Consider the following 70,547-nt stretch of genomic DNA (forward strand, 5'->3'; position numbering starts at 1 on the left):
CAGGTAATGATCCTTTAATAAATGTGTAAAAAGAGTGGTTTTGCTTGGGATGTCACATGTACCAGGCTAACAGTAAAGGCATAGGGTTTTTTTCAGTCCTGATTTTGTTTCCTGTCAGTGTTCCCAATTATCTTCCTACTTACTGCCTGCAATTTGGATTGAACTCTCTGTCCTGCAATATGTGCCTTGTCCGTTGATTGCAATCCTGAGTCCTGAGAACTACAAAAACTAACACCATCAATAATAATATATATGTATAATTTTCGAAAAGTAAAAACACAATGCACAACATTTGTCATGTTTTGCATTGAAACAAACTCATATCGCTGTGACCTGTGCTATAGACATCTACATAAAAGATAGCTGATGCAAGTCCCCTTGGCCGGCTCCTGTTGACATGGCATTGTTTTTTTCTCTTTATCCTTGAGGACAAAGATAACGTGTGAAATTCCTGCTGGGTTCCTTTGGGGCTTCCTGGTACGAAGGAGCCCTAGGGGACAGCTGGTGACATGGATGGTCAAACAGGTTTTTATTTTTTCAGTGACCAGCAGCGACAGGTGATAAGCCCATAACAAACCACGGCTGTATTGTATATACTGTACAATGTCTGATACTATATACCAGAATAAGCCAATAACTTGTTATGCTAATAACTGCACTTAACTTTTCTATCATACTGTGAATGACAAAGAATTAGTTACCAAGGAGAATGGCATCCAGTAGCTTTCTGAAACATGTAATAGGATTTTCTTGGTCTGACACAGAATTTAAGCAAACTTGAAAAATTCGGCCACAATTTGCATCCCATAAACTGTGTTGTGCCATTTATATGACCTTGACCCCAACTGTCTTCTACTTTCGATCACATCTCATCCCACAAGGCCTTGTTCCTGCTTGCACCCATACTAGAATTCTCATCTACTTTTCTTATACCTCAGTCTATTCCAGGATTTAGCGGAGCACTTGGTCGTCCATTAAGAGCATCATTCTCAGCTGTCTACAGTCCATGTGTCTTGGACTTTGACAATCACATGAAAGCACAAGGGAAAGTGTGAGGCACCTTGCCTCACTTAAGTTTGAAACTGGAGCCATCAAAGCTATTGTTAGTATCTGTTCCCTTGTTCTTGGAAAAAGCCACTTCTAAGGGGATGTTGAATTTTGGCAGAGGCTTGCAGGAGTTGAGTGGTCTCTTGCCTCGTCTTCTCTCCACTCATTCAGACTATGGACCTCTTTGTGGACTCATATCTCTTATCTTCTGATGAGGCAATGATCAGGACATGGCAAAATGATAGAAAGGTACTGTTGACCATTTAAAGTTACTGTCTATTTTTTTTTAAACTTCTGGAAAACTTCGATTTCTAAAGGTTTGGATATTTATTTTGGCAATTATATATGATAATAGCAATATCTTGTTTTAACTGATGCAATTATGTTGCTTGAATTCATTAGGTCTCTCTCAGAGTCCAGATTATCTGCTGAAGACATCTGTCTTAATTCTGTGTTCCAAATGGCCCTCCCTCATCTGGCTTTGCATGTTACTGCTTGTTATAGAAATGTGACCTCCACAACTGATATGAAGGTTGGTGACTTTAACATTAGCTGTATAATTTTTTTTTAATTGGACATTTATTTAAAAAGGAAGTGAATGCCCAATGAAGCCCATATTTCTGTTGAAATACAACAACTTTTTAAATGGGTAGAAGGCTACGTTTCAGGTGCTGCTACCATACATGACAATAACACGACAGGGGATGCAAGATTTATTATTAGTGAGGTTCTTGTTTTATTATGTTATAAATATGATCATAGGTGAAGTGTTTAGACTTCTGTCAAAAAATGTGTCACAACTATTCTGCATGCATTAATAATTGCAAATGCTGGCTTCCCCAATCAATTATTAAAAATAATTATCTAATTGGATTGTAACGCACTATGCCAAGACATTAGTCCTATAAATGATTTGTGAGGAGGTTTCTAAATTCTATTTCAATGTGATTTCATTTTCAATCACCCCCAAACCGTACTTATCTTATCAAGTTAATTTTGAGAAATTCAACAATTGTGTTTATTTTGGAGTATGTTTAATCAAAAAATCTTTGCACTTAATATCCTCAAAAAAACGTTAAAAACTTGATGTAAGCATGATAGGTGTGGTCGGTGTGTTACCAAACGGAAATAGGATGCGTCAGTGCCCTCTGTTGATCCAACGTGAGGTTGAAACACTAAAAAGACTCACTTGACTTATGATAACTAATTTAATCACGTATGTTCATGTCGTTTGTAGCGACAATACCACTGTAGAAAGCATACTACACTGTCTTCAGTTGGTTAGACATTTTATTTTGTATACATTTCTTTCAACTTTTGATTTAAAAATTTAATTTCAAGAAAAACAGTTGAGAAAATCCGACAATACACACATTAATTTGCATTCTTTTTATTAATTGACATGACTTGGTTTTATTTCATTCAAAATAAACATGGAACGAAATTTTTTTTATTATTTTTATTTTGAGTTTAATTCAATTATTATTTGTTTATTATTATTATATTTAGTGTATTTATCAGTTGAATTCAAATGGGAATATATGTATTTCTTTAGTTTATGTAGTAAGTCAAGTTTTGCAGTGAATGAATATGAACTACTTCGCTCAAGAAATGTTAAAAACATGCTTAGGGAGACACCATTACACAAAACAAGTGCCTCAGAAATGTTCATATTAGAAGGAACTTCAAACCTCCCCATGTCCATTCTGAAACAAAAGAAAGATAATATCAAAAGGTCATCTCCTTCCAGCTTGGAAGAAGACCTGATATTTACAAACAAATAAGTAGCACTCACAAAATGCATGTTGGATGAATCACATTGACTGCTGGACTTTGAATGAAAGTATTAGAACTAAGTATGGCCTACATTTAGATAATTGCAGCAGAGAACCACAAACACAGTCCTTTAGCATTCAGATCTATATTTCAAAATAAATTTCCTCAAATCCTGAACTTGGTGTGCTCCAGTTGGTACTGTTTGTGGTCTATATCCAAGGAGCCAAAAAGACTCTCTAAGCTTTCTTGTTATCGATGAACTGTCCCTCAGGAATAGCACTTTGGATCAAAATAAGGTACCTTTGTAGTGTAGATAAAAGAAAATTTCAGTACTATTTAATGTGATGTGAAATATCAAAAATATCTTTGTCACTATATGGAGCGACGCCTGCGAGCTAGTTCAGGCAGCCAACTGGAGCTGCGCTGCTCCACTCATGTGACATACACCAGGTGACAGACCTCACTCTCCACAACCATCTATAATACACACCCACCTTATTAGGCGGTCTATTTAAGAAGAGAGAAATTATAAAGCAGACCAGTAACACTGTGGGTTTCACTATTCAACACATCATTCTATTACCGCTTCCATCAAATCATCATTTATTTTCACCAGCAAAGAACATGATATCACTCAAACCTTTCACCAAAAACCAATAACAAAAGACATGTGTTTACATTCTATAAAAAGGTTAAAAGTGCCAGAGTTTGATCCCACACATCAATATTAATGTGTGCTTACCTTTGACTCTAAACCTTTAATCAAGAGTAGTGATCAGCTGCTGACAGCTACTCTCCCTCTGTTTTTTTTAAGGGCTGTTTATCCACCAAATATGGGATGAAATCTTGGAGAAAACATTAGACAGCTTCCTCCAAATTGGGCAGGATGCACTGTTGCTATTTGTTGCTCTAACCTTGTGGTAAACACAGAGAGGACAACACATGTTGCAAAGCAAGGGGAGGGCACGAGGGACAGGCTGATATCAAATGTCTCCAATTTTATTTATATAAATAATAACATCATTGTATGTAAATGTTTATGAGCTAGGGGCTTTATATAGGTTTCTTATTCTTGAAATTAAATTTGATTTGGTATTTCACACATTAGAGTCTCTCTTTCTTTGAAAGGCCATTTAAATGTTAAACTTAAATAATGCAACTTTGCAACCATTGCCCTGTGGTATAAAATCAAGTTTTTTGGGGGGTTCTTAATGATGAGGTCAATGAACTGATGATAATAACATGAGCCATTATGCTCACACTTTATATTGTGATTTAGGGAAGATGATCAGAGCTGTGCTTAGTTACCTGGCAGGTTAAAACTTTGATAGCAAAAATGTTGAAATCATAAAAGCTGAGAGCAGGTCGTGAAGATGTTCCATTTAAAGTTTCAGTGTGTAAGATTTAGGGGAAAGGGATCTATTGGCGGACGTTGAATACAAAATAATCCTATTGATGTTTTGACTTGTGTGTTTCATCTAAATTGTTTGAACTGTTTTTTTTTCTTTTATATTTACATCTGGATCAGGTCCTTCTTTACGGAGGCAGCCAGGTTTTTTCAGTAGCCAAGACTGGAGAAACTAAACACCTTTTGAGTTTATATGAATACTTACGGCTACCTCAGGTTGTCTTTCATGTTTGGAAGAGGAGGTTACAGAAGAGGCTGCAACATGTGTCTTCACCACTAGATGTCACTAAATTCTACACACTGTACCTTTAAATGTGATGTCAAAGAGTGATGATGCTTCCTCCCACAGTAACAGACCCAGTTGATTCTCCATGTGAAATCCAAAACAAAATGCAGACGAATAACTCCATGACTCTATTTGACTTTCAAACAATATTTTGAAAACTGCTGAAAAAAAATATAAAGTTCAATGAGGACGACTCATGTTAAGTGGTGGTCAGGGGGGTCATAAAGTGTAACAGCTGTTGTCAAGTGAGAGCTAAGTTCAAGGACTTTGAATTGTCACTCACCACTGTTCTCTCTAGGTCTACCCCCTTTGTCTCATGCTGCCCTTGTGGCATTAGTCACTTTCCTTTGGCCTCGAGGACAAAGATAACCCTGTGAAATTCTTGTCTGGATTTTATCTCTCAGATGTAGAAGGGCAGGCAGTATTTGAGGGCGCTGTTCTGGCTGAACAATGTGATATTGTGATGAAAGAAGGGTAACAGGTGCAGTATACATAGAAACATGCCCTTATTTTTAAGTTTCATCATTATTAAAGTTGTATTCCCTCTTCAAAAAATATGTTCCTTCTGTTGCCTCCTAGTGGTTTGAGTCCATGATGCCGAGACACATTGACTGAACCTCTGGGTCGATTTTAATAATTCTAACAGTTTTTGTTTTGTATGTTTTCTTTTGTAAAATTAAAAAAGAACTCTGGTGCTGAGCAATGTTCCAGTTGACCTCACTCAGAATTTGCTTTGACGTTGTTGAACTCATTCTCATTCTCAGCTGTCTAAACCCCTGTGGAAATCTTCGTCTGTGCTGTGTGGCCTTCCTGGCTTTCATCTCCTCCTCACACACTGACTCACAGCCACACTCCATAAGGTGAGGCCGGTATTTGACAGCTAAGCTCTTGAGTCGAAAGGAAACCCTGATATGATATGTTATATTGTTGGTGGTGTTGGCCATTTCATCTTAAAGCATTTCCAAAAACATCAGGGGCCTGAATGTTAAGACATTAACACAGAGCAGCCTAACACAAAGATAACAATATTGAAGTGATGATCTCTCAAGAAAAACAATTCTATGGCTTTGATAGTTTTGTTAGTATTAGAAAGTGGATGCTGAAGAAATACAGTATGCCCTTTATTAATAATCTTATAATGTCCCTACAGATACCTTAAACCTTTGAAGGACAGCGGTGTGTGAGATCAGGGTCAGTGTTTTGGTGTTAGACAGAGTCAAGCTCACTTTGCTCCTTCTGACGGTGCAAGACGTTGTGAATCCGTCCGTCTTTGTTCTAATGCTGCAAAGCTGTGAGGTAAGTCGGTCACTGATTTCGTTTAAAACCTTTAAATTTCAGATTTTAGATATTGTGAATTCAGTTTATTGTTTCTGCTTTTTATTTGTGGATATTGCATTTTGTCTCAGCTGATTTAATTTATTGTATTTCATTGTATTACACAGTTAATGATACTTGCACGTTAACCCGAGCACACTGTTTAACTGAATGTCAATAATGCATGACAATATGGTTTAAATCACAATAGCAATATTAATATTATTATTTCAGTTTTTACGATATTGATAAATGAAAAATAGCGTCAAATGACACATGTTGTGCATTAATGAAAACCAACTCTTTTTAATAATGTTTATTTTAACTATAATTGCTCTGAATCAATCAATTGGATGCGTGAGAATTAAAAAATTTGATAAACAATAATATTCAAGAATTCTCCAAGAATTCAATCCAGCACAATGTTAGTGAATCAAAACCTCCTCCATGTATTTCGACTGGATGTTTAATGCAATACTATTACACCTTAAATATGATGTAACAGGGGAGGAGGAGAAATGTGTTTCCTATAGTTAGTTGCTTAGTGAAATCTAAAATGCTGAGTGAATGTTTAGTAGCAAAAAAGGTAAATTTACCCACAGTTAGACATCACATTCTCGGTTTCCATAGCTCTTTATAGATTTACATTTCACACAAGAATTTAACTATTCCTCTTTTACAGCTTCAGAGTTGATAAGGTTCAGGCTTCTACATTCTTTTTAGCCAGTTAAAAGTTTTTTTTTTTGTTTAGTTGAGGCTTAAGGGCCAAGGATGAACATATATCTATTTAAACAATGAAGTTTTTTATATATTTTGAAGACTTGAGAGAAAAAATGGGTGCTATGATGTATGCAGCTGAGTTTCGATTGTGTGAACAAATTTTTAGAAACAAGTGACACACTTTTTTCAAGAAAATTAGCAGTTTTGTGCAGTGTTGATTACTGCGCTCGCAGACTTCATGTCACTCACACTATTGACATCCCAGAACATTTGCCAAAAGCCAATTATTAATAGCACATATTGCAACATAAAAGTTTGATATTGATATCCTTTTATATGCAGTGTAGACCATGTGCTGACCACACTACTTAATACTTTCAGCAGTTCAGATTGTCAGCCCAGGGGGGTAGGAGTCTCCCACTCAACCCCAGCAGTGCTTCCATCAATATGTGACTGTGACTCTCATTCAAAGTAAAAAAGTTAGTTAGATATAAGCCCTGTGTGTGTGTCTGTACATATATATATATATATATATATATATATGTATATGTATTTTTTTTCTTACTCTTGTTGATGGTTAAGGGCAGATGATGTCACACTTGTAAAAGCCCTATGAAGAAAATTTGTTTTTTGTGAATATGGGCTATACAAATACATCTGATTGATTGGTTGATATATTTGTTCTTACTTATCTAATTGACAAAACGTAATAATGAAAAAACTATTGCAATTTTGTGCAAAATGCCCAAAACTTAATATTCAGACATTGCAGAAAAAGGCATAAAACTAGATTTTTTGAAAACCATTGTGTCATTACTAGCTTTATACTTGAAGGGAAATAAAGCTCCTTCACTATGCATCATGTGACAGGGCTTTACTTTCTGTCTCTTCTGTACTATATGGAGCATTCATTATTTCTGTTTGATATAAATGAGGACTCTGCAGAAATCGAAATGCACTTTGCTTTATTTTACAGTTACTTTGGAGACAAAGGGGACTACAGCACAGCAGATCTCAATGCTCGTAGGTGGCCATCAGTGGGTTTCACTCCTCATCCAGCCCTTTCTGTGATGAAGAATGAAAAGAGAATAGACAAAGACACGGATTATTCACAGAAGACAAACAAGGTCTCAATAAGTAAAAAAAGTGGTTTAATAGAATAAACCACAACTACATTTTGGAACTTGAATTTGTAGAATTGTAAAAAAAATTAAAACAGTGTGGGACTAAATGCATTTGGAGAAAAGCTAAGATTATATCATGCATAAAAAATTTATATGAAAGCTGAATAGCCAAGCAAATGTTTAGTGTTTCAAGTCAAAGACATTTGTTTTTGTTTGTTTGTTTAATTTGTGAATGAAAGAGATGATTATATGTCTGCATTTTGTTTAAAAAGAGATTCATCTTTTAAATAGAATCTTGACAAAAATGCAGCTGTGTGTCCATGAGAGCTATTGATAGCCAATAATCATTTTAGACTCTTGTGGACAGTTCCAAAGGGGGACATACTGTATATTAACGAAATCAAGATCATCGATCATTCAAAGCTTTGTATGATATCTTTATTTGGAACTATTATTTTGATAACATTGATATGATTAGATAAATATGCTGTTACTGCATTAACAACAAAATCTGTCGGATGAAATTAGTGAAAATTGAAGGGGTCCTTGTGTCATTGGGCTAGGGGTCCCCATGAATAACTCAAGGACACTTTCTTTGCATTCATTTCTCTCTTGGATCTTAGTCAGGTCACTAACAAAACACAAAAGTTATCATGATGCCTCCCCTGTGACAAAAGAATATAGCCCCGCTAGAATATATACTAAAAAAAATTCATCCACACAACACCCATAATAAAATCGATTTGTACAAAGCCTGGTTGGATTTATTTACTCACAATAAAAAAGATGAATAGTTCTATCATTGATACATTATAAAAAAAACTGTACATTGTATTTTAAAGGAGGCAGGATGGTTCTCTATATGTACAGTGTTGGATAGAGGAGAATAGAGGAGCTGCTTACCTTTGAACCCACATCGCGGCTCTTGACGCGCAGCTTGTTGACCTGCGACTCAGCGATGTCAGCTCGCTCTTCGGCCTCATCCAGCTCATGCTGCAGTTTGCGGAACTTGGTCAGATGAGTGTTGGCCTGCTCCTCCTACAAGATTCAACAAAAAAGAAGGGTACAACATGATACAACTTCAAGAAGGGATGGACTTCTGTCATCAACTCAAAGGGTAAAGAGCTACATATAAATAACAATATATATTTTTGCATTGGTTTAACAAGCCACAGTGGAAGCTGAAATGTTTCCTGTCAGAAATTCCTTCTGTATTCATAATCATTATAGCATCTACAAATAGATTTATCAAAATATATATAAACAGACTATGAACTGTAACGGTGATGCTGAGCACACAGGGTTATGAGAGAGAACTTTTCCAGCGCACACTTACAGCCTCCTCAGAACATCTCTTGTAAGCTTTGACTTTCAGCTGCAGTTTGTCGACCAGATCCTGCAGGCGCGCAACATTCTTGCGGTCTTCCTCAGTCTGGATGAATCAAGGGAAGAGGAGAAAGGAGCATCACTACCATCCTAGTTACAGTGCTTTACTATGTTGGTTTACATGTACTACTTTGTGACATGGGTAAACAAAAACTGACCTGGTATGTGAGCTCCTTGATACGTCTTTCATATTTACGCATTCCCTTTACAGCTTCGCTGCTCTTTTTCTGCTCTGACTCCACCTCATTCTCCAGGTCCCTCACCTGAAAACATCAAAACATCGATTGGAAAGTCATTGATTCACAAGTAGCTCAACTCAAAGCTGCAATACAGCTCCTGTATATTCAACCAGAATTTAAATGTATAAAAGGAATCGATAGAGACACATTTGTACCCAGATATAAAACTGTGATAGCATTAATTTGTTGTTCAAAGTTTGCTGAATGTGCATTGCAAAGCTGTTGTTATAGCAATTATTTGAGTGCAGCAAATAGACTGCCTTTCCATGAACATCTGTGCACCTGCTTTCTCATGCAATTATCCAGTCAGCCAATCAAGTGACATCAGCCCAGTGCATACAATTTTGCAGATAAGGGGGATAAAGATCAGGAGCTTCAGTAAATGTTCACATTAAACATCATAACGAATACAAACATTGTATCTAAGTGAATTTTGACTGTGACATGACTGTTAGTTTCAAATAAGGCTGGTTTGTGTCTGAAGAGGCTAAATCCCCTGAGACTCTCATACACAACTGAGTTTTTCTAAGGATGGAGTAAGTAAATAAATAATTGTCCATTAATTGGCCCTTCTGTGGATAAAATCACGCTGATGGGACAGGTCAGAGGAGAATGGACAACTGGACCGGTTTGAGCTTTACATCTTTACAACTGTGGTGGACATAATATAATCTTCAGACAAATAAAATCCAACATTGAAATGGATGGTCTACAACAGCAGATACTATGTCAGATCCCACTCCTGTCAGCCAAGATGTTCAGGGGACACAAGCTCACTGGGCATCAATGGTGTGGGTAATATTTTACTATAGGTAGAGACCATTTATGGTTTGAATGTCACTGACTCTGAGGATTGAAGTTGCCCCTGCTCATCCAATTAAGGCCAAAGTTTACCATCTTCTAATAGTTACTTCCAGCCGGATAATGATCCATGTCACCAAGTGAGAGTCTCAATCTGGTTTCATGAAAATATCAGTGAGTTCGGTGAACTTCAGTGACCTCCTCAGTCACAAGGTGTGGGTCAAGTCTGGTGGATCGACCTAACAAATCACTGCACATCACTAGAATCTCTCTCAACTTCTCTGATGGGGTGTTTAATTGATTGACATTAACAATGGGAAAGGGGGATGGGAAAGACCCACCCAAAGTCCTCAGGAAGTGTGTTAACCCTAACCAAAGAGGTATAATTATGGAAATGTGTGGTAAGTATCTCCTTGAAAATTCCTCTTACCCTGGCCTCGAGCTTCTGCACCTGCTTCTTGCCTCCCTTCATGGCGATCTGTTCAGCTTCATCCAGACGGTGCTGCAGGTCTTTGATGGTTTGCTCCATGTTCTTCTTCATACGCTCCAGGTGAGAGCTGGTGTCCTGCTCTTTCTTCAGCTCCTCTGCCATCATGGCTGCATCAGTAATGGCTTTCTTGGCCTTTTCCTCTGCATTTCTACACTCCTGCACTGCTTCCTCCACTTCAGTTTGAAGCTGGGAAGTATCGGCCTCCAGCTTCTTCTTCTGGTTTATAAGGCCAGTGTTCTATATACATTTGAGATATGAGAAAATACCAAAACAACCAATAAAAAACAATTATACTTTAGTGTGTTTAATACATTTTAAGAAATCAGGGAATCAATTGAAATAAGTGCAATAAATGAAGTCTCACCTGTGAGTGCAGTAGCTGCACCCTCTCACTAACATCCAGCAGCTCTTGCTCAGCAAGTTTACGGCTTCTCTCAGTTTGCTCCAGTGCAGCCCTGAGTTCCTCCAGTTCAGCCTGAAGCAGGTTGTTGCGTCTCTCAACAATGGCAATGTTCTCTTTAAGATCATCATTGGCCCGAACAGACTCGTTAAGCTGAATTTGGCAATCCTAAATTGGATGACATCAATCACATTAAGGTTATGTCCAGTTTGAATTTGAAATATTTTAAGAAATGTAACCTTTTCTTCCCTTGTTTACCTTCAAATGTGCATGAACAGATTTGAGTTGCTTCTGGGCCTCAGCTGCCTGCCTGTTGGCCTGGCTGAGCTGGATTTCCATCTCATTGAGGTCTCCCTCCATCTTCTTCTTCAGACGCATGGCCTCATTCCTGCTGCGACACTCAGCTTCAAGAGAGCTCTGCAGGGTGTCAATGGTCCTCTGCAGGTTCCTCTTGCTCTGTTCCATCTCCTCGTCTTTCTCAGCTAGTTTGCGTTCAATCTCGGCTTTAATTTGATTGAACTCTAACTGGGCTCTGAGAATCTTACCCTCCTCATGCTCAAGGGAGGCCTGGTGGACAGGAGGGTGTAGAGAGGTTTACAAAGCAGCAGACAGTTGAACTGTAAAATGTATTACTCAATGAAGAAGTCCTGTACCTCAGCTTCCTCGAGAGCAGACTGGATCTCATTCTTCTCCTGTTCCAGTTGTTTCCGCAATTTCTCCAATTCGTGGATGGTCTTACCACCCTCACCAAGCTGCTCAGTGAGGTCGGATATCTCCTCTGTGGGATGTCAGACAGCTTGGTTAAGATGGCTTTACATAAATATGCCTACTAATTCTAAAAATGCCTTTCTGTTGGCCTGTTTGTCTGTCTTTATGTGGGACACATCCTGTGAACTGTTCATCTAATCAACTTCACACTTGGCCTTGCTGGAGGAAGTGCTGTGCTTACTTTGGTGCAATTTGGACACGTGCTACCTACAATATTAATACAATTTGAATAAACAAGCGACCAGTGCTCTATAGCAGGCAGTGGACAGTGCAGTCCGTCTGCGGATCTGCATATGGCAGTCACAGGTGCTGATCTCTGCCATGGAAGCAACATTAATAGAATAATGTCCTGTTGGCAATTTGTCATCAAAGTAAAAGCACAGCGTTAGTTTTGTTGCTACAATGCTTTATATTAAGCTGAATCCCAGAGCTTCTTTTTTTTAAAGTTGTGTTTGAAGATTGTGTTGGTTTCTCAATAGACTTCTGAAATAGTCAGCATGTTATGTAATGTAAATGGAATGTATGACAAAATAGTAAAAAAATAAATTATTCCAATTGACATATATGGACCACATGTGAACGGTAATGCAGCTGATTTGCAACGGGAACTGCTCTACTTCTATAAACCTGAACAACAGTCCTAGAAGTAGATATTACCCTGCAGGTTTTTGTTCTCTCTCTTCAGGGTCTCCAGATGATCAATCGACTCCTCATAGGAGTTCTTCAATTTGAAGAGCTCAGTGCTCAGACCCCTGGCTTCTTTCTGAGAGCTCTCCAGTTCACATTGAGACTCCTCATACTTCTGCTTCCATTCAGACAGGACCTAGAGTAAATAGAAAGACCATCAGTAAATAACATGTCCCATATTAGTGGAGTACATGATTGGAAATGCTCTTATGACAGACCTGGGCTTTGTACAGTACAGTTGTTTTGATTGGCTCACAATGTTGAAGAAAAACCATAAAATACTGCTTTACCTAAATTGTTTTTTATTTTTAAAAGCCAATTTTCACACTTGAATGACGCATGTGAATTTTGTGCTGGGCAGCTTCAAAATATGTGTGTGAATGTTAAACAGAGCACAACAAGAAATTGGCAGGTAAAAATATCAAAATCATTAAATTTGCCAGTCCAAGGGTTTGGAGGCTACTCCACCAATTATTAATTTCTGGACTTTCAAATCCCTTTAGCACTTTACCTTGTCAAAGTTTCTTTGCTTCTTGTCCAGAGCAGCAGCAGCAGCATTAGACCTCTCCACATCCACCATGAGATCTTCAATCTCATTCTGCAGTCTGTGCTTGGTCTTCTCCAGAGAGGAACATTTAGCATTCACTGCTTCAACAGCTTCCTCAGCATCCTGCAGACGCTGAGCCAGCTTTTTCCTTAAAAAATCCATCATGCAAATCATTTAATGTACCTGAAGTGGTGACTGTTTGACAGCTAGATTATTATAAATTCTTCCACTTTTACTGGCTGCTCAGTCATCTAACAGACAAACTTTTTGTTCGTCTTATATTTTAGTAGGAAAATAACACAAACAAAAAGCTGACCTGCTAGACGAAGTAAAATGTCTTTTAAGGAATTACAGGTTAATTTATGAGTTTGTATCTTAAACTGTCTTACTTGGCCTCCTCCAGCTCCTCGGTCCTCTGGATGGCATCAGTTTCGTACTTAGTTCTCCATTGAGCCACCTCAGAGTTGGCCTTGGACATGCCGCGCTGCAGTTCAGCCTTGGCCTCCTGCTCCTCCTCATACTGCTCCCTGAGCAGGTCACAGTCGTGACGGGAGGACTGCACTGCATGGGCCAGAGCGCTCTTTGCCTGTTGAAACAAAATCATATTAAGGAGTTACGCTGTGATATACATAAAATATAAATGCCTGTTCACTGCTGTCAGTGCTCTGTGAAATGACATTTTATTCCACCTTGGTCTCCTCTTCCAGTTGTCTCTTTAAATCTTCAACCTGTTGAGTGTAAGACATTTTTCCTCTTGTAAGCTGAGACACCAGGGAATCCTTCTCCTCCAGTTGCCTTAAGAGTTCACCTGGTAGTTTGGAAAATGCATAATGTTATTGTCCCAGAAACCCTTCTTATAAGTTTTGATAAAGAATGTCTCAGTTATTAAAATATTACAAATTTAAATTGTAGTCAATCAAGCATAAGTACCATTTTCGGTTTGGAGCTTAGCTTTATGCAGATTGAAATCATTGATCCAGCGTTGGGCTTCTTCAAACTTGCATTTGTATTCATTCATCTGATCCTCCATTGTCCTGCTGGTCTTCTCTAGGTTTGTCTAAGATTAAATAAATCACATCAAGAAGGGATGATAAAGAAACACCATACACGATATCTCTAAATTACTTTACAACGTATCTAACCTTTGTCTTCACAATATGTTCCATATTGGACACCACGTCATCCAGCTCTAGTCTGAGCTCACACTTCTCCTTCTCCAGTTTCTGCTTGACTCTCTGCAGGTTGTCTATCTGCTCTCCCAGGTCAGCAACACTGTCTGCTTGTTTCTTCCTGAGTGATGCAGCGGTGGCTTCATGATGCAGAGTGGCCTCTTCAAGGTCTCTGCGCAGTTTCAGGAACTCAGCCTCCCTCTTCTTGTTCATCTCAATCTGGACAGATGTTGCTCCACCAGCCTCCTCCAGCCGCTCACTGATCTCCTCCAGCTCTCTGGCCAAGTCTGCTCTCTGCTTCTCCACCTTTGCTCGGGCAGCTCGCTCTGCCTCAAGCTCTTCCTCAAGCTCTTCAATACGGGCCTATTGAGCCAGCATAATATCACTCTTTTAGTCAATGTTATTGTTGAGTCTATCGTGGACAATAACATGTAAGTAATACATTACCTGAAGCTCTTTCAATTTCTTTTGAAGCTGAATAGCAATGGCCTGCTCGTCCTCTATTCTATTACTCAGCTGGCTGAGTTCAAAATCTTTCCTGTGATTGAATTTTAAATAGTAAAAGTTAGAACAGTTGTATATCGATATTATTATGACTTTTTTCTTATTGCACATAAAACCATTGGAAATACAGGTATTAACCGAATAATTACTTTTTCATATGTTCTTCAAGTTGCTGCTTGTCATTCTCCAGGTCCATTAGACTCTCCTGGGTCAACTTCAAGTCTCCCTCCAGCTTACGCTTTGCTCTCTCAAGATCCATTCGTACTTTCTTCTCTTGTTCCAGAGAACCTTCAAGCTGGATTGTAACATTAGATAAGGTCACATTTCTCCTTGACCTGCTTTGGACACAGAATGATCTTTCCTAACACTCTAAAAGGAAAAGGACAACATGTGTTTAAATTCTTACATCATCCACTTGCTGCTCCAACTTGGCCTTGGCCTTGGTCAGAGTGTTGACTTTGTCCTCTTCACTCTGCAGGTCATCCAGTGTTTGCTGATGAGCCTCCTGTAAGGCTTTCTTTTCCTTGGTCAGCTTGGCAATGATCTCATCCAGAGCTGCCATCTCCTCGACCAGGTTCTTCACCTATAGCCAGGAGACATTTTCATCAAGGACTTCATCGAAGATCATATTTGGGAGACAGAATCATTTAATTGTTATCAGTGTTTGTGGTACCTTGTTCTCAGTGGCATGCTTCTCTTTCTCCACTTTTGCCAGAGTTAACTCTAAGTCATCAATGTCTTTCTTTAACTCAGAGCACTCGTCCTCCAGCTTCCTCTTTTTGGCCGTCAGTTCAGCGTTCATCTCTTCCTCATCCTCCAGCCTCTCTGTCAGCTCTTTAGCTTTTGCTTCCATCTGGATTTTGTGTTTTATCAGCCCCTCGCATCTTTCTTCAGCATCTGCAAGATTATCTTGCTCCTGAAATGAAAGTGTTAAGCTGACAAGTTACAAACAAATGATGAGTTGCAAGACAGATGATCGATGCTACTTTGAAGTTAAATTGTGACATTAAATCATCAGAAATCCTGTGATTAGACTTACAGACTGGACATTTAGCTGCAGGTCATTCTTCTCTTGGAGAAGGGAAACCATTTTCTCCTCCAGTTCCTTCCTACGAGTTTCAGACTTTGCATAAGCCTCTTTCAGCTTCAGGAATTCTTCCTTCATATTGGCCATCTCCTTTTCTGCCTCAGCAGATCTCAACAGAGGTTTAATTTTGAAGAACAGCTTCATCCAGGGCCAATTCTTGACCCCCATGAAGGATCGGACATTCCACTGGATCACCAACAGAGCATCTCTGTCAAAGATTGAGCAAAGTTATAACTTCCAATTAATACAGAGCACGATTATTCATCATGAATAAGTATTACAATTAGCTTGGTTTTTAGTTATTTCAAATGCAAGATTCCTCTGACCTCCTTTCATAAATCTTTTGGAATTCCTGTCTTGCCAGCAGACCTCTTGCTCTAGATTGGATACCAGTGATAATGAGTGACAAACGGTCATCCCTCATTTCCTCCAGTGTCCCAAGAAGACCAGCCTTGAAGAATACCTAAAAGAAAAGTATGCATAATCATGTAAATATTCAACAGAGGAAGCTACCGGCTTTGTATGGTGTGACCGGTAACTTATGGTGGTTAATATTAACTCTAACATCTAAGAAGGATAAATATTGCTGTGTAACTGTTGGTTTAGTTGGTCTAGTGACTTGATGAGTGTTTGCTGTTGATTGTTATAGTTGCCTCCCTGTTATGTTGGGCATAGGTTAGATTATGTAACATAGAGTATATGCTTAGGTTTTTCCTTTTTTGATTACCTTGGTGTGTCCAAACTTGTATTGATTATGATCTAGATCCAAAGACCCAAGGAGTTTCTCGGCTCCCTTCCTGCTGTCAATGAACTGCCCCTCAGGGATGGCAGCAGGGTTCAGGATACGGTATCTTGACAATCAGAAAATACTTTAATTTGTATCTTGTTTTCTAATTACACAAGGGGGGAAAGGACAAATGAGGTAATACCTCTGTTTGAAATCTCCATAGAGGATCCTGTTTGGGAAACCCTTTCTGCAGATCCTGATTCCTTCCAGAACACCGTTACAGCGCAGCTGGTGCATCACCAGGGGGTTCTCCATGGCCCCAGGAGTCTTGGTCTCATTGGGGATGATGCAGCGTACAAAGTGGGGGTGAGTAGACCTCAAGTTGGTCATCAGCTTGTTCAGGTTCTCCTGTGGAAGTGATCAAAAGTTCAAAGGTTTGATGTACAATAATCAATGTAAAACTGAGCCTCTGTACCTGATTTCCACACAAAGGACCTATTCTATTTATTTTTCTTTACTAACCCTGTGCAAGCAAGACACAGTTTGGAAGGATGAACCCTTCTTCTTGCTTCCTCCACCTTTGCCCCCCTTTCCACCTTCCCCTAATAAACCATTAGAATACACAATCTCATTAGATTATTTGAACTGACATAGGAACAAATACATCGTAATCAAGCTTGCAAGAAAAAACATTTAAAAGACTGACTTTTCTTGTGCAGTTTAATAAAGTACATTTAATTTCTTCCTACCTGAATCAACTCCTGTATAATTTGCAAAAAGGACAGGAAGCAGCTTGAGATTGGACTTCTGGTACAATCCAACAACAGTCTCGTTCAGAGGATCTTTGTTCTTCACCAGCCAGTTGGTGATATTATAATCAACAGTTCCTGCGTAGTGCATCAGGGCAAAATGAGCCTCTGGTTTCCCTTTGACAACTCTGGGCTTCTGGAAGTTGGCAGATTTCCCCAGATGGTTGTCATAGAGCTTAGCTTTGAAGGTGGCATCAGAAGCTTTAGGGAACATACACTCCTCTTCAAGGATGGACATGATTCCCATTGGCTGAGGAGACAAATATGAGTTGTTTGAATGAACACATCATTTTTTTGTTTTTCTTTTTTATCCATGTCTGTACATTTAATAGCCCCGGTGTCTCACCTTTTCAATGAGGTCAATACAGGCCTGCAAATCCATACCAAAATCAATAAAAGTCCATTCAATGCCCTCTTTCTTGTACTCTTCCTGCTCCAGCACAAACATGTGGTGGTTGAAAAACTGTTGCAGTTTTTCATTGGTGAAGTTGATGCACATCTGCTCAAACGTGTTGTACTGTAATGACGACAATATATAGTTTAGTCACACTCAATTAAATTTTCATTCCATTGCTACTTATATTAAATGAAAAAACATATAATATTTGCCTCTAGAAAATAGGTTGTACCCATATTATAAAATAAGCTTACATCGAAGATTTCAAATCCAGCTATGTCCAATACACCAATGAAGTACTGACGAGGCTGCCTGGTGTCCAGGGATTGGTTGATCCTCACCACCATCCACAGAAACATCTTTTCATACACTGACTTAGACAATGCACCGATAGCATAGTTCACCTACAAGAGAGATTTTACAAAATACAATTTAGATTAGTGTTGACAATAAATGTTGTCTCCTTCATCTATCACAATGCTACGGACATCATACACTAGATTCAGCGATTCATTCCTACCTGCTGGACATTTTGTCCCTTGGTGACCCACTCATTTCCAACTTTGACTCTCGGGTGACAGAGGCCTTTAATGAGGTCAGCAGAGTTCAGGCCCATCAGATATGCAACTTTGTCAGCATCTGAGAAAACAAGTTAACTATTAAATCCTAAAATGTTGCATATCCCATTTATTATCTTTCAGGGATGCAGAGAGCTTCACTGACCCTCAGTGCCATCAGCTTCTGCCTGCTCTTCACGCTGCTTGTTCTTGAACTTCATGTTACCATGGTGCATGATAGCCCCAGTCAGCTTATAAATGCCATTCTTCTCTTCTTGAGTGAAGCCCAGCACATCGAAGGCATCCTTAATCAAAAGCAGGGGGTATTATATTAATATCTCTTGAATGAGCAATGAATATCTTTCATTGTATCCGGGTATGCAGTGGACTGACAAGAGATATTCGGGGGATAAGATAGTATGTGCTCGCTGAGCCACCTTGATCACACCCACATTCAACCATATTGTCATCAGACATCTAATCCTGTCTATTAAAGTCTTCTCTTGCTCTCATGTAGCACTATCAAGGACCTAAGGCTTCATAGTGTCATACCAAACAGAGGCCAACTTTTTTACAACTGTCAATCATAAACGATAGGATACTCGGGAGTGGGTACTCTGGACAGAGACTAGAGCATACTCACATCAGTGGCCATCAACTCATCTGCATCGTTTATCGAGGCTACAGTCGTTTCTCCTTGGGAGATGAAGCCGTAGTCATAGGGGTTGTTGGTGATGAGCAACATCTCTGAAAGGCAAAACAGATAACTGAGTCCAACCTTACAGAAACCTTGCGTGTTAGCTGGTACAGGTCCAAAGATCAGTTGTTTTCATTTACCGAGCAGCTCAGGTTTCTTCTGAGACAGAATCTGATAGAAGATGTGATAGTCTCTCTCAGCCTTAAGCTGAAAGGTGACACGGGACTTTTCCAGCAGATCTGTGAAACATAATTAAATTTTGTAACTCTGTGTCCAGGTGATCGCTATCATTATGCGAGCAAACCAGAGTAAATAAAAAAATATGTAATACTCACATGTCTCAATATCAGCTGAGGCCAGCTTTCCACTGGCAGCAAAGTGAATTCGGATAAATTTGCCCTGGAATTTATGAGGGAAATAAAAGTTAGAATAGAAGAGGCACAATGTTTTGCTATTTCATTACAATAGAGACAGAAACTTACAAATCTGGAAGAGTTGTCATTTCTGATAGTCTTGGCATTACCAAAGGCCTCTAAAGCTGGATTAGCCTGGATGATTTGATCTTCCAGAGTACCCTAATAGGGTAGAGGAGAGGAATATTTGTTAAAATACATGAACAACTTTTGAAAATGATGTAGTATACTATTAAAGATGCTATATGTACATTCTTTCTTATGCCAAAAACAGTTTCTTGCAAGTGGGGGTGATAGTTGCTAAGAGTGGCTGTGATGGTTGCCAAGAGCTTTGACCAATCTCAGCATTTACAATACAAGAGGTTATTGTACAACTTTTGAGCAACGCTACTTCTGCTTGACGGTTAGCGTGCTGACGAAGGCAGATGATAAGAGGGGATAGAACTAGAATCAGAACAGTTCTGCTTGATCAGTGAGTTGTTAACTCCACAGCTCAACAGAGAAAGCAGCTTGATTGTTTGCACCGCCTAAAAAAATTATCAATTGCCACCTCAACCAAATCCCTGACTTACCCTATATGAAACTCTTATTCAGCGCAGAGGTCTAAAAATAATACGGGACTCTACGCACCCTGCCAACCCCCTCTGAATAAACTCTTCCCTCAGTAAAAAGACTCAGGGCCTTCAAAACTAAGACATCCCATTTCTTCAACAGCACCTACTGCAGAACCATCAAATCACTAAATGGCTCCTCAATACTGCAAAACGCAAAGCAATTACTACCCGAATTTGACTGTATTGCATATTTAAGTGTCTTTTTTGCACTGGTTTTTAAATTATTACATTTTTTATTCTGTATTTATTCTGTATTTTTCATCCAAACATGTATGTTGCGTTTTTATGGGGTGGGAGTTATGTGTTTCGTTTCTTTTCTTGTTATGTTTTATTCTGTGAGAGTTGTGTGGCAATAAAGAATTGAATCATGAATCCTGAATCTTGTTAATGCGGACATTGGGTATGTGGTGATAACAAGAACATACATACAGCACCTTTAAATGTTCTATTTTCTGTAAATTCAAAATAAAAACCTTTTTCTCAGAGCCTGCGTCTTTCTTCCCACCTGCAGCTGCAATGCTGGCAAAGTACTGAATGACTCTCTTGGTGTTTACAGTCTTCCCAGCACCAGATTCTCCACTGGAGACACAAATTTAGTTGTTTCATATAAATTACAAATGGGCAGCAAAATTAAAATTGGAACCATCAAGTTGAAGTTTCGTTAATCAACAAAAATGCAGATAAGTTACATGTTACTAAATACTGAACAAACATTTCATGAAGCTTCAGGATGCTATTTATCACAGTAGGATAAAACTCACAACTGCGCTTTCACAAAGTCATGAAAACATAACTCACGTGATGAGAATTGACTGATTTTCTCTGTCTGAAAGGAAGAATATAAAACAATTTAGATTCAATTTTCTTCCGCTTCAAATTTCTTTGTCTGAACACATGATCGCTTAAAGTACATTACCAGTGAGCATGTACTGGTAGGCATTGTCAGAGATGGAGAAGATATGAGGGGGAGCTTCAGCCCTCTTCTTTCCTCTGTAGGCAGCAACCACGTCTTGGTTGTAGACTGGCAGCGCCTTGTAGGGGTTGACAGTCACACAGAACAGCCCAGAGTAGGTCTATGATATTAAAAGAGAAAGAGAGTCAGTTAATGAAACAAAACTGAAGTTGTACACACTAGGCAAGGGATACACTCAATTTATCCCTTAAATATACCCATTCAATGTTGCTTATAAAGCGTCCAACTCACATAGATCATCCATGCTGCGTAACGCTCTTTGAGGTTGAACAGCACAGCGGGCTCATGGAGGAAGGTGAACATCGCCATGTCTTCAATTTTATCGAACTTCGGCGGGTTCTGAGGGTGAACATCACACTCCTTCACAGTGACAGTCTGCAGAGAGAGAGACAATCAGTATTAAGACACATAGGAGATGTAGCTACTTTCAAAGTGCTCGTCATGAAGTGCCTCTGGCTTCTTTTGTTTCTCTGCCACATTGTGTCTTAATAAGAGAACCTGTTACATCCAGGATAGCTGATGAGTTTACTGACCTTCCCTTTCTCAGTCTGAGCAGTGACCTTGTCACCCTCACGACTGGTGACGGAAGCCTTCACATACTCCTCATCAGTATCAGGAACAAAGCACTCTTTCTTCATGTCGAAGGGACGAGTCTGGGCTTCTAGTCGCTCCCTGTCTGACTTCCTCAGGTATGGAGCGGCTGCCCCAAACTCTCTCATCACAGCGTCCCCCATTTTTCACTTTGTCTACAGGAATATAATGACACTTACAGCTGTAGCATAAAAAGGCATTAATTGTATGATTTATATGTCGCCATATAGCCACATATATTATTGTTCATTTATGATATAACTTAGCTGTGTTTTATCTATTTTTCAACTTCATGAAATTAACTGTATTTAAATCAAAACCATTTTAATTTTACAGATTCTCTTACCTTACAAATGCCGACTGAGAGCAGTGATGTGTAATGGTCCTGAGGGCAAAAAAAAGAATCCGATGAGACCAGAAGTTTACCATGAGAGTACGATAGTTGATCTGTGAGCCATTGTTCTCTCGACTTACCTTTAGATAGAATGGTGACCTATGGGGTTTCACCGTGAGTTGTCTTTATAGACAAGACCCACTGCCAAATATGGAGGGGCATTTCAGGGTCCAGGAATGTTATTGTGTCTGAGTTTGGTTAGGGGTTCAAGAAGGGAGGGGGTTAATGAGTGGCAGAGAGTAATATAGAAATCAGCGGGTTAATGTCTTATCAGTGACAGGGCTGGTCTCCTGACGAGGCCATATTAGGAGTTCCATGCAGTGCTGTGATTTATCATAGGTATCCTCAAGCAGCCAGAGGACCACAATGGAACCTTTAAATAGACTAAGGGAGGAACTCCTTTCTCCACATCCCTCAAGTGAGCTCCTGATAAAGAAACCACATGCTGCTCAACAAAAGCAAGAGAAGCATCCTAAATTAAAGAACAGACCGCAAAAACTGTCTGAATGTATTATAATGATGGTGATAGGATGACTTAAATAGATGTTGTAAATATGATGTTCAGCATATAGATACCTTTACTTTTACTTTTACTTAACATTTACCTCTTACCTTTCACTTCAAGGGTTTTTGTGTCATTATTTATTTATTCTCATGTGGCAGGTCAGTCAAACATGATTCACAATTACTAATGTAGTTGGCAATTAAAATGTGTGGGGGGGGGGGGGGGGGGGAATTAATCAACAATATTAACACTGTAAACAAAGAAAACATGTTTAAAATTGTCTTGTATAATTCAATAATTTTGACTTACATATTACTGTGCGGCAGAAAATTACAAAAAACCCATTGTTAATAAACTATACAATATAGATAAGTGCCAAAGATATGGCCACGAAAGCCATAGTGAAAATAGCTCAACTTGGTGTTTATAAATCAGTTTCGTGTTACATCATTGCTAAATAATATATATATTCATGTGTTAACAGATGGTTCACATTCTGTGGATGGTTTACCATCTTACCAAGCATCCCATAACTGTAAATTGCTTGTATTGTTATCTAAACACAAAGGAAGGCAAGGAAATGTCTGGGGAGATATTTTAGAGAGGTATGTGATTCGTGTATAGGTCAGAATTACCCAGAGGGCTCAGACACAGTGAGGTCTTAGCAACAAACTGCTTTTGGTTATCATAGAGTGGACTTTGCAGTAACCTAAACAGCCATCAGATACCAAGTGGGGTGGTCTAAATAAAGAACACTAGTCTGTGAGATTAACCAGGCGACAAGTGCGAGGCAGCACAGACCGAGGTCTGACACAGGTGACATGCTTGAGATTCACTGAAAGGGTGTAATGATGACACACAATAGACGGCTGTGCCACCATGGTATAATCCAATGTGATGCCAAGGTCACTGTGGAAGCCTTCTCCCATTATCAGGCAGCAGCTAGCAAAAGCTGGCCCCTCAGTTACAGTGCTGTTGACATGGCATTGTGTCTTTGATGACAAAGATAACTGTGTGAAATTCCTGCTGAGAAGCCTGCACTGATTGAGGAGAACAGCCACAAGGGCCTTTTTTCTTTTCTGCACCAGGGTCAGCTGTTGCAGATGATGGCTTGCCTCAAACTGCATTCTGTGTGATATAAAGTTACTCCGAATGAGGGGTCTATTCCACTGACCATCATGTTTGAATGTTCCATGTTAAAAGTGCCCTGCTATGTGAAGTCTGTGGCTGCTCCGCCGACAGATAAGGATAAAAATCTCTCGCTCGAAAAGTAAATATGATCTGATCAACGTGCTGTCCATCAAGGTCACTTATACTTGTTCCAACTACAATAACATTTACTGATCTCTAATGTACAAAACTTAAACAACACACTTTGTAATAGTATAGCAACTACAATGCACGGCCAATCGTCAGCAACAGTGAACACAGCTACTTCAAAGGTTAAGAGATAGAAGGAGGGTCAACAGCTGCTGAAAAGTGCTGAGATTATTTCCACCCTGATAACAGTTACTGACAGCCGGTGTCAGGGAGCCAAATGGAAGTGAGAAATTCCATGACCCCATTAAAGAGTGAAGATACGCTGACTGTATAGGTCAAACGCCTTCTCAATAAAGGAAACAGGATTTGAATGCTTTGTTTATATCACAACAAACACTCATCGTTACCTCGTAAATTTGTGTTAATACATAGACGCCTACTGCTATTCTATGGGATTCTTAGAGACTACGTATGGTAACTTAAAACGGTTCCACTTGTATGCGTTAAGGTCATTGTTCCTGTTGTAGTCACTAACTCGTTGCTGACACAATATATGCAGTTCATGTTATGTACATCATCACAGTGCAGCAGTGCATGGCTTAAAATAAGCAATGTAAACATAATTTTGCAGAGAGAGGGTGAAGGGGTTTGTTCAAAGATGTTGTCAGCACTGGGAAATGATCCTCATAATGGCCAACGTCTGTTAACAGGAGGATCTCAACAAATTCTCATTATGCAACTTCAATTTGTAAAGTGGGAAACTATCTTTCTTAGCATTTGGTGCAGATGGGTCAATGCTGTGGTGCTTATGTACCAAATATTAGTTGGATATATGGAATATGGATATGGATAATATGGATTTTTTGCCATTTTTAGAGGGTAATGTTTTCACTCCTGTCCATGTGTTTTTTGGCTGGTTAGTTTATAAATTAGATTACGCAAAAACTGCTTGATGGATTTAGATTTAGACTAGATTTGTTTTCACAGTCATTTTAGCACAATCAACACAAAAGGATGCGTTTTAGCAGAGGCAACCCACCGAACAGAGGCAACCTGCCGAACATCACATGCAGCATTAAACATTCACAAGTTCTATTCACAGGAGCAGTTTAGTGTTGCAATGGCAGAGGGTACGAAGCCCCCTACTAAATCGGGCCCTTCTCCATTTCAGTGTTTTGTACCTTCGTCTGAATAGCAGTAATGTGAAGTAATGTGGAGTTTCCACAAAAACTTGGATGCGGAAGGATGCAATATAAGTCAGGGAGGAACCTAAAACCTAAAAAAAGAAAAATCATTGTCCTTGACCTTGCACTTCTGGACATTTTCACAGATTGCCCTGGGAATAATTAATGGATTGTATGTGCAATTTGGTGCAGCTCGATTGAATTTAAGGGCCTTGGTGGCAGTATGCGCTCTGCTGAGCTCGAGTTCTGTTTGTGTTCAACTTTGATGATAATTGCTGCTCTTGGTAACTAACTACTTAGTTTAACTTTTAAGATAAAAGTTGATACTGTCATCTGTGCTGGGGAATTTCCCCTAGAGAGACTTCAGTCAGGACAATGTGGGTCATACCATAAACCTACGAGCTATTAACTAAATCTCTGCAAGTCAGTGATAGCAACAAACTGTTTTTTGAATCACAGATGGTTGCACTTAACTCCTGAAATAAGACCATAAGCATCATACACAGTGTTTAAGGTGATCTAATTATAGAGGCAGTGGGTTGCTCCATCTCTGGTCAGTCATTGTATTTATTCAAGCATGAGCTCAGATATCCTGTTGATCCTGCTGTTGATCCTCAGAACATTCTGCACTCTACATGCTGCACCTCTTTATGGGCAGGTGTGAATGTATTTTCATTAGCTAACAGATACCTACTTGTCTACTCAGGGAGTTAAAGACATGACATGTAATAAGAGGAGAGATAAGACTCCCTTAATATAACACAGAGGTCTAGGGTCTCCCGCTCCTCCTCTTCCTGTTTAAATCATTATTTTATAGTCTCCAGCAGCAGCAGCAATGACATCAGCACCAGGGCAAGAAGAGTTAGCTGAGACTATAACAATCCATTTGTCTGCGTACTACTTCAAACTACTTATGGTACAGCGATGTTACTTCTTTGTATTGCCTATATTATAAAACCAGCACTTAACCCACAATGCCGAGCAAATTGCAGTAACTCAGTGAAAATATGTTTTGTTGTATTAAACTGTAAGAATACAGGTTAACAGTACATCTAAAATAATTAAATTAAATTGAACATGCTTACTTATATCTACACTGATCAGCCATTACATTAAACAATGTTAAAACTAGTGTGTGTGTGTGGGGGGGGGGGGGGGGGGGGGGGTGTATGTGTGTGTGTGTGTGTGTGTGTGTGTGTATGAGTGTGTGTGTCTGTGTGTGTGTGCTCGTTAACAGATATTTTTGTTTGTGTGTTATTATTTATTGCAGTATATTGGAATTCTGATCCTCAGAAAACCTCCAGAGCCCTTTGGCGGAGCAGGTAGCCTTGAATAGGATTCACTGTCCAGCTGAGAGATTATTTGTGGGATTATGTTAGTCCTGAGTATAAACACTGGTTTGTCTTTGACCTTGAGGCCCAGGGTCCTAGAACGTCTGAAACACTATTTTAAGAACAAGAGATTTGTTTTTATGTCTCACAGGTTTAACCACAACCTCACCTCAAATTTCTTGATTTTAGGCCCACTGATGCCCCAAGTAATGTGTCCTTGGGTTTTCCAATCTGGGATAACTCTGCATCATAATTTAGCTCAAACCTCAGTCTTATTACACTTGTATCCCCAAGAAAATTGAAGTTAGCACTTAACTGTATATATTTACTTCTTTGATGATAATGACTGCTCAACATCATATCTGCTTATCCTTTGAGGGTTAAGGGGAAGCTAGAGCCCATCCCAACTTTATCATATATTACAATATTTCCTTTATCGTGTCCAATGAAAGCATTTGTTCTCAAAAAAAGAAGAAGGAAGCTCAGAATGATGTGCAACAGCTTGAATATATTTTATTAGGCGCTACAGGTTGTGAATAGTGATAGTTGAGGGGATCTACGATACACAGCAGGACAAAGCATCTCTGAAGGCTCCAAAGGTTCACTCCTCATCAAAGCCTTTCTGTTGCAGCCATTAGAGTTGGAAAGGGAGAAGAAGAGAAACAGCTGTTAGGTCATTGGATTAGTGCTGCTTTAGTACCACAAAGCTATATGTCCATTGTGCTGATAACTGAAGGACGCTTACAAGCATGTAGCCAACAGAGGGCAGCATGTGTCAGGGTCAGATGCTGTGCACCTACTACAGAATGCATGCTTCAAACCTTTGAGCCCACGTCCCGGCTCTTGGCGCGCAGCTTGTTGACCTGCGACTCAGCGATGTCAGCTCGCTCTTCCACCTCATCCAGGTCATGCTGCAGCTTGCGGAACTTTCCAAGGTGAACATTCGCCTGTTCCTCCTGTATAAGTCAAGTTAAACAAATTAAATTAGTTGAATTAATTGTAGAGTGGCATGAGGGAGAAGGCATCACGTATTTCAACACTTACAGCCTCCTCAGCAGATCTCTTGTAAGCTTTGACTTTCAGCTGCAGCTTGTCCACTAGATCCTGGAGTCGGGCAATATTCTTGCGGTCCTCCTCAGTCTATCGAAACAGGTTACATCTTAATTTCCTTAGATAGATATATTTCAACCACACACGCATATAAAGTATGATGATTGTTTAAAAAGTCCAAGAACACTTGCCCACTCAAGTAAATAAGTTGAAACTTTTGAACCCCATTGTACATGGTACCAACCTGATAGGTAAGTTCCTTGACGCGGCGCTCATATTTACGGACACCCTTCACAGCTTCACAGCCTTTTTTCTGCTCCATCTCCAACTCGTTTTCCAGCTCCCTTATCTATCCAGGGACGAGAATGTTCAAGTGATTTCTTCATCATAATTGCCTACCAAACCTTACAAATGTAACAGAAAGGCTCACCCTGGCCTCGAGCTTCTGCATTTGCTTCTTGCCTCCCTTCATGGCGATCTGTTCAGCTTCATCCAGACGGTGCTGCAGGTCTTTGATGGTTTGCTCCATGTTCTTCTTCATACGCTCCAGGTGAGAGCTGGTGTCCTGCTCTTTCTTCAGCTCCTCTGCCATCATGGCTGCATCAGTAATGGCCTTCTTGGCCTTTTCCTCTGCATTTCTGGACTCCTGCACTGCTTCCTCCACTTCAGTTTGAAGCTGGGACGTATCGGCCTCCAGCTTCTTCTTCTGGTTGATCAGGCTGGTATTCTTTTTTTAATAAATTTAGGTCAATTATGTTATACAGTGCAATACAAGGCAACATTTAACAGTACAAGTGTAGTATCTGTCTTACCTGCGAGTGCAGTAGCTGCACCCTCTCACTAACATCCATCAGCTCTTGCTCAGCAAGTTTGCGACCTCTTTCAGTTTGCTCCAGAGCAGCTCTCAGCTCTTCCACTTCAGCCTGAAGCAGGTTATTGCGTCTCTCAACCATGGCCATGTTTTCCTTCATATCTTCATTGAATCTCAGAGAGTCATCAAGCTGGAGCTGAGCATCCTGGAAAGTTTTCAAAGCTTCCAGTTACAAAATTACCAGATGAGGACGGCAACAAAAATGAAATGCTAAGCCTCCTTTCTTACCTTCAAATGTGCATGAACAGATTTGAGTTGCTTCTGGGCCTCAGCTGCCTGCCTGTTGGCCTGACTGAGCTGGATCTCCATCTCATTGAGGTCTCCCTCCATCTTCTTCTTCAGACGCATGGCCTCATTCCTGCTGCGACTCTCAGCTTCAAGAGAGCTCTGCAGGGTGTCAATGGTCCTCTGCAGGTTCCTCTTGCTCTGTTCCATCTCCTCGTCTTTTTCAGCTAGTTTGCGCTCCATGTCCGCCTTGATCTGGTTGAACTCAAGCTGGGCTCTCAGAATCTTGCCCTCCTCATGCTCAAGGGAACTCTAAGATAGACATCAGGAGTTTGGCAAACGAAACCATACATATTTGCAACTCTGCATCTGCTATACACTTGCGGAGCACTTTGTTAGGAACACCAGATTTTTCCTGCAATCATTTGATAAGCAAATCACGTGGCAGCATAAAACATGCAGTTAGAGGTCTGACGGATCTGGATTCTTGTCCAGGCTGCCGATTGGGGGGCAGAATTCTGCATCAACATTATGAATCCTTGGACCCAACCTGCCATGTGTCAGCAGTCCAGGCTGCTGGTCGTGAATTATGTTGGGAGGAGTGCTATCTTGAACCCTTAGGCCTTAATACTAATCAATCATGCTTTGAATGTCACAGCGTATCTGGGTAATACTGATGATTATGTTCACATAAGTTTACCTTCTAATGGCTACCTTCTTCCTGCCAGATAATGCTACATGTCACAAAGTAACAATCTTAAACCGGTGAGAGACCATATGTCGATAAAAAACTCTCTGTGGATTTGATGTTCTAGTCCTACCTCTGCTTCCTCGAGGGCAGAGTGAATCTCACTCTTTTCCTGCTCCAGCTGCTTACGATTCTTCTCCAACTCATGAATAGTTTTTCCTCCCTCACCAAGTTGCTCAGTGAGGTCAGAAACTTCCTCTGTGTATGAAAATAGTCATGTTTTGTTGGTATATTTTTTACATCTGCGAATTGTATGGATTGCTTGCTAAAACATGATGACTGATACATTACCCTGCAGATTCTTGTTCTCTCTCTTCAGGGTCTCCAGATGTTCAAGAGACTCCTCATAGGAGTTTTTCAGTTTAAAGAGCTCAGTGCTCAGAGACCTGGCTTCTTTCTGAGAGCTCTCCAGCTCACACTGAGACTCCTCATACTTCTGCTTCCACTCAGACAGGACCTAGACATTCAGATACAAGTTGAAAGTCTAAAAGTTTTGACATTAAAGAGCTGTATTTATAGGCTATATGTCCATTAGATTCTAATGAGATGTACAGCATAAGATATTAAAAATGTTTGCGGGATGATACAAAAAATGTATACCTTGTCAAAGTTTCTTTGCTTCTTGTCCAGAGCAGCAGCAGCAGCATTAGACCTCTCCACATCCACCATGAGATCTTCAATCTCATTCTGCAGTCTGTGCTTGGTCTTCTCCAGAGAGGAACATTTAGCATTCACTGCTTCAACAGCCTCCTCCGCATCCTGCAGACGCTGAGTCAGCTTTTTTCTGGAGTTCATTCACACAACAGAATTAATTCAGGGTTAGTTGGTTTTAAACTTTGCTGAATTATTAGAAGTAGAAATATGTTTGACTCACTTGGCCTCCTCCAGCTCCTCGGTCCTCTGGATGGCATCAGTTTCATACTTAGTTCTCCACTGAGCCACCTCAGAGTTGGCCTTGGACATGCTGCGCTGCAGTTCAGCCTTGGCCTCCTGCTCCTCCTCATACTGCTCCCTGAGCAGGTCACAGTCATGACGGGAGGACTGCACTGCATGGGCTAATGCATTCTTGGCCTGAATTAAATTATATAATGTGAGTATTCCCTCTGAACTATGAAATTATTTTTGAGTCTTAAAAAACGAATTGACACATATTGTTTAACAGTAAATCCCCATACCTTTATTTCCTCCTCTAGTTGTCTTTTCAAATCTTCAAGTTGTTGATTATAGGAATTCTTTCCTCGAGTCAGCTGAGATATAAGAGATTCCTTCTCCTCCATCTGTCTTGATAGCTCATCTAGAAAGGCAAACAATCCAGTGTAGAATTTAAAAATAAAGTGAAACATGAAAAGAGCATAATACTAACCATTCTCTGCTTGAAGCTTCGCTCTCTGGGTGGTGAAGTCGTTGAGGGATCTCTGGCATTCATCACACTTGTTTCTGTATTCATTCATTTGATCCTCCATGGTTCTGCTGGTCTTCTCCAAGATAGTCTTCAAAATAAATATATACCATAATTCACAGGCAATGTTTACAACTATTCATCTTTAGACAAAAAAAAGATGACAACAATTTCATATTTTTTCAAGATATTTACTGTTATTATTTTGAACTAACAAATTTAGCACAGAGATGCAAGAGGTTATTATGCATATATTAACCCATTTTAGTTGTTTGTAAAGTTGAGCAGTAACTAAACACAGGCAATGTCCTCACTGATGTCACCCCCTAGCTTCCCTACGGAGAGCAATAACTTTAAATTCAAATTGAATGAAGACAGTTTATTCATATTGTCTCAGCTTGATTTAAAATTTTAATTAAAAAGAAGACCAGTTTGTCAGGTGGCTGCACCATTGTGGAAATCGGACTTGTGCACCTTCAACAACATGTACCTTAGCCTTCACAATATGTTCCATACTGGACACCACGTCATCCAGCTCCAGTCTGAGCTCACTCTTCTCCTTCTCAAGTTTCTGCTTGACTCTCTGCAGGTTGTCTATCTGCTCTCCCAGGTCAGCAACACTGTCAGCTTGTTTCTTCCTGAGTGATGCAGCCGTGGCTTCATGATGCAGAGTGGCCTCTTCAAGGTCTCTGCGCAGTTTCAGGAACTCAGCCTCCCTCTTCTTGTTCATCTCAATCTGGACAGATGTTGCTCCACCAGCCTCCTCCAGCCTCTCACTGATCTCCTCCAGCTCTCTGGCCAAGTCTGCTCTCTGCTTCTCCACCTTGGCTCGGGCAGCTCGCTCTGCCTCAAGCTCTTCCTCCAACTCTTCAACACGAGCCTTATGTCAAATCAACATATTTAAGTGTAGCAACATTGTGAAACATTTTTCACAATTAATTGACATCCTTACGCTTTTTACCTGCAGCTCTTTAATCTTCTTCTGCAGTTGAATGATCATGGCCTGGTCATCTTCATATTTGCCATTCAGCTGACTGATTTCAAAGTCTTTCCTGCAAAACATTTTGTTAGTTAGTGTGTGTTTCATAAAATGGGTGAGAATGAATAAACAGGGTAAAAAGTATTGTTTTACTTTTTCAGTCGCTCCTCCAACTGCTGCTTGTCATTTTCTAGATCCATAACAGTCTCCTGAGTGAGCTTCAAGTCTCCCTCCAGCTTTCTCTTGGCTCTCTCAAGGTCCATGCGAACTTTCTTCTCTTGTTCAAGAGACCCTTCAAGCTTAATTTGACATCATTACAACATTATTGAGTTTAATTGTCAATACTTACTTTATCATCTACATGTTATAAGATATTGTTTCTTACATCATCCACTTGCTGCTCCAGCTTGGCCTTGGCCTTGGTCAGAGTGTTGACTTTGTCCTCTTCACTCTGCAGGTCATCCAGTGTTTGCTGATGAGCCTCCTGTAAGGCTTTCTTTTCCTTGGTCAGCTTGGCAATGATCTCATCCAGAGCTGCCATCTCCTCGACCAGGTTCTTCACCTATAGCCAGGAGACATTTTCATCAAGGACTTCATCGAAGATCATATTTGGGACAGAAAGTCATTTTATTGTTATTAGTGTTTGTGGTACCTTGTTCTCAGTGGCATGCTTCTCTTTCTCCACTTTTGCCAGAGTTAACTCTAAGTCATCAATGTCTTTCTTTAACTCAGAGCACTCGTCCTCCAACTTCCTCTTTTTGGCCGTCAGTTCAGCGTTCATCTCTTCCTCATCCTCCAGCCTCTCTGTCAGCTCTTTAGCTTTTGCTTCCATCTGGATTTTGTGTTTTATCAGCCCCTCGCATCTTTCTTCAGCATCGCACAGATTATCTTGCTCCTGAAATGAAAGTGCTAAGCCGTTATAAGTTATAAACAAATGATGAGTTGCAAGACAGGTGATCGAAGCTAATGTGCTGTTAAATTGTAACATTAAATCATCAGAAATCCTGTGATTAGACTTACAGACTGGACTTGAAGGTGCAGGTCATTCTTTTCTTGGAGAAGGGAAACCATTTTCTCCTCCAGTTCCTTCCTACGAGCTTCAGACTTTGCATAAGCCTCTTTCAGCTTCAAAAATTCTTCCTTCATGTTGGCCATCTCCTTTTCTGACTCAGCAGATCTCAACAGAGGTTTAATTTTGAAGAACAGCTTCATCCAGGGCCAATTCTTGACCCCCATGAAGGATCGGACATTCCACTGGATCACCAACAGAGCATCCCTGGAGGTTCCCAATAAAATAGTAGCTTTAATTAAATCAATATATCAAAAAACCAATAATTGTTGAATGAACCAATAAAATCTTGATACCTGCGTTCCACAATTTTCTGAAACTCAATACGAGACAAAAGCCCTCGGGATCTGGCTTGAATACTGGTGATGATTTTGGAGAGCCGCTCATCTCTCATTTCTTCAAGCACACCCAGTAATCCAGCCTTAAAGAAGACCTAAAGATAACGATAGTTAATGGACTTTCTAATCCTCTCCATCTACTACACTCATTTGTAACTTTGAATCCTTTATCAAAAATTGTCAGATGATACCTTGGTGTGTCCAAACTTGTATTGATTATGATCTATTTCCAAAGACCCAAGGAGTTTCTCGGCTCCCTTCCTGCTGTCAATGAACTGCCCCTCAGGGATGGCAGCAGGGTTCAGGATACGGTATCTGCAGAGTTTTAGAATTTATTTTATCTTTATGGTTTTATATTTTTTTAATCATGCCGTATGTGACTTAAAAGAGGTAATACCTCTGTTTGAAGTCTCCGTAGAGGATCCTGTTTGGGAAACCCTTTCTGCAGATCCTGATTCCTTCCAGAACACCGTTACAGCGCAGCTGGTGCATCACCAGGGGGTTCTCCATGGCCCCAGGAATCTTGGTCTCATTGGGGATGATGCAGCGTACAAAGTGGGGGTGAGTAGACCTCAAGTTGGTCATCAACTTGTTCAAGTTCTCCTGTAATATAGTGAAGCAAACATTTACATATACTTGTTCACTCATAAACAAAATACCATATCAATAGCATGTCATACAGTACCCTATGAAGAGCGGACACAGTCTGAAATGATGATCCCTTCTTTTTCTTCTCTTTTTTAACTTCAGTACCTTCACCGAGAGCTGTACAGAAAAAGGGTTAGTTTAAATTTATTGTAAAAAGCTGTAGCATCAATAGATGAAACTTACACCATGGTACCTGAATCAACTCCTGTATAATTTGCAAAAAGGACAGGAAGCAGCTTGAGACTGGACTTCTGGTACAATCCAACAACAGTCTCGTTCAGAGGATCTTTGTTCTTCACCAGCCAGTTGTATATATTATAATCGACAGTTCCAGCGTAGTGCATCAGGGCAAAATGAGCCTCTGGTTTCCCTTTGACAATTCTGGGCTTCTGGAAGTTGGCAGACTTCCCCAGATGGTTGTCATAGAGCTTAGCTTTGAAGGTGAGATCAGAAGCTTTAGGGAACATGCACTCCTCTTCAAGGATGGACATGATTCCCATGGGCTGAGGAGACAAAATATAAGTTGAATGAAAAAAACAGACCATATTCTCATCATTTTTTATTTTGTCTCTGTCTCACCTTCTCAATGAGGTCGATACAGGCCTGCAAATCCATACCAAAATCAATGAAAGTCCATTCAATGCCCTCTTTCTTGTACTCTTCCTGCTCCAGCACAAACATGTGGTGGTTGAAAAACTGTTGCAGTTTTTCATTGGTGAAGTTGATGCACAGCTGCTCAAACGTGTTGTACTGGAAAGGGAACAAATATTTTCTTATCCTTCCATTCATGGAAAAAAGAGGACTAGGTTTATTGTAGATTACTCACATCAAAGATCTCAAATCCAGCAATGTCCAGCACTCCAATGAAGTACTGGCGAGGCTGCCTGGTCTCCAGTGACTGGTTGATTCTAATTACCATCCACAGGAACATCTTTTCATAAATGGCCTTAGATAGAGCTCCAACAGCATAGGTGACCTGTAGAACAGGGAATATATTTAACCACTCAATACAATACAAAATAAAAAACAGCTTTTGTGTCTTTATTGTACATTGAAAATTTTCCTTATGGATAACAAGATTTGAAGCCGGCATTCGTGATTTCTTACCTGGGCGACACTTTGTCCCTTGGTGACCCACTCATTTCCTACTTTGACTCTGGGGTGGCAGAGACCTTTGATGAGGTCGGCACAGTTCAGACCCATCAGATAAGCTGATTTGTCAGCATCTGAGGAAGGACAGGGAATATTATGAAAATCTGTGAGTTGGTTCCGAGCCAACATGACAGACAGAGCTCTTCTTACCCTCAGTGCCATCAGCCTCAGCCTGCTCCTCTCGCTGCCTCTGCTTGAACTTCATGTTGCCATAATGCATGATGGCACCAGTCAGTTTGTAAACAGAGTTCTTTTCCTCTTGAGTAAAGCCCAACACATCGAACGCACTCTGTGGAGGAGCACACAATCATTTCTTAAATCATTGCAGCTAACGTCATTTCTGTCGTGACATTGCTTTTTATAGACGAACACATTTGGTCATTGTGATTATATCAGGGTTGAATTAAATAAGTGAGTCTGACATCTGTTCCCATCAGTTCCTCTGCATCATCAATGGAGGCCACTTGGGTTTCTCCCTGAGAGATGGAGGCATAGTCGTAGGGATTATTTGTGATCAGCAGCATCTCTGGATGACATAAAAGAGAGGGTGAGAAAGGGTAAGACAAATAGAAACACAGCTAAAATATAAGAGCAATGGCCTCCATGGGTATTATTTTACTTTGTTCCCCATATGAGCATCGCTCTGCACTAACCCAAGAGTTCAGGCATCTTGTTGGAGAGAATCTGGTAGAAAATGTGATAATCTCTCTCAGCCTTGAGCTGGAAGGTCACACGAGATTTCTCCAGAAGGTCTGACAATTGACAAATATAAGAGAGAAGATGCTTTGAGTTAAATCGACCGTATCACAAAACCCAAAATTATCTTTGTAGAAGTTAATGGTACTTTGATAAGGATTTTCTTTTGTTCTTACAGGTTTCGATATCAGCGGAGGCTAACTTTCCCCTGGCATCAAAATGAATTCTGATGAATTTACCCTGAAAGGATAAAGTGTGTATCAATAAAGATATCTTCTCATCTGCTCATGCTGATAATTTTGTTTTTATGGGAACTGAAATAATATTGACGATACAATCACAGAAAGATTAGAAGCTCACAAATCTAGAGGAGTTGTCATTCCTGATGGTCTTGGCGTTACCAAAGGCCTCCAGAGCTGGATTAGCCTGGATGATTTGATCCTCCAGGGTACCCTGACACAGAGAAACAGTGTGTATGTTCAAAATGTAATTTCTTACACACAGACTATAGCTGCATTTAACGACATCAAGTGATATTTGTCTGGTTTGTGTAAGTTTAATGAGCCTCTGAAACTACAAATGATATTAAACACAATTTTAGTGTTAAAAACAGTAGACGGTGATCATTGCCACAGCATTGAGAAAATATCTTAGCAGTTGCAAATAAATATTCAGAATTTTTATTGTGTACTTGTGTTGTGTGCTCTTTAAGTCAATTTAAGGCTCAAATAAACCACACATCTCATCTCATCTCATCGTCATCCGCTTATCCGGGGTCGGGTCGCGGGGGTAGCAGCTCAAGCAGGGGGCCCCAGACTTCCCTTTCCCGGGCCACATTGACCAGCTCTGACGGGGGGATCCCGAGGCGTTCCCAGGCCAGTGTTGAGATATAATCTCTCCACCTAGTCCTGGGTCTCCTCCCCACTGGACGTGCCTGAAAAACCTCCCAAGGGAGGCGCCCAGTGGGCATCCTTACCAGATGCCCGAACCACCTCAGCTGACTCCTTTCTAAGTAAAGGAGCAGCGGCTCCTGTTAACAGAGGTAATTATTCACCTTGTCTTTGGAGACGTCCTTCTTCAGGCCTCCAGCTGCAATGCTTGCAAAATATTGGATGACTCTCTTTGTGTTGACAGTCTTTCCTGCACCAGATTCTCCACTGCGAATACAAAGTGAATGAACAGTGTATGGTCACAATGTACAATTATTATTATTATGTATAGTTATTCCAGAGGATATAGTGTGACAGATAATTTTTAAGTGTATGATATTACTTACGTAATCAGAATTGACTGGTTCTCACGATCTACAAACACAAGAGTACAACTTTGTCAGTCTCAAGTTTGATTATGTTTATATGTAATCAATATTACTCAACACAGCACATAATATAGTCTTAGCAGGCTGTACCTGCCAGCATGTACTGGTAGGCATTGTCAGAGATGGAGAAGATATGAGGAGGAGCTTCAGCCCTCTTCTTTCCTCTGTAGGCAGCAACCACTTGTTGGTTGTAGACTGGCAGCGCCTTGTAGGGGTTGACAGTCACACAGAACAGCCCAGAATAGGTCTGAAAAAAACAATCATTTTGACATCATCACCATTTAGGCATCAGATCTTTGCCCTTTTTGGACAAAATCTGTGCAATGCTTCAATTCTCCTCCACTCTCCGACCCCTCAAAGAAGTTCTACTTTATTACCTGTCCATTATTTGTATTCATATATTAAGTGAATCAATACTCATCTAAAAACATTGTATAATAAATGTTTTATCACATTTAGCGTTTAGTAGTTTCAGCACCGTGCTTGGAGTAGCACACAAAATAGTTGAATGTTTACTCACATAGATCATCCATGCTGCATAACGCTCTTTGAGGTTAAACAGCACGGCTGGTTCATGGAGGAAGGTCAGCATGGCCATGTCCTCGAGCTTGTCAAACTTTGGAGGATTCTGTTGCATAATCTGAGAGTCCTTGACAACCACAGTCTGAGGAGATGATGCAGTTTTCTGATTAATATGTGACTGTCAAACAGTTTTCAAATATAAATGTTGTTCTAATGAGTGAGAAGGCAAACATTCAGGCAACATTATTACTGTCAGCATTGCGAGTGTATCATTACAAATCATGCCATACATTGCTTTTGCCAGATTGCAGCGATACCTCACCTCATCACTCAGCTGCTCAGTGTCCAGACAAGAGACACTTTAATTGCAGCTGCACTCAGGGTCTCATTTGAAATCCTATTCACACTCCCTCTGTGATCGACAGTTTGAATCACACAGATTTACATCAAGATTCACACTTGCTCCCAGACAAGGACTCGAACATGGATTCATACTCAAACTCCGATCTTGTGTTTCTTTTGCTGCTTTGACCCTGGTCACTGCATTGACCCTCTTAATCCAAAGTTTAATGGGTTGAATCGTCAGGCACAATGAGTCTGTAGATTTGAGTGTGCTTACCATTTGGTATGCCAGGCCGAATATACTTATTTAACTTCGCCTGTCTTGTACTTCTGCATATTCCATGATTATTGGATTTTACACTGCAATTACTGTTGACATGTTACGGATAGTCTTTTATAATAATTTAAAGGTTTCAACTATAATAAATAAAATGATGTGTTTGCTAACAAAACTAAATGCTAACACTGACCTTCCCTCTCTGTGTATCCACAGTGACCTTGTCTCCATCTCGGCTGGTGATGGTTGCTTTCACAAACTCTTCCACTGGATCTGGGACAAAGCATTCCTTCTTTATGTCGAAGACACGCATGGAGGCCTCCATGCGCTCCTTGTCCGACTTCCTCAGGTACGGGGCTGCAGCCCCAAACACAGACATCTCTGCATCCCCCATGGCTGCACTAAAGTACATACAGTCAGCAGAGAAGATTAGGAATTCCTCCTGTCCCTATCGGACACCATCACATCTGTGATATGATAATGTCCAACTACTGATTTAAAGGATCACTTTATGTTGTCTTTTCTCCAAAGTAAATTAATCTTTACAGATCCAAAAGATCTTATGGGCATAAATTGAACTACCCAACAGTCTTTATCTCTCAAATGTGAAATACCGAGGAGAATTATTTACCTATGCGTTCAACTCAGAGGAGAGGTGAGCTCAGGCTTCAGAGACTCTACCAGTGTTCCACCTGCATTGTGGCACAGAGAAATATAAGTACGACATTCTGAGGCTATGAAAAATGTCTGAATCAGCTGACGCACATTGACATGGGTAGAAATAACAGATATAATTTTAAAATAATTCGTCCAACTTAAAGGAAAAATGTTTAAGTATAACTTACAAAGGCATATTTTGTTAAGCATCTATGTCAATTCTGCAATAACCATCACCTCTATTCCTTTAAATTGGATCATTTGAAAATACTTGATTTCAGGCAATAGAAAGACAAATTGTGAAAACAGCATCTGTGAATAAAAATACAACTATTTATTCAGACTTACGAAGGCCAGGTGAAGAAGACGAAGCAGCTACTGACCTGCAGGGCAGCAGAGATCAAATATATAACCCCAGATCAACCTGCCTTACAAGGCCAAGGGTGCCACCCTGACCTGATAACTAACACACATACACACACACACAAACACACACATCAACAGGTACACGAGTACCACATACACACACCACACGCGCACGCATGCACACACACACACACACACACCCACACACGCACACACACACACACACACACACACACACAAAAACACACACACACACACACACAAACACACACAGACACACACACATCACCATCACTTTCATCTCTTGTGACAGGGCTCTCTATGGCCCTCATGATGTTTGGCTGCCCTCTCTGCTTGTTTGTCTCCAAATAATGTGACTTTTTGGGAGCAGAGCCAGGAAAAATTCCCCAGCATAACTCGCCTGTGACTCACCCAAGCATAGACGCTCTATCTCTAATTCTACTAAACTTTTTGTTTTTTATCATCTCATGTGCTAAATTCTTTTACCAAGTGATGACTGGTCGTGGACAGAAACCAGATTCTGTCAGTGAGGAGGAGTAAACACGAGCATGTCATAACAAGACAGGTATTTTGTTTTATTAATTTTTACTGAGGTCAAAAATTAAATTAGTTATTAAGTTCTGATTCATTTTAAATATAGAGATTTATCTGGTGACTGCTTTCTGATCACAAAGGATGCAGTATGTGTCCAATTGTTGTCAGGGTAAGGAAAGTATTTTAGCAATGAAATATTCTATAAAAGAGGGGGCTAGATTCATTAAGTTTTTTTTAAAGTTTTTTACAGTAAAGCCTATTTGCTAACTGATGTTTTTGTTGTTTCATATTGTCGCTTGTTTTTATGATTGTCTGAACTCATGTTGTTGCTTGTTTATTGGTGAACTGAAGATAATTTTGAGCTAAAGTGAACAATTAAGTTCTAATCTATTCTTTGTGTACTCAGCTCAGCTGTGTAGAGCAGAGCAGGTAAATGGTCTATATTGATATCGGTCGTTTCTTATCTTGATGGCCACTCAAAGCCATTGCCATTCAATCAATCGATCAATTCATGCCATTCACCCATTCGTCTATGTGTAGCACAGAGGCAATTTGGGTTTTATTATCTTCTACAAGCACATTTCATCACATGGAATGGGGAGTCTGGGAATGAGCCGCAGACCTGCTGGTAATAGGATGAAAAGATAAATTCAGGTAGGATGCTCTTTCTATGCTTGGTGGCACAGCTGCATCCATCCCATGTCACTGGTCTGACTTGCTGCTCTATTTAAAGGCCCTCAGCTGCTTTAGTCATGCTCTTTCTGTAGGTACCAGGAAAGGTCTGGATTTCTCAGTAATCTCCCACAGCGGGGGTTATTTGAAATGTCCCTTAGTTATAAAATTGTATTCCAAGATACTACTTATACATTACTGCAGTGCTACGGCAAAACCATATCTTCATGACAATATTTGGATTCATTTGCACCAACTACCCTGTAGCTGTGGCAGATCTTCCGTTCACCAGGTGCTAATTGGTGTCCAGAGAATTCCTTCCTTAATAAGAGCAGGGCTAAGTGGTTGGGTGATAACCTATAAATGAACACTTGTCTCCACCAGGATTAAGGTGTGTTGTATACACTGGGGGCTGGTCAAGCTACATGTGTTTTACATTCTGTCAACCACACTGCTAATAATTCAGTGACAGCTCTGTCATGACCTTGAGCATGAAGCCCTACGGGCCGAAGAAACACAGCTGACACACACGTACGGACATACACAGCGACATTCTTGTTAGATACAGAAACACTGAAGTGACCACAACTTCAGAGTTAAATTACCTCATTGACATTGTTGGTGAAAACTGTAGAACTCTACTGTCACTTTAGGCTCACAATTTAAATTCATTAAAAAAAAAAATTCTTGTTAAAGCAATGATGTCAAAAAAAGTCATTATAGCACAAATTGCAAATAGTCTGTATTTATATATAAGTTATATATAGAGCTTTCTAGTCTTGATGACTACTCAAAGGGCTTTACAGTACAATTTTACATTCACATCCCATTCACACACACATTCACGTGTGTCTATTGGTGGCACTTTCACACTGTCAGCACAGCCATCAGGGGCATTTTGCGGTTCAGTTTCTTGCTCATTGACACTTCAGTACACGAATGAGGGAGACTGTCTCTTCCAGCTAGAAAAGAAGCATATGTGTGTTTATATTTGCTAAGTTAGGTTCTATTGTGCAATAATCACAAGTCATGGGGTGACTAGATCTTGACGCTTGATTCAGTATCAATGGTTTTCATGTTGGCTCAAGTGAAGAGCACCGGACACTCTTAACCCTCACTTTATCTTCATATTTATATCTTTCATAATTGGGATCAATATAAAAAAAGCATAAATAGCCCTTTAGATAATTCAAAATAGATGTAGACATTGATTGCAGACTTTTTATTATTGATAGGTCAGCTGCTGCTCCAGACTCAGAACTGCAGACTCCTTGCTCCCCGTCCTGCAGCACCAGCAGTGCCTTTTGTTTCTGCATAGTTTACAATTATTTTCATTTTGCAGACACATTTTGCTAATGGAATATTTTATGCCCATCACTTTTACTTCTTTGGGTCCGCAGTTTCTCCGCAGTTTTTCTTTGACACATGCACAACTCAGCAGGAGATTATTTTCTCAGATGTGTTCACAAGGGCAACATATTCTCCGCAGGATTCAGGTGAGGGATAGTGCAGCAGGCAGAGTCATTGTTTTAGGTGCAGAAAATTGATTTTTACAGTGCAGGAGTGTGTATTGCCATATCAGTCGATGTGAACACACCTAAGGCCAATTTTTGCTTCTCGGTCGAAGCCATGCCAATAGCCTACACAGAGCCCTATGCCGTACTCTGACGGGCACCTCATCTAACATTTAAATACGCATCAAGGCGACGCAGACCTCAGAGCAGTGATTAGTAACACTCACCATTGTTCTGAAATAAACAGAGATACTAGAAAGTTGTAAATAAGAGGACCAAAGACTGGAAGACACTCAACACCAGCATGACCGCTGAAGAGTTATTTGACCTGGGAACTATTGCCAGTAGTTCTTTCACAATGAAGACAAGAGCCAAATGTTAGTGGGTGTTTGTGTATTTTTTTTTATCTAGTGTGATAGAGGCTTTAGAGTGTTCCAGTCCTCGACTGCTCTTGCCATTGAAAGCAGCCATCACCATCGTTCTCTCATCGTTTTGGCATTAAGCATGAATGCAGTTTATTAATACTTTGAGTGTGCTGGATAATAATAAACCTTTTGTTTAATACCTTCCCTGAACCCCCTGCTAACCGCTCCATAAAGTCAGACCCTACAAACAGAGGCTGGTCACACTGCCAGTGGCACTTTGAGCTTCAGAGCAGCCTTGGAGATAAAGGCTCACTTTAACTATAATTTGCATGTCATGCAGCGACATTATCAAGGGAAAAAAGCAGACACAAAATGTTTTATAATACACTCATGACACTGAATATTTGTGAAGTTCAGCATGTGATTAATATTTAATAGTTTTAAGCGGGGAATGACTTTTTAAATAACTGGGGCTAATGACTTTCAATTGTATGGGAAACAGCAGCCATTCCACCATAAAATCTGTAATGTGTGCTGCAAATTCACATGAATACATACCCATTCTATAATTTACAGGCAGCCCACCCGAGCCAAACGAGGCTATCCATGTGCTTCCTTTTTGGATCTGTTCATTGGAACATTTCCAGCAGCAGGATGGGCAGAGCAGGTTGGACAGGCAGCTGCTTGTGTCATCTGTCAGTGTTTTAGGGAGGATTAGAGGTGAAATGCTACAGCTGACAGTTCCCCTGGCTGCCTGGACGCCACACAGACACCAGGCCCTTTGATGGATCTAAACCCCATGCCAGTAAATGGAGACGTGAGTCTGTTGTCCTATCTGCTTTATTCAATAATAATATCACTTATTAAATGGGGTTAATCACAAGCTGCACAGTGAGGCAAAAACATATATTTGAGCATCTACAGGAGTTGTTCACAATATAGCTGTGAGTGAAGGGTTTATTTGAACTTAGACACTCACCATGCAACTAATTTTTACTTTAAAATACCAGCTTCAAAATGTGTGGAGAACAAGGCATCGATCCCCAGAATCAGGCAGAACAAGTTCAAGAGTAATGTTGAATTGTCAGTTAAAAACGTAGAAGTAGCTTTAAAACTTAAGATTGTTGTTATCTCTTTATATTTTGAGAAAGACTCAATAAAACATGGGTTTAAGTCCAATATTAAACAAGGAAACTTTTGAAATATGAACAATTCTGATCAGAAAAACCATTGTGACCTGAACTTCATTACATAAATAATTTAATACACATGAATTAGTCAATAAACACTTGGAGCACAGGACATGTGAACGGAGCAGACTGCGTGAACAGCATCAGGTGAGCAAAGCTGTTTATCCTTAAGAATGATTATATACACTATGTGTTTGTTTGCGTGAGGTTAGATATTTAAATTGTGTTTTTCTCAGACACTCACAGAAGGTAGAGTTCAGCATCTCTCTCGTTAAGCTTTTTTGTTGTACGCTGAAAGGTTGTGTTAATGTGGGTCTTACTAAAAGCTCATTCAGAGTAAATTGTTTAACATGGTGTGTCTAACTTAGCTGTACTTTGCTTTCAGGGAACCAGATGGAACTTCCCTCTGATGCCTCCAGATGTCAGCAACAGTACAGAAATCGAACTGTACTGTAACAGTTTGAAGTGGATGAGATGCAGTTGCAGTTGCACTATAGACCGATCAAATAGAGCCTTCTTATTGGATGTTAAAAAATATACTCAGGGTCGTTACACAAAAAAAGAAATGAATTTCAAAAAATGTTCCACTATAGTTTTCAATGTTGTGTTATCCTTTTTCCATAACATAGTCAGGGCTGTATTGCAATCATGTGCACAATAATGAGCCTCTATGTGATAATGTAACATTTTAACATGTTTGCATCTTCAGCTGAGCTGCTTTGCACTGACTTATATGATGAAGGTCACAGGAGCAATTCCCTGAAAAAAAGGAATTCAAGAAACTAATTTCTAGAAATAGGCAAATAACTAACTTACCTGCAAGTCACCTCCCTGCTGACATCAGACAGTCTGAATTGATTTCTGCCTTTAATTTAAATTTAGATGGTAAGTCCACTGTTTATTCTTTGATTTCTTTAGACTATGTTTCTTTAACCTTGTCCTCACAGTGATTGTAATTCAGAGACTAATTTTTTTATTTGACTATATAAATATAATTGCCTTAACTTGACTTCTATTGACTTTTAACTCATGTTCAGATAAAGCTCTGTGAGAGTAGCTGACGTATTCCTGGATCAGCATCATTTCATCATGTTCATTTCCAAATTATTTTAAACTGGATCTTATTTAACATTAGTGATTCATCAACTGATTCCTTAAATTGTCATCTGTCCATGCATTGACGAGGGCCTAAACATGCTTGAAAACTATAAGGCGAAGACTTTAAAATAGCATCTTGGATCTATATGCTAAATCAAGAATTTTGAATCTATTGGTAAAAATCTTTCTTGCAATTTTCTCACAAATGTGTCCTGTAATTTTAATCTGTCTAATCTCCACATTTGGATGATTTAAAATTGTTTTAAAATTTCTTTAGTTTGTTGGATTAAACAGATTCACGAAATTTCCTAATATCAGCTAAGACTTCAATAATGTCTCTCTAGGCTTCATGACTGAAATCCCACAGGAAGTCAACAATTTAGAATTTTGTGTAAAATACCTGTAAAATATAGGGTCATGTACTTCAACTTCCAGCAGAAGGCAGTGTGCGTATGATTGTGGGCGTGTGTTTGTGTGTTTGTGTTGGGGGGGAGATTATAACATGGATCTTATTACATGTTGCCCAATTCTTTAGCTCTGAGGCCTGTTTAATACTGGGTTTTGGTGTCCTTCCCAAAATTGTAATATTCTTCAGGAATCAGTCAGCACTATAGGATTTCTGATACTCTCAGTATCTTGGTCTTTTTCAGTCATTTCAGTTTAGATTCTAATTGAAGCATCTTGTTCTCCATTTACAAAGCTCCTCTTACATGCACATGATACATTCACACAACACTTTAAGTGCTGTTTGCTCTAATTGTGTCATTATTTAATTGAAGTTATAATGACTTCAATCAAATTTGATCTGTTCATGCACAGAGCAATTAAGCATCAGACATTTGATCGGACAATGATATGAAACACTAAAACAGGGATCACCTGAGGAACCTTCTGCTCGTCTGTAAAAATATAAAAAATATTCACACGCATATTTCCCCAAAATATCAAAAAAATTAAATAAGGGAATTACTTTTCCATAAACTCTGGAGAAAGGGACAGAACATGGTGGACTCGCCTCGGCTGGCGGTTTGTAAAAACAGACCACTTGCACAGAAACTTTACACTCTCTGATCGAAAGAAAATAAATGTGTTCATTGCTGATTGAAGCAGGCTTAAGTCATATAAACCCAACACAGCTCATGGGACCACCAAGTGTTGAACAAAAAGTTATGACAATACATTAAATATAAAATTACCTGTGTGAAGGTAAGTTTGATTTAAAAGGTCATTGACTATAAATGAGTTCAAGGTGAATGTGAGTCGATATCAGTGGGATCAGAGAGAGAATGTGAGAAGAGACAGTGACTTTGTGTGTGTGTGTGTGTGTGTGTGTGTGTGTGTGTGTGTTTGTGTGTGTCCCTATTCACTGATTGACAGGGACAGACTGTGGCAGCAGCTGAGTCTCAGCTTGGAGATACAGCCCAAAGGTCACTGCTATGAATACACACCAACATGGATACTGACACACACATATACACACACATCTAATACCTAATCATACATGAATGTTGACGCTTTTAATGTACGACTTTCCTACATGGCATCAGTGTCACTGATTCTCAGCTCACTCGGCCTCCATCTCTTCTGTGAATTAAGATTAAATGAAGCAGAAGGCCTGTGATACACTTATTAACACCAAAGAATCAGTGTCACTGGAGTAATGTGACAACTTAGAGGTCCTGGAGACATATGACAGTGTGAGAACAGAAATAGTATTTTCATCTCTGTGTGTGTGTGTGTGTGTGTGAGAAAGAGAGCGGGAGGGTGTCAGTGATGTGGAGCAAAGAGGCTACTGTTATGGTGTTGAACAGGGGAAGATTTTTCTGAGTCTACAAGTGGCGGACATCTTTCAAACTATATTCCACACAATGATGGAAATGTCATGTCTGCAGAAATGACACAGGCTAATAATGCTAGCTGCACAAGAGGAAAGAAGGAAGGAGGCACTTAGGAGCCTGGTGCACAAGGTCAGAAAGGACATCGCCTCTCTGCTGCTGAAAGGAAACTGAAGGCGGGCGACAGTTTTGAGGATTGGAGAGCAGCAGCATGGTTGAAGACATGAGTGTGAAAACCACCAGTAGATGATAAAGTGCAGTAAACACTGAGTCAGCAGAAGTGCCTTAAAGATTGAGGAGTTTCATGGTTGGCATCCACAGTGTGCATGTACACATGTATTTCAGTCTGTGGAATGGTAGGACACCTGTCATTACATTCATGTTGCTGAGAACAGCTCCACTCATGGCAGCTCGCTGAGTTACACCACAGGATCGCTGTTGATTTCACTACGCAAGCAGCTGAGAAATGCTACAGGATCTGGATTGATATTCCAAACAGAAGCAATGGATCTTATCAGCAATCTTTGAAGAATAGTCTGTTTGGTAAATTCCAACCAGACTTCCGGGATTATTCCAATCTGCAGCAGTGATCAACATTTACAAGTGTGTTACATGCATTCTAGTCAGGATTACAGCCGTATCACATGACACTGTGCATGCGGTTACGTCTGAGGTGGAGAATCCACACAAACACACTGCTGCGTTCAGAGGCCGGCGGCAGCTGATTTTCCTGATTTAAGGTCAGTTTGGTTGAGGGCGGAGATGTTCCTGAACAAGGTGCTGGTGGTCCTGACCGACCTGATGGCCCGGCTCCTTGGTAACATCGTGTTTCGGCAGCACTTCCACCTGCTGCTGTCTGCGGTGGTGATGTTCGGCCCTGCACTGAGCCTCTGGGTCTCCCAGCACAGTGTCTTTGCCAAGAGGAGCCATTTTCTCTACAGGTGAGAACGCTTCCTGTGTACTCTCTGCTCACGTGTCCAGTCCGGACCAATGGCATCATTGTGTCACCGGGTGTTATCCGCCTGCATGTTTGTGTCACTATTCTAAGAAAACCTGCCAAAGTAAAATGACCTTTGGCATTTCCCCATTGAATCTGTTTGAAATTGAGGCCTGATGTATTGCCTCTGTTTAACATTAGACAATAACAGTACATTTTCAGTAATTTGAGTGCTTTTCTTTAGAATAATCTAAACCACATCATGTATATCAAAAGATCCAGTCTCTACTGGTGGTTTGCTCCCATTCCTGACTCTCATCAACTGTGTCTCAATTCCACATGTCTTAAATCGGCATTTCTGAATCGTAGCCATTTCATTCTAGCGTCTGTTGACTTTGGAATTTGGAAGAAATGTCATTAGTAGTTTTAAAAATAGAACAAAAGTGTTTTATTTTATTTCAACACCACTCAGTAAAAATAGTCAAATCAGAGAAACTGATCATCCTACTGCTCTTATTTTTTTCAGACCTTTACAGCTTTTACTCTTACTGTTTTAGACGCTAGTATCCTACAGTGTACCAGATATTAATATGCTTAAATGACATGATACAAACACAGATGGATGTCCTCAATAAGGCTGTTACAATATTTCCCACGCTGTTTGTTGGAGAAGTTTTTCTTTGGCCACTTGGAGGCAGCAGAACAAAGTGCACAGTTGCATAGTTCGAAGTGAATAGTCAAACAGCAACATATGTTTTATTATGATTATAAACAACATAACATTGCGATTAATGTTGTAAAGACTTCCTCGTCCTCCTGAGAAATTAAGACCTGACTATTCAGCTGCTAAATGCTCCACAGCTGTACATTCACCAGCTGGTCTGGTCAAGTCAAGTCAAAATGTATTCTGAATGATTAAGTGGTAGACATGTGAAATGACCCTGCCTTCTTTGTCAATTGATTTGGCTGTGCTGTTTAAGTAATGTGACAAAATATAATTGATAATTCTCTTTATCTTTCATCCATCAACTCTACTTCTAAAAACCCTCTTCTGTTCCTCTTCCTTCTCTACAGGGTGTTCCTGCGCTCGGGCTGGGGCTGGACCTGCATCTTTGTGGGTTCTTTCGTCTTCCTCCTCTCCTTCTCCATCCGTCGCTCCCTTGGCCTCTCCATCCGTCACCTCTCCAGGCTCGGGGTGGCTGGTGGCCTGTGGATAATTTTCTGCAAATTCCTGAACCATCTGGAGAATGCCACAGGAAGCTGCTATGAACCTTTACTCAGCGGCCCAGAGGTGATCAGCAGCCAGCCTCTGTTGGTGTTAAGAGAGGGGGAGAGCAGGTTTGAGTGCCTCAGAGCTGGGCTGCTATGGAGGGGATATGAGGTTTCAGAGGACGTCTTCCTCCTCTGTCTGTGCTGCCTGCTGCTGGCAGAGGAGACGTCCGTGTTCGGTCCTTATCTGAGACTGGGAGGGATCTCAGATGCTCCTCTGAGGATCCTCTTCCTCTTCTGTGTCCTCTTGCTGGGGCTCTGGATCTTTCTGCTTCTCTGTCTCTTAGCTTACTTTCCCCAGTTCCCCACCCAGCTGCTTGGGGGCGCTCTAGGCTGTCTGAGCTGGAGGGGACTGTATCAGGGCTGGTATCGCCAGGGGCCCAGCTGGTACTGTCCCGGGAGGCCTGGACAGGGGCTGCTCAACACCAAGACTGGGGGTACTGAAGCTGAGGATGCACAACTGAGCCACAATCACGATGAATAACTGAGAGAAAATCAAAGATCTTGAATCGGACTCAAAAATGTATTAAACACGTAGATAAGGCTGATTCTTTGGAGACTGAAACCTGTACCCTTGTGTCTATTGTCCTCAAATAAGAATCATCAAATGGACTGAGTGGACTTTCAAAATTGTATGCGCTTCTTTTTTTTTCTTTCTACTGTCATTTCAGCTAATACGTGTTTTGTGAAGTGAGTCAATGAGTCACAGTCGATGAGCGCAGACTGAAGGGTGTGAAGAATGGATGTCTCATGTAACATACCCCCCAGGACCTCAAGAAGGTGTAGGCATCTTTCTTATTTGTCCATTTGCATTCACCATTGTCCCAAGACCCCACACTCCTCTGCTGAGTGTCTCTGAAAGTAAACGTGGGTCACAAGCAGACCGGTGCCCCCACACCGGTCGGCTGTGTGGGATTTTAGGCTGCCATCTTTGCATCTGGCCAGGAAACACAAGTGACAATGGGCCTCTTGGCTAACTCTGGCACCTTTACAGTTTTGCTCTAATATGCACTTTCATCGAATAATAAACTTGATAACTGCATTTAGTGGCATTTATGTGGCGAGTACCACTTGGCTCTCCCTCCTGTCAAAGCATGTAGGAGAAGCTACATTAGCCTTTTAAATGTCAATACTTGGAACACACTCGAGGGCCGGTGTCTGTTTGGTCCGTTCTTTAAAACATGCAGTGCACCAGACCACCTGCTGCCCATGTAGATAGAAAGGGCTCGATCTTAGCCAATAAGGCTTTAATAATACTTATATACAGATAATACACAAATAAAAACATAATTTCTCTTACAGATCCACCTTATTCCTCCTCACCATATTGTATGAGGAACTGAGGACAACTTGTAGGTGTGGATCAGTGTCTTTGCATTTGGGACACAGTGTTAATGTGGAGGTCTACAGACAATTCCTTGGATTTTGAGAGCTGCAGTGTGAATGTGGAACCTTATGTACATCTCAGCCATTCTGACCACCAGATCTCAATCATCCACAGCAAAGTGTCTGAATACATTTGTAAATGGAGAGATTGTCAAATAATTCCCAAATTAACTTCTCACTCTGGGTAGACTGGTGGTCAAAAACTGACACCTTTGCCCATGTAGAGTCAAACCTGCGAGATTAGAATAGCACCCAGGAGAAGAATCACTTCAATGCAATCAAGCTGCACACTCTTATATCAGTCTCCTATATAAGCCTGTTTTTTCATCTACAATCAATGCATTATTCCCTGAAGAATTTGTGAATGTAAAAAAAAGTATCCTTTCCCAGACCCATGTTTGGTAGTTTGTGTAATGCTGCTAAATAACAGACAAACTCCTTGGCAGAGGTAATACAATGTAATAGGTCTGCATAATGTGAATATACTGAATAAATACAGGTCATCTCAAGAGAAACACATTAGTCTTTACTTCTCTAAAAAAGAAGACACAAAACCATTGCCTCCTTTTTTTCCCCCATAGAATGTCTTCACAAAGAAAACATACAAAACATCTGCTACAGCAATTCAACTGTCTACCTCACAAAATCATGACACAGTTTCACAGCGCTTAGAAGATTTGGGAGGTTGTACCATTCAGCTGTTAAACAGAAAAGAAAGTTCTTTGTCTGGAAAAACAGTCATAAATTATACTTCGGTTTAATACCTGTTTGGTAAACTCAATATCAACATGTGTCAATGTTTTTTTACACAACTTGACCCAGATAATGTTCATTAAATCTGAGAATTTTTAAATTCACAAGCCCAGGACAGTTCCTTCATTAAAAATAAAAACAACAAGACAGACTGACGCATATAAAAATCTATTATAATTCATGGCAAATGACAATAAAGGCATAGTTTTAATTTACTACCTAAAGAGCTTGGGCCATATTCACTGAGCAAAGTTAACATCTAGTGGTGAGACCATTTCAACATGGATCCACAAACAATAAGTGACAAGTTGCATTTGTTCCTCTGTGACATTAAATGGTGACATGATGTCCCAGCTAGAGGCTCCGGACAATCTCCGGAGTTTTTCCTGCCAGGCCCTTAGTAAAACCTTTAAGTGGGTGGGTGCCTTGATGAAACGCTTTATAACACAAAGGACACAACGCATGGTTAAAAACTAAAAATATAATTATCTCAGGATGAAAAAGAGGCAAATGTCATGATACAGGCCAAGGTTCATGACCTGTAAACAAACATGTTTCTGTTGATGCAAGTTCACGAGTGAAAGCAGCTAGATTTACACAGCGTTCAGTTTACCTTGCTGCAGCTACTATAGCAGTCCACAGCAGAAAGGGCAACGCCAGCACTTCATCCTTACACTAATAAATTCTTACTGAATGGCATGAACCACACAGTAACCTCTCTGATTATTGAGCCACCTTCTGTATATTACCAACATGGTAAACATTCAAATCTAGTGAAGGTTTATGCACTTTAAGGATCTGAAGAGGTACATGTAATTCTAAAGTGGCCTTTATAAGGCGTCAGTGTAGCTTTCGATCAAGACTATAATGGCGTAGAAAAAGAAAAGTATTCAAGGGTTTGGGAGAATCCGAGGAGAAAATAAAGAAGTTATCAAGGAATGAAGGTGATGGTGGAGTCAACAGAGTCCCATTGACAGTCCATTATGGCGTCGTACAGCTCCTCGCTGCGCTGCATGAAGTCTTTGTTCCACTGGTCCACATCGCAGGCAGAGGTTGGGTCTGTAAAATATCCACATGATTCAAACTCATCCTCAATGTTTGTTGTCAAAGTGAAAGACAAATACTGTAAATCGGTGGCTATGTTGGCAGGAGCTAATGAACCGAATCTCTTTGGCTTTTTATCATTACAATTCATTAAATACATAAACGTCACAGCTGTATGACATTGTCCTAAACCATATAAAGTGAAATAATGAAATCATGTACATGTTTTAATATGCACATTTTAGTGGCATAAGACCATATCGGTTTGGTGGAAGGAAACAGGGTCTCACCTTCTGCATTATCCTCCTCTAAATCCTCAGCCTCCTCATGGCTCTGCAGGGGACACATGAAACCGTGACAGTTATATTTAACACTCTCATGCTGAAGGAAAAGAATCTTGGCACAAATAAGACATAGGCATTTAGAACAACATTTAGAGATGTTGTAGTACATCCCTTACTACCTCATCCCTTTAAATGAATAATTTTTTTTTTTATAATATAACTCAGTATTTAAGTCGGCTTTCTGCAATAATCTGGAAAGCAGCTTGTTTTATTTCAAAATACGTAAAGTGTTGAATATATGCTGTATAACCGGATTTCTGGTTTTGCTTTGTCTATGTGTGCATTTATCATTTTTCCAAACTAGTAACACCAAGAGACAGACTGGATGAAAACACATCAGAACTGATATCCAGTAAAGATATAAGACAATATATGCCTGTTTGCCTTCTTAATGGACACACAAATTAAATTGTTTCTGTTTAGGGATCCCTAAACATTCTAAGCAAAACTGACAAATCAGGCAAAAATATTGACATCGTAGAGCTTCCCTCACCTCTACAGCTCCTGAAGTGTCTGTGGACGCGGGTGGCATCCCCGTGGGAGGAGGTGGCATAATTTGGCCTGGTGGAGGGTATCCATAGGGCCCATAGTTGTAGCCACTGTTGTATCCATTGTTGTATCCACTGTTGTTATAGCCACTGTACTGATCGTAGCCCCCCCACTGAGGGTAGTAACCCCCCTGACCCCCGCCGCTTTGGCTGCCGTAGTAACTGGACTGAGACTGGTTGTAGTTGCTGTGGTAGTTCTGGCCCTGGCCCCCGTGGTAGCTGCTCATCTTCTGGCTGTAAAATAAGAAATTCAATTCAAGTATCACATATTTCAAGGGAATGGGAGAACAAGTTTACATCACTTCATCCCATCAAGCTGTGCAGGGGCAAAGGGAAGTATTCACCTCCCTTTCCCTTATGCACTCTTAAATGGGCCGTAGATTTCAAATAATATCGACACTCAATGATATATAAGGAAAAATGAGAAGCGATTGATGATGAATAGACTGGACATTGTTTCGAAAGCCACTCCCTTGCATATGCAATATCAATTCACACTGGCAGGTCAGGAAATAAACTTAGCCATGAAGTCCAAGAAACTCTTCAGATGTCGATGAAAAAATTAAGCTAAAAACACACACTCATTTTTCACATGAACATGGTAGTCTCCGCAGAGATGGTAGAACATGCTGGAAAGACAACCATCTCAGCAGCACTCCATCGGGTCTTTATGACAGATAGCATTTTTAATGACTTTCTGGTTTGATAAACGGAACAGAACTCCAAACACAATGTCTGGTGAAGACCAGGCACTACCTAAAGGCAGATGAAGCGTGCTGGTAGTAGCATGTTGTAAGGGGAACAGAATGAAAGATGCAAAATACAGAAATTAAATAGCACTGGATAGACACTGGAGGATCTGCTATGCAAAGCTTCAATAGAGTTGCCCAGGAGGTTTTGGAGGCATCACTGCTACCAAAGTAACCGCCTTTATAAGGTATAAAATTAAAGGTCTGAATACCTTCATCAATATTCATTTTTTTTTGCAAACATTTCTAAAAGCATTTTTTAAATTTGTCAATGTGCATTATTTGGGGAAAGAGGCAATTTTTCCCATTTGCACCTAAATCTAGATTCATTGTGTAAAAAGTGTGTTAATACTTTCAGGAGCCACTGCATGTATGACATTAGCCTTTGTAAAGAATGTCTGGATGTGATGGTATTAATGATCCCTCAAAAATGATTTCCTATGTTTCTTTGTCAGCAACTTACCTCTTTGCCACAGCAATACTGAGTCTGAGCGGCTTTCCACCGAGCATTGTTCCCTGGCACTCCTCTATCGCCTTCTTCTGCTCGGTCTCCTCCCCGAACTTGACGAAACCATAACCTCTGCAAGTCAAACAACAATTACACCTCCGTTCCACACCAACACACACTACATGATTGGCATCAAATAGCCACTTATAATGAGAAACAGAATATAATGGGTATTATTATGGTAGAACTGAAACTTGTTGTTTTACTTTTAACATGAGGTAGCATCACTTGAATTGTGAGTTGCTCTTGCTTAGCCTATATGGGGAAAACAATAGTTTTAGCATAAGACCGCAAGAAAACATATCTTCAGCCTTTTTTGAGATTGATGCAGATGTTCTAGTGGTCAACGTCCACAGCACTGCCATCCAAATAATCACGACACTAATAAAACCAGGAAACACTTCATATTATTGCATATTTCGTACAAAATATGTTCACAACACAATATTACATACAACAACAACTGTTAAACAAAAAATATCTAATCTTACACAATACTTTTAATATTGCTAACCAGTATATTCAAGTGGGCTAACATACCTGGAGTATCCGTACTGGTCGGTGACGACTTTGGCTCCTTTGCAGGAAGTATACTTCTTAAAAACCTGGTGTAGCTGGAAGTCGTCCACCTCAGAGGCCAAGTCGCCTACAAATACTGAAAACTCTGGCCTTATGGTTGGAGAAAAGTGGTCAATTATTATTTTTATAAAACATATAAAAATATCAAATTTAGATTAATATTAATATTTGTTATCAAAAGTGTGTATTGTAGGAATATCAATCAGATCTTACCCTGCCTCTGGCCGTTTCCCGTAGGTGGCATAGTTTAGCTTAAACTTCCGGGGCTGCACATGGGGAGAGAAGACAAATGCACTGAGCAGAGCTCAAACTCCAAAGACGTGTACTATAGCACTGATATTGCTGGAAATAGAGAATGGAGTTATTATGGTTGTTGTTATTTGGGTTTACATACCTCCACCACCCAGACCAGCCTTTAGCCCATTCCTCAGTTAGTTCCTACCAGAGACTCTATTCACAGCTTCAAACAAAGTACATTCATGTACAAGCAGCCTTTTAGCCACCTTCAGCAGCAGGTACAGGCCGGTGGACAGGGGAGTCCAGTAGCTTGGCCCAGCTCAGAGGGCAAACATCATTTCAAATTCAGCAGCAAGCAACTAAAGCTCACAGCGTTACACGTCACTTTAGATTTAGAAACGGTTATTTTTGTTTTATCTTACCAGGCGCTGATGGAGATTTTTAGTCACCTCAGCAAATCAATAGTAAAAACTCTATAGTGTCTGTAACTGGTACAGCACAATATGAAAATAAATTAAAATAAACGAAACACAGATTGCAAATCGAATAGATCTGGTTCACTTGTAGTTGATATATCAAACATTCAACCGGACGAGATTCTGTGGTAAAAAAGTAGGACCAAGACTAGTTGAGCTCCACTATCCACAGTCACGTCAACAATTAAAATTTGTTTTAAGTCTAATACTGGAAAAAAAAAAAGAAAGGTAATATTGAATCGTCAATAATATTTATATATTTGTGTAGAAACAATATTTATGTAATGCAGTAAAGATCCATCAGATATGATTTATATTTTTTGAAATTACACCATAGAACTTACCGGATTTGATCCTGGAACCAGTTTTCCATTCAGTCTTTGAACGGAGCGGTCAACACTTGACTCATCTGCCAGCTCCACAAAGCAGTATCCTGCAGAACCACTGCACAGGAAGATAGAAATGTCAAAGGCCTTGTACACACCTTGTATTGACCTTTAGGTTTTTGTGATCCAGTCAAAAGAGGACCGCTTTCAACACAGGTGTGATCACACTCAGATCAGAGTGCGATCCAATCGCTCCACACCACATTCGGAGGTTGTCTGGGCCCGTATGAAGGACCTCCTCCTCAGCTGACACATGTAAATGCTGGCCACATGTGATCTCTCAGGATGGAGGTATTGAATCCTAAAAATCTGACCTTGTGCCGTGGACAGAACTATGTACCAGATATACAGCTTGGTCACTTTATGGTTTAAGGTCAGTAGGCTAGTCTTATATCAACAGTAAGCTGCTTACAGTAGGCCAACACTTTCCAGTTTCCCAACTCTTATAAACAATTCTCTGAGAATTAAAATACCAGCACATCTAATAATGCAATCATTGTGTGTGTTCAGTGTTTTCCACGGACACTGATGTAAGGCATGAGGTGCTCTGTATAACCTACCCTGTTATCCTGTGAGTTATGATCTTGACTCCAAATGGCGTCTCTCCCATGGCACTAAAGGCCTGCTTGATGAAGTCCTCATCCATGTATGGGTCCAACTGAACACACATGTAAACACATTTTACACATGAAATCTTAGCCAATGTTAACAAGAGTACATGAGCATGTACATAACTGTATAATAAAAGATGAAATAACAAACGATGACAAAACTGGTTCAGATTGTTAATGGTCTTTTCTAGGACTTGTTGCTACATACTTTAGTAACAGGTAAAAAAAACATTATTTTAATAATGTACAAAAATGTAATGTAAAAGAATGTGTTCACAGAAGTAAAATGAGGCACACATTGAGGTTAAGTTGAGAGCTATCAATAGCGTTGCATAGGTTTGCACTTTTCAATGTTAGCTGTGACTAATGTTAACACACAACAGTTCCTTCAAACTGTTGCATCAGTTTTTAAAGGGGTCCTATTATGCCCGTGTTTATTATTTGTCGTGACAAGTGTTACAATAACAGTGTTCAATATTGCAGCATCAAAGGCAAATAAATTTGGCCAAAGTTTTAAATAATGAGGTGATGTCAAATCCTCGATGTCTACATAATATGGCCAACAACTCTAAACACATTTTGTTCTCACAAAAAAACATTATTTGTGTATTATGAGCACCCACTGTACTACACCATACAAATAACAGAGAGCACAGGTTTTGGTGACAACAGAATAACATTTTATTTGCACCATTAGCATTAATATTTCATCAAAGCAGATGATTTCTGGTTCAACTATTGAGTGCATTTACCAAACATAACTATTATCATTGTCATATATAGAAGATGTTATAAATGTTTGAGATTGAAAGACATAATCCACAATTGTGCTCGGCAACAATCAAATTGACTGGACAGAGACGTCTTGCTGAGGTCCATGTCAGGTCCACTCTCATATTATGTTGTGTCCCTTTTAGTTCCCTGTTACTTAGTTTAATATTTTTTGTTGTAGCGCATCAACACCTGGAAGAGGATGAGGCAGTGCTCGAAATCACTGGCTTCCGGGGTTTTGGCCAATCAAGTTTAAAGGAGCTAAGCCATCACTGCCTGTTTGAGTCAGATGCTCAACCGAGGCTCTGCGCGACAGCTGCAGTGGTTTGAGGAAAATGTGTCTCTAGAGGAATCTTAGAATTAAATACATGAAACTGGAAATAACCATATGCTATTTTCAGATTAGCTCAACTCAAGGTGTTTAGCTAAAGCTTCCTGCAAGGTGGAGAGTTTCAAGGGGAACAAATGAGTGTTTGGTGACAAATGTGACCTAAAAATGTCAAAGTTGTATCTTGGTAAACATATTCAAATTGCGAAGTCTAACCTATCTCGACTGGTGTCAAGTATCCAGGCTAACTTTATGTAATCGCGCTAGCAGCCAGCGCGCGTGGCTAAGCTAACGTCCCCGCACTGACTGAAACAGGCTTCAAACTTACGTCCCCCATCCACAGGCTCGTCTGTCTGTTGAACATCTTCACGTCTGGAGCCGCGGTGATAATATAGAGGAGTTAGTTGGTGTTTGAAGGAGAAAAACAGAGGCGATTGTTTACAACCTTAAAAGTTGTATTCACGTTGAGCCAAACATACGCGTTCAGGGTTCCTCTTCCGGCTCATACTAATACTTCCGGTCGGGATTTCACCCCGTTTCAAATGAAAAGACTTCAAAATCTGTTTAGAGAAATTGTACAAAGGAGACTATTGTTGGATTTGTTGTTTCTTAGTATTACATATTAAGACATTCAATTTCTATCTCACCTATAAAAACACAGGATTTGTTCTGTGCTCGCTGCATTCAGAGCACATCCACTGTGTGTGTGTGTGTGTGTGTGTGTGTGTGTGTGTGTGTGTGTGTGTGTGTTTGTGTGAATGATATATGATGTAATATCATTAGGGCCCGAGCAACGAATGGTGAGAGGATTTGTAAGGATTTGTATTATTATTATTATTCCCCTTTGGGGGGCTTTTTCAGGGTCTAGACATGCTCAAAAAGTTGTGAAACTTTGCAGGAAATTCAAGGTCTGCGGACATTTTAGTATTCTGGAGTAATTTTAATTGGGCGTGGCAAAATTTCTCAACAGCGCCCCCTGGAACGCAGCCCCTAGGTTTCCCAACGACCAATCTTCACCAAAATCAGAACACAGGTGTATCGTGAGTATTCATACAAAAAAGCCTCAAGGAGCATTGTGAAAAACATGACTGGAAGCCCGCCATTTTGGCTATATTTCACATTTTTACTTTGACGTACTTGTCCTAGGGCTTTCATCAGATCAACTTTAAATTTAGGAGAGTGTCATCACAACAAGATGGAGATCAAAACTGCCTCGAAAATCAACTTTTCGTCACACCGTGTAACCGTGGCGTGGCGTCAAAGTTTGATTACACGCCATCCCAAAGCAAGCTTATGTATCTTAGACATATTTGGTCAAATCATGTGCAAACTAGACATATACGAAAAGAGTCGAAACCTGATGACATCTACACAGAAATCGTGACTTAAAATCGCAGCGCCCCCTGGTGGAAACAATAAATGTCTTGCTTTTGTAACGTCTTACACTTAGATGTATTCCTCCTCATCCACTTTTCGCAACCATGTCAAACTGTATCAAATGGGTCTCAAGACATGATAATGTAGGTATCAGATTACTGTGACTTTTCATCAAACACCTTATTAATGGCCTGGCATCAAAGTTCATCAACTCGCCATGACACACGAAATCGCCATCAAAACACGAGCTTCTGTATCTCAGACATATTTGGTCCAATCAAGTCCAAACTAGACATCACGACTTAAAACCACAGCGCCACCTGATGGCTACAGGAAGTGAAGCGTTTACCCTGGCCGCAGAGCTTAAAACGGATGCAATGCAGAGACGTGCGCTTGGTGATCGATCGCTCTCTCTTCACCGACCGCAACAGGCTTGAAATTGCCTCTGCTCGGCCCCGTTAGTGCTACAACGTAGCCCTAGTTTTTGTAGGCGGCAAAAACTGCGATAAATGGTGTTCGATGGGCCACACATTCATAGTCTGCGTTTCAATATATTTGGCCAATCAGATGAAGCCCTGCTACTCTAGCTGATACATTAAAGAAATTCATATCATTGACGGGTTTTTCTGTCAATGAATTATTGCCAAAAGATTATTTGAAAAACAGATATATGACGGAGCCTCAAATCTCGCTCTGCCTCCTCCACTATCGTAACAAATTTCAAGGGATCTCGTTTGTCCCAGGTTAGATTCATCATTCAGATAAACGTGTGTATGTCTATCTATAGTTTTGAGGCCCAATTTTGGTCTGATACCATAATTATGACGACATTTTGGCTGTTCCTCACAAACTCAAAGGACCGTTTGAAGGTTAAGAATTGGTTTTAAGGTTAGGGTAAGATTTAGATTTAGGTTAAGACCCAAACCGACTCATTTACCTGCAAAAACTAAAACCTGAGAGCCCGTCCTATGTGGACTTGTGGTTCAGATCCCAATGTTGACAGTGGGTAGTAAAAAATCCAATACCAATATATTGGCAAATATATATATATATGAACATTAAAATAATTCAGAGATAGCTAAACATAATTAAGACTCCGTATGTAATATTTTTGCCTATTTTAGACTTTTTCAAACGGCAGTAATTGTGGATTCACAGTTTTATTTCATTATCTTACATTTTCACTGATTTCCCAGAGAATAATTCATGGATCTTGATGAGAATAATAATACATTTAGGGGACTGCTGGAATCCACGATTATTAATCTAGATTTTTGCATTTTGTGATGAAATATGACTATTGAAAGGAAAAATGTAAAAATAAAGAAATAAAGGAATAAATGGAATGTTCCGGAAGAAGAGAACTGTTTGGGGTGGCTTTTAGCCACTTGGTAGAGCTGCTGCCACATAGAGGAAAGCCTTCAACCCGCAGCCATTTATGCATGTCCTCCCCCACTCTCTCTGTTCCCCTTTCACATCTAAGCCTCTGTCCTATAAAATTAAATAAATAAAGGTTATAAAAAGCCCCAGAAATAAATGTAAAGGAAAAGGACTGTTTAAGATCACAAATATGTTTAATGTTAAAGATTAAAGATACGTTAAATTTTCTATATATCGAAGGCTCATGCTCCTTGGTCTTAAAGGTTACATAAACCATTGTAAAGAATAATAGATAGTGAAATGCTTTAAAACAAAAATTAAAATTAAAAACAATGGCGTAGTGGTAGAGATGACGCCCCTGGCCTAGAGACCACCGGTTCGATTCTCCCCCGAGGCATGTGTGTCAAGGTTGTGCTTCGGGGGACCTGGAAGGGTCTCAGGCAGCATTGCTGGTTGAAGAAGGAAAAAAAAGGTTGGGCGGAGTTGGAAAAAGGGGTAAAACTGGTTGTCCAGGGGTGGGTGTCCTGTTGATATAACTAGTTGTTGTTGAGTCCTGTGGGTGTAATGGTACATAATTTGAAAATCCATATTTTTTGGTCCTCTTTCTCTGTCCAATGGTCCAGTGGTCCTCGGATTGCAGACCTCAGATTATGAGATCATTAACAGAGTGAAGCTGAAAATGGGTAATGAGGGGGGTGGTTAACTTGCCTTCCCCAATGTTATATATGTGTTGCTTGAGTCGGGTGAGTATGGTGTGTTTGGTTTCGCCGATGTAGTGTTTATTGCATGTGGTGCATGTGATAATGTAAATGACGTTGCTTGTATTAAGGGAGAATGTACCGAGTGTGGGAAATGCTGTTCTGCTGTGGGGGTTGGAAATGAATTTTCTATTTTTGTAGTGTGTGTCGTATTGTGTTTGAATGGGGGGTCTATTATCTATGTATCTAGATTTTATCAGTAAGCTATGAAGATTTGTATTTTTCCTAAAAGCGGGTTGTGGTTATGAAAGGCCGGGTGTAATGTTTGAGCATGAGTGAAGTTATGTTTGATGACGCTATGGAGTCGGGTTATTCTGTGGGAGAAGGTGGATATGAAAGGTACTAGTATGGGGTTGGGGTCAGGGTTGTTGAGTGGATGATTATGTGTGATCCCGGAGAGGCCCACTTCCACCAGGTTAGGGTTAGGGTTAGGGTTAGGGTTATATGAGCGAGTGGGAGCGAGAAGCACTAGCCAAGTGCACCCACAAACCACTCACCTACCTCCGTTTTCTGGACGACATTTTTGGCATCTGGCACCACGATATTTCTTTATTTTCAGATTTCATTTACACACTCAACAACCATCACCCATCCATAAAAATAAAATACATCAAAGTAAATTTTCTGGATACCACAGTTTTTTTTGACCATTCAAATATTTCGCCATACACACAATTACTCACTAATGTTTATTTCAAAACAACAAACACACACGCACTACTTCACAAGAACAGCTATCACCCGAAACACACATTTAAAGGTATCATTAAATCCAAAATCATCCGCTTTTACAGATTTACATACATTCCCATCCTCTTTGCTAGTCTCAGGTACAGGGGCTATTCCAAACGCTTCCTCCGTCATATAAAAAATAGCACTTTGGCATCTCTCGCTCTTACTCGCTCCAGCAACCACGATGCTCCACCCCCGGCCCCTGTCTCGGAGAGACTCCCGCCCACAGGTTCCCCAGTAAAAACACGTACCTACCCCCAGAACCCTAATCCTAACCCTAATCCTTCGCGTATGATGGTGCATACCTCTGGCCCATGGCTGTTCCGTGAATTTTGCAAGTATTGTTTGTTATTAAATGAAAAGTCGTTATTATTGAGGCAAATGTCGAGAAGTTGAATAATTTCCTTGTCCGGCCTATTGTTGTCTGGATTGTTGTTGAAAATGGTCGTTACTGCCTTGATCCCTATTGTTGTGTGGATGTTTGTGTATAAGCTATCTATGTCTATTGTAAATAAATAAGCCAGATTTGGAACAACCATGGGTCAGATGATGTTGATGAAATGGTGTGTGTCTTTTATGTATGCTGGATGTTTATTGGAAAGGGGTCCAAGAAAATGTTCTATGTATTCAGAGATGTTGTAAGAGGAACTGTTGCAGTCCGAGACTATTGGTCTACCGGGAGGAACCTCATAGGGTATGGTCCATGTTGGTGGTTCTTTATGGATTTTGGGTAGTAAATAAAACTGTCTAGGGCGGGGGTGCTCGGGGCCAAATAGGTATATTTTTTGTTTGTGGTGATGGTTTTGTTGTTGTATAAACTTTGAATAATATTTCGGAGTATTGGTTGTGTTTGTTTTTGTAAGTCTGATTGGATGAGTTTATAGTGTGTGGTGTTTGATAATTGTCTGTTTGCCTCCAGTAAATATTGTTGCCTGTCCATGATTACTATTTTGGAGCCTTTGTCGACCCTAACCCTAACCCTAACCCTGTAACTGTGTTAAGGCGGGTTCCCAGGTGGATTTATGGATAAAAGGTTTTTGTATGTGTTCTTGTTTATCGTGGAAGTGACTGATAATTTTTAAACGTCTGTTATACTGGTGAATGTCCCTATGAAGTTCCTCCCAGTCATATTGCACGGGGCGTGGAATGAATGAGAGACCCCTTTCCAATAACTGAATTTGGTGTGTGGTTGGAGTAAATAGTTTGGATAAATTCAGGATGTTGGATGTAGAGCTCCACCCCAAGTCCGGTGCGAGGTCAGTGTGGGGCGTCGAGTTTGTATTGGATATGATTGTGTTAACGCTCGGCTTGAGTTTAGGTTTATTTTATAAATTTAGTTGTTTAATCCAGTAGTCAAAAATGAGTTGGGCAGTGGCCGGTTTCCAATGGATGTTATCTTGTTCTGTGGCAAAGGTGTCATGAGGTATTTCTGCCAAGAAAGGAAAAAATGTGGCTATTGTGTTGTTGATGTATTTGAGGTTGTGTTGTTGTCTAATGGTAAGTTTGTTTGAAAAATGAATGATGGGAAAATAAATGTCTGCTACGGGGAAGGCAAGTTGGGCCTGTTTATATAGTGCTTTTAGTTGTTTGCAGGAGTTCTGCCTGGGGTCCTGGTCCTTATTGTTGATTCCAATTGAAAAGACTACGATTTTTATTGAATTATTAGGAATGGTTTTTTCGCAGATTTTAAGAAAGTGATACATGTTGGCCCCTGGGTAACTGTCTAATTGTAGATTTTGGTTATTATGGGGGGGTATTCTGTTGATATTAGAATCCCCCACTATCAGGACTGGTTTGCGGCCTTTGAAGAGTAACACTCTGAGCGGTCTGTTTCGTTGTTCTGGGGGGGATTAGGGTTAGGGTTAGGGTTAGGTTTAGGAATAGGGTTAGGTTTAGGGTTAGGTTTTGAAGAGTTAGGGTAAGGGTTAGGGTTAGGGGGTGGGGGGCAGATTCCCGTTGGGGGGAAGGGTGTTCAAAACTCCCCTATCCTTAATATCATTTGGTTAGGGTTAGGGTTAGGGTTAGGGTTGCCTAAATAATTGTAAGTAGTAAATACTATATGCACTGTTTGCTTGTTCTTACTCTTTAGGGTTAGGGTTAGGGTTAGGGTTAGGGTTAGGGTTAGGAAAAGTTCAACCCCGAGCTCCACGAGGAGAAGAAGAAGAAGAACAATCTCCAAGAAGAGCTGGAGAAGCTCAAAGCTTATTATCACGAGGTCTGCCATAGTCTTGCAACCAACCAGGAGAAGTTCAACAGCGAGCTCTGGGAGGAGAAGAAGAATGTTCTCCTAAAAAATCTGGAGAAGTTTGGGGTTACATCTGATGAGGTCTTCCAAAGATATAAACCTTATGATTCCAGAACTGAGCTCACTGAGGAAGAGGCTGCCTGAGAAGACAGAGAAACCAAAAATTGCTTCATTGTGGTAGAGTCCGCAACATTGTGGGATTGTGAAGAAGGTGGAAGAAGTCAGCGGCGCCAACATCCCCCAGCCACTGTGCTGACTTTACCTTCTTCACCTGCTGTGAGGACTGTCAAGGTTAATGGAGGGATTTACAATTTGATTTCGAAAAATCATAAAAAATAAAAAATGTCCTCACAATGATAGTATCGCACCAAATAAAACGATAAAAAACGAAATGTCTTGCATATGTTGATGCATTAAAGAGAAGACACCTGTCTTCACCAAAATTGGAAGACAGGTGTATCGCGACCAGTCATAAAAAAAAGTATCAAGGGGCAATATGAAAAACTCCACAGGAAGCCGGCCATTTTTCATATAGTGGCCATTTTGACCATATTCACCATTTTTTTACTTTTACATACTTGTCCCAGGGCTTTCATCAGGTCAACTTCAAATTAAGATGAGTGTCATCACATCAAGGTGGAGATAAAAACTGATTTAAAGATCTATTTGTCGTCACACCGTGTGACCGTGGCGTCAAAGTTTGATTAAATGCATCAAAACACGAGGTTCTGTATCTCGAACATACATTGTCCAATCGAGTCCAAACTAGACATGTAAGACAAGAATCCTGGCCTGATGTCATCTACACAGAAATTATGACTTGAAATCACAGCGCCCCCTGGTGGCACCAGGAAATGTCTTGTTTTTTGCTTGTCTTACACTTGGATGTATCCCACCTTATCCACTGACCTCAACCATGTCAAACTGTATCAAATGGGTCTCAAGACATTGATAATGAAGGCATAAGATAACTGTGACTTTTCGTCAAACGCCATATTAATGGCGGGGCATCAAAGTTCATCAACTCGCCGTGAAACACGAAATTGCTGTAACTTCAGTGTTCATGGTTCTATCTCACTCAAACTACATGGGTGTATCAACAGCCCCCCCCCTGAAGATATTCATATGGTTTTAAGGAATGGGCGTGGCAAAACAACTGACAAGCACCACCTGACGAGCAGCCCGGCACTACGATTGGTCGACATGTACAAAAATCGATTTTGGCATGTGTCTTTTCATAACAAACAAATAAGTCTCTTGGATAGATATGCTAGACTAAACAGGAAAACCGCCATTTTGGATTTAGTGGTCATTTTTGCCATATTCCACATTTTTACTTTTACGTACTTGTCCCTGGGCTTTCATCAGATTAACTTAAAATTTAGATGAGTGTCATCACAACAAGATTGAGATAAAAATTGATTGAGGGATTTATTTTTCGTCAAACCGTGTGACCGTGGCGTGGCGTCAAAGTTTGGTTACACGCCATCAAAACACGAGCATCTGTATCTCGAACATACATGGTCCAATCAAATCCAAACTAGACATGTAAGACAAGTGTTCCGGCTTGATGACATCTACACAGAAATTATGACTTGAAATCACAGCACCCCCTGGTGGCAACATGAAGTGACATGTTTTATACTTTGATGAACTGCTCCTGGCTGCTTTACAATATATACAGCTCAAATGAGCTCAGTCAAGTCTGGATCAAGGTCAGAATTGTGATGTTTCCTCAAACCGTGTAAACATTGAGGTGCGGCGAAGGATCATCCTTCGCCAAATGACACGATGTTTTCATAAGTCCCCTGTGCATTGTCCTATCACTACCAAACTTCTGTCACATGATAAGAGTACAAGCCTGAACAGCTCTTTGTGTCAATATTTCCTCAGTGTCATGTAGCGCCACCTACTGATTCGTCAGGAAACAGGAAGTACTTTGTTAATCCACTCTGCATTATCCAACCGGCTCCAAACTACTGACCTATGATCACAATACTGATCTGAACAGCTCCACATATCAATATTAGTTCAGGGTCATAGCGCCACCTATTGATCAGTGGGGAAATGAAGTTGTGTTAACATTGTCCAATTGACACAAAATTGATCACGCTACATCAGAGCGCCTACATGAACAGATCTATATGTCTGTGCGTAATAATAGTGATGGCGCCACCTACTGGCAAAAGGAAGTAAGCCTTGCTTTACAACTATCATTAAATTTACATAAAATGTTCAGTGTGATGTGCTATTGATAGCGTGGACCGTAATGAGCAATTAGCAGGCAAGCATCGACGTCGTGTGACGGACGCAGGAAGTGAAGCGTTTATCGTTGCCGCAGTGTGCAAAACGCATGCAACGCGGAGACGTGCGCTTGGTCATCGATCGCTCTCTCCACCGACCGCAACAGGCTTCAACGTGCGGGTGCTCGGGTACGACAACACAGTTTTAAATGTGTTGTCGTGTATTTGTGTGTATTTTCTCAGCTTCATGATTTATTTTAATCTTCCTATTGTTTGAATCATAATTATATTCTTCAATGTTCGTAATCTTGATAAACAGCCTCTTACATGTTCCTCTTTTAGTTATTTATCCTAGAAACGGAGCTTGCACCAGGGTTTTCTCTTGTGTCATGGCGCCACCTAGCGTCTGCTTCGGGCAAGGTCGCTTCCTGTGATGCTGTTGGTCCACCACAAGAGGGAGCCAGAAACCTGCTGTTCCCTTTTTTCATGAAATTCTGAGCAAAATTGGGACAAAATTAGTAAAAAGAGGACAAAAAGAGAACAAAATGAGGAACGCTTCACGAATTTGCGTGTCATCCTTGCGCCTAGTGGGGGCGGATGGTCTCTGCTCCGATTCTACACCTCCTCCAAGCCCCCACCTTTCGGGTTCTACACTTGTAAGCCAATCAGAAGATGGCCAAATGCTTGTTTTGCCCGATTGGCCGGTGACTGTAGAACGGCACGCTGATTGGCTTGCTGCTCAGGTTGAATGGCGTCAGCGCGAAGGCTCTGTTCATTCTGCCGGTGAACTTCGCAAGAAACACACATCGAACGGGAGAATAAAGATCAACACTACCAAGAGAGATGTGAGCATCGAATGTGCATGTTTACTGTTCTTTTTCTGCTGTTTGCTTGTTTCTGTCGAGTGTCACGGTTAAACAATGCATGTACAGTAAGGTCATTGTAATGTCGGCGCCTTATTCCGGCGTAATTCACCGTGAAAAGTCATTTTTTTCACGGTCAATAATGTCCGTACAGACCGCTAGCTTAATCGCGGGCTCCATGTGCTTTTACGCCAGGTAGAGGGAGTGTTTCACGGTGAAAAATGTCCGTACAGACCGCTAGCTTGATCGCAGGCTCCCTGTACTTTTACGCCGGGAAAGGGTTGTGTTTCACGGTCAAAACTCTCCGTACACTACGCTCACATCAACCCGGCCTCATGTAAATTCTGCTAACTGTACAGGAGTATATGTGTTGTATCCAGAAATGGGCAAAAATACATCAAAATGTTTTTCATACAAGACACAAAATACCCCGCCAAATAAATGTATTCAAATAAAATACAAAACACTGGTGCCAGAAAATGTAATACAATATAATACATGTATTTACAAAAAGGGAAATACTTTTTCTCGATTTGGATGCACTTTTAACATTAAAAAACAAACCAAAACCCCCCCATTAAAACAAGAAAATATGCATCACATGTGAATAGCATCACACATTAGGCCTATGTATACTATAACAGCAAAAGATGTATATACACAGGTAAAGAGCCTACATAAATGACTGTACATCAAGTTCTGCACAGAAAAATGAATAAAGGTCAAGGGTCAAGATTAAATCAAATCTTCACAGACTATTTTAAATACAAAAGTACTCTGCTCTTAAGTATCTTGTTACAAATTACGTATTAATCGCCTTCTACTGTAAATATCTATATTATCTCCATGGACTGGTTGTATTCATATTCTTTTATGTGTGTCACTGTTTTGTCACATCTAACGTTGCAGGTTCTCTGCTAAATGTCTTTGCAGAATGGATTTCCGTCCAGTTTTCAGGTTCCTGCCGTCATCCACCACACTGATGCTCAAGGCCTCAAACGATGCGCTTGCAGTGGCCCAACAGAGCCGTAGGCCCACCACGTCTTTCACCGTGAAGGGACCAGAGGCGGTGAGGGAGGAGGCCAAGGCCCGCATCCTCCAGGCTGAAGGAGACCCTGAGTGCTGGCAGCTGGTGCTCAGTGAGAGCCAGCTCCAGTTTGGCCAGTACCGGGGTCAAACCTTCAAGTGGCTCCTCAGCCATGATGTGGGCTACGCGTGTGGGATCCTTGTGTCCCACATGCAGGAGAGGGAAGCCGGGGACACCTCCCAGTCTCCTCTTGCTGCCAACAAGGACGCCCTCGCCTCCTACGCCCGGCTGCTCCCACAGATGGTGCAGCTGATGGAGTCTCGTCGGATGCGCGAGGGCTTGGTGTCGGTGAGGGCCATGGACCGGACGCTGGTGGGGTTTGGTGCGCATGCCGGCATGTCGCTCCAAGCCCTGTACGAGTCCACCAGCACAGAGTGTAAAACGTAAGTATTTCGGCCACAGGTGCAGTTGAGGATGCAAGCTGACGCGTGTTGACACGATACTTTGTTTTTTTTTCCCGCCTGCAGCTACAAGCGGTGGATTAAAACCCAGCGGTGTGGCATGGGGTCGCGGATGCACACTGTACAGGTCTACATAATGGGCCGGGAAAAAGAAGGGTCAGCAGCAGGGCCGTCGGCTGCTGCCCCTCCTCCAGCTGCTCCCCCGGCTCAGCAGAGAGCGTCGCAGCCTGCATCGAGTAAGGCCTGGCTGCCTGCCTGCCTGCCTGCCTGCCTGCCTGCCTGCCTGCCTGCCTGCCTGCCTGCCTGCCTGCCTGCCTTTTTGCTTGCTTGCTTGCTTGCTTGCTTGGCTGCCTGCCCGCCTGCCTGCCCTAGCTAATGAGTAGTGTGTTCAGATTGTTAATAATCGCCTGCCTGCCTGCCTGCCTGCCTGCCTGCCTGCCTGCAATAGCTAATGCGTAGTGTGTTCAAATGTTAATAATCACATTCTTTTGTCCTCCTCTGCACAAACGAAGGCGTGCCATCAGCGGATGACATAATAGAGCTGTCGGACGATGATGAGCTCTTTGCGGCTGCCATGGAGGTGGACACACTGCGTGAGTGTATTTGACTTAAACCTCATTGTTACTATTGTGACAACCCTGATGTTGACTATATATATATATATATATATATGCGCGCGTGTGTGTATGTAAGTATGTATGTATATCAGTGTGACAACTTGAGTGTGTATTTTACAGCTTCCCAAGCTGGACCCACCCTGGCAAGACCACAGGTGCCTGCCGTTCACCAGCCCACGGGCGATGCACCTCATCATCCCCCGCTGCTGCTCACCGGTGCACAGGTAAAAGTGCGGGAACGACTTGTGTGTATTTGTCAATATCATCTGCTCGAGTTTAATCTGTATATGCCATGCGCTTGTCCACGCAGCTCCTGCCCAAGGGCTGGAGGAAGACGCTGCCGGAGGAACAGCATGAGTGGTTGGGCCGGGCTCTGTTTACCACTGGCACTGGCAAGCATCCTGTCCTGACCAGCGAGCTGCGCCTCTGGTGGACTCCACCGGGAGCCCGGCGCCTGTACACCCAGATCCCCTCTGCCCAGGCCTTCTTCCAGCACCGGTTTTTCCTGTGGGCGCCCTACAGGATGTGGGCCTACAAGCTGTCCTGCCCAAACTGCAAGTGGCAGCTGACCGGCGCTGGCCTTTACAAGACGGTCCGCCGCGTTCTGGACTTCGGTGGCTGGTACCACATGGGCACGGAGTACCTGGAATGCGGCGGCTGTAAGAGGAAATATGCAGCGTGGGGCCAAGGCATCATGAGTCAGCTGGACCTGGCTCACAAGGCACAGTTTCCGGCTGTGCTAACATACAAGTAAGCTGCAATGTTAATGTGTGTGTGTGTGTGTGTGTCTGTGTGTGTCAGTCAGCTGACACTAGTCTCCTTCTGACTTTGCAGGTTGTCTTGCGATAAGAGGGTGGTGGGCATGATGAAGGCCCGGACTTTGGGCAACAGCGCCTCCCGCCTCCGTGCCGCGCTGCTGGAGCAGCACACCGTCGACTGGTTGCTGCGGATCCTGCGCTACCTTTCGGTGCTGGACCAGCTCCAGCTGCCCGGCGTGGCTCCGCAGCAGGTGACGGTGCCGCCCCTGAAAGCTGTCCCCAGCGTGCCCTGGCTGATATCTGTCTACGCCAAGGAGGCCCTCGGCCGCCTGGAGGAGACAAAAGCCAGGGTCACGTCAATCTTTGGGGACATCCTGAAGATGGACTCCACGAAGAAGGCAAGCGCAATAAATCAATAAATAATTAAGTATTTTACGTGGCAAACACACACGCTTGACGTGACGTTCTCCGGTTCTCCTTTTCAGATGACCAAGAAGCTCGCTGGCGACGCTGCCGGGACGGCGGCATGGGTCACCAACGTGGGCAACGAGCACGGGCAGGTGCTCATGTCGGTCCTCACCGAGTCCGAGGGGGACGGGCTGTTGGCCATGGCGGACGGGCTGATGCGGCGTTACAGTGCGTCTGGAAAGGAGCCACCTCATGTGCTGTATGTTGACCGGGACTGCTGTTCCGTCGCCGGACGCTGCAAGGTAAAGATGACAACATCAACCACCACACAGACGGGCCGCTTGATTTATCCCAGCGAAACTAATGTCGTCTTCTTCTTCCTCCTCCTCTTCAGACGGCGCAGATGTTCGGCGAGTGGGATCAGCTGGTGGTGAGGCTGGACATCTGGCACCTGATGCGTCGCTTCGCCAGGGGCGTCACCACCGACAGCCACCCGCTGTATGGGCTGTTCATGTCACGTCTCTCGTTTGCCATTTTTGAGTGGGACGCCGAGGACGTGACACGCCTGCAAGAGGCCAGGCAGTCCCCCCTGGATCCCACGTCCAGAGAGCTGGCCCGTCACTGCCGCCGACGCACCAGGGGCGCGGAGGAGACGGAGCGG

General features: G+C 41.1%; 4 protein-coding genes and 1 long non-coding RNA gene across 8 annotated transcripts; 2 read left to right on the top strand and 3 right to left on the bottom strand.

Moving 5' to 3' along the window:
* Positions 1-1,075: 1,075 nt before the first annotated feature.
* Positions 1,076-8,584, top strand: LOC128454207 (uncharacterized). 4 transcript variants are annotated; one of them, XR_008341611.1, is made up of 5 exons: positions 1,076-1,364; positions 1,450-1,579; positions 5,282-5,377; positions 5,668-5,813; positions 7,528-8,584. It is a non-coding gene; the product is annotated as an uncharacterized LOC128454207 (long non-coding RNA). The 4 variants fall into 4 exon arrangements; XR_008341609.1 differs by having other exon boundaries at positions 1,079-1,296; positions 7,528-8,583; XR_008341610.1 differs by lacking the exon at positions 1,450-1,579 and having other exon boundaries at positions 1,091-1,296; positions 7,528-8,582.
* Positions 7,500-21,995, bottom strand: LOC128454205 (myosin-7). Its single transcript, XM_053437505.1, has 38 exons — positions 21,878-21,995; positions 21,474-21,686; positions 21,172-21,315; positions 20,884-21,040; positions 20,766-20,793; positions 20,441-20,546; positions 19,423-19,515; positions 19,276-19,339; positions 19,081-19,179; positions 18,887-18,990; positions 18,410-18,548; positions 18,207-18,325; positions 17,941-18,090; positions 17,636-17,806; positions 17,230-17,539; positions 17,003-17,082; positions 16,683-16,888; positions 16,481-16,604; positions 16,080-16,216; positions 15,706-15,961; positions 15,340-15,582; positions 15,073-15,249; positions 14,816-14,961; positions 14,610-14,700; positions 14,136-14,525; positions 13,924-14,050; positions 13,683-13,801; positions 13,383-13,579; positions 12,958-13,141; positions 12,417-12,582; positions 11,645-11,769; positions 11,250-11,558; positions 10,956-11,159; positions 10,532-10,828; positions 9,220-9,324; positions 9,012-9,107; positions 8,579-8,713; positions 7,500-7,616 (listed from the first exon to the last, which is right to left on the bottom strand). Exons 2-38 carry the CDS (start codon positions 21,672-21,674, stop codon positions 7,596-7,598), a joined length of 5,820 nt encoding a protein of 1,939 aa, XP_053293480.1. The 5' UTR covers positions 21,675-21,686; positions 21,878-21,995; the 3' UTR covers positions 7,500-7,595.
* A 4,811-nt stretch (positions 21,996-26,806) lies between these two features.
* On the bottom strand, positions 26,807-38,531 carry LOC128454206 (myosin-7). The gene is made up of 38 exons (XM_053437506.1): positions 38,471-38,531; positions 38,033-38,240; positions 37,219-37,362; positions 36,789-36,945; positions 36,657-36,684; positions 36,435-36,537; positions 35,741-35,833; positions 35,557-35,620; positions 35,338-35,436; positions 35,107-35,210; positions 34,835-34,973; positions 34,640-34,758; positions 34,359-34,508; positions 34,112-34,282; positions 33,726-34,035; positions 33,570-33,649; positions 33,282-33,487; positions 33,076-33,199; positions 32,843-32,979; positions 32,498-32,753; positions 32,130-32,372; positions 31,863-32,039; positions 31,631-31,776; positions 31,460-31,550; positions 30,989-31,378; positions 30,463-30,589; positions 30,275-30,393; positions 29,974-30,170; positions 29,700-29,883; positions 29,391-29,556; positions 29,173-29,297; positions 28,355-28,663; positions 28,068-28,271; positions 27,686-27,982; positions 27,500-27,604; positions 27,250-27,345; positions 27,027-27,161; positions 26,807-26,827 (listed from the first exon to the last, which is right to left on the bottom strand). Exons 2-38 carry the CDS (start codon positions 38,231-38,233, stop codon positions 26,807-26,809), a joined length of 5,817 nt encoding a protein of 1,938 aa, XP_053293481.1. The 5' UTR covers positions 38,234-38,240; positions 38,471-38,531.
* Positions 38,532-46,853: 8,322 nt separating this feature from the next.
* Positions 46,854-48,781, top strand: fitm1l (fat storage inducing transmembrane protein 1, like). The gene is made up of 2 exons (XM_053438932.1): positions 46,854-47,032; positions 48,103-48,781. The coding sequence occupies exons 1-2, from the start codon at positions 46,854-46,856 to the stop codon at positions 48,779-48,781; spliced, it is 858 nt and encodes a 285-aa protein (XP_053294907.1).
* A 1,407-nt stretch (positions 48,782-50,188) lies between these two features.
* trnau1apb (tRNA selenocysteine 1 associated protein 1b) lies at positions 50,189-57,523 on the bottom strand. Its single transcript, XM_053437850.1, has 9 exons — positions 57,346-57,523; positions 55,868-55,965; positions 55,266-55,365; positions 54,422-54,474; positions 54,170-54,298; positions 53,585-53,701; positions 52,318-52,606; positions 51,771-51,813; positions 50,189-51,495 (listed from the first exon to the last, which is right to left on the bottom strand). Exons 1-9 carry the CDS (start codon positions 57,379-57,381, stop codon positions 51,368-51,370), a joined length of 993 nt encoding a protein of 330 aa, XP_053293825.1. The 5' UTR covers positions 57,382-57,523; the 3' UTR covers positions 50,189-51,367.
* Between the last annotated feature and the right edge of the window lie 13,024 nt (positions 57,524-70,547).

This window comes from Pleuronectes platessa, chromosome 13, assembly GCF_947347685.1.
Source record: "Pleuronectes platessa chromosome 13, fPlePla1.1, whole genome shotgun sequence".
Classification (NCBI taxonomy): Eukaryota; Metazoa; Chordata; class Actinopteri; order Pleuronectiformes; family Pleuronectidae; genus Pleuronectes; species Pleuronectes platessa.

Coding starts and splice junctions, on each gene's coding strand:
- LOC128454205 (XM_053437505.1), bottom strand. CDS start 21,674: ATGGGGGACGCTGTGATGAGAGAGTTTGGGGCAGCCGCTCCATACCTG. Junction 21,041..21,171: donor ACGCAGCATGGATGATCTAT/GTGAGTTGGACG, acceptor TTAATATCATAG/ACCTACTCTGGGCTGTTCTG. Junction 13,142..13,382: donor GAGGAGCTGGAGGAGGCCAA/GTAAGACAGTTT, acceptor GGATTTTTTAAG/GAAAAAGCTGGCTCAGCGTC.
- LOC128454206 (XM_053437506.1), bottom strand. CDS start 38,233: ATGGGGGATGCAGAGATGTCTGTGTTTGGGGCTGCAGCCCCGTACCTG. Junction 34,509..34,639: donor AGGGACAAAGTGTCGCCCAG/GTAAGAAATCAC, acceptor CCTGTTCTACAG/GTCACCTATGCTGTTGGAGC. Junction 28,664..29,172: donor CTGCCCTCGAGGAAGCAGAG/GTAGGACTAGAA, acceptor TGTCTATCTTAG/AGTTCCCTTGAGCATGAGGA.
- fitm1l (XM_053438932.1), top strand. CDS start 46,854: ATGTTCCTGAACAAGGTGCTGGTGGTCCTGACCGACCTGATGGCCCGG. Junction 47,033..48,102: donor AGGAGCCATTTTCTCTACAG/GTGAGAACGCTT, acceptor CCTTCTCTACAG/GGTGTTCCTGCGCTCGGGCT.
- trnau1apb (XM_053437850.1), bottom strand. CDS start 57,381: ATGTTCAACAGACAGACGAGCCTGTGGATGGGGGAC. Junction 54,299..54,421: donor GGGAAACGGCCAGAGGCAGG/GTAAGATCTGAT, acceptor TCCAACCATAAG/GCCAGAGTTTTCAGTATTTG. Junction 51,496..51,770: donor AGAGGAGGATAATGCAGAAG/GTGAGACCCTGT, acceptor GATATTTTACAG/ACCCAACCTCTGCCTGCGAT.